General features: G+C 46.4%; 2 protein-coding genes across 2 annotated transcripts; one reads left to right on the forward strand and one right to left on the reverse strand.

The window, feature by feature from the left end:
• Positions 1–17,209: 17,209 nt before the first annotated feature.
• On the reverse strand, positions 17,210–31,387 carry LOC133444096 (zinc finger E-box-binding homeobox 1-like). Its single transcript, XM_061721595.1, has 3 exons — positions 30,832–31,387; positions 21,710–21,910; positions 17,210–19,248 (listed from the first exon to the last, which is right to left on the reverse strand). The coding sequence occupies exons 1-3, from the start codon at positions 30,968–30,970 to the stop codon at positions 18,308–18,310; spliced, it is 1,281 nt and encodes a 426-aa protein (XP_061577579.1). The 5' UTR covers positions 30,971–31,387; the 3' UTR covers positions 17,210–18,307.
• An 11,002-nt stretch (positions 31,388–42,389) lies between these two features.
• Positions 42,390–60,004, forward strand: LOC133444720 (carbohydrate sulfotransferase 1-like). Its single transcript, XM_061722595.1, has 6 exons — positions 42,390–42,645; positions 49,681–50,027; positions 54,380–54,593; positions 54,681–54,907; positions 56,289–56,506; positions 59,421–60,004. Exons 2-6 carry the CDS (start codon positions 49,719–49,721, stop codon positions 59,755–59,757), a joined length of 1,305 nt encoding a protein of 434 aa, XP_061578579.1. The 5' UTR covers positions 42,390–42,645; positions 49,681–49,718; the 3' UTR covers positions 59,758–60,004.
• The last annotated feature ends 944 nt before the right edge of the window (positions 60,005–60,948 follow it).

Raw genomic sequence — 60,948 nt, forward strand, 5'->3', positions numbered from 1 at the left:
AAGTGGTGAAGAGGGAGAGAAAAAAAAAAAAAGCTTTTCCGATTTACCTATAAGTTTTGTAATAATTGTAAGCTGTTAACCTTACTTTTACGCTGCTTAAGTCGGACGTTTTATATTTTATATTTTTGTACAAATATTTCTGGGCTCATATCGGGACTTCCAGGTCAAGATTTGAGAGGGTATTTCTTTTTTTTATTTATATCTACACGTTTTAAGGTGCTAATATGTATACACCCATGATACGGGAGCAAAAGCTATTAGTGTGTAGGATAGGAAGATGCGTTATTGCACTTTGTTTGTTTTGAAGAGCTTGCTGCTTTTTTTTTATTTTTCTATAGCAGCTGTCTTAGTGGGGGTGGGTGGGTCGGGGGGATATGTCACTGCCAGAAACTTTGCATTAACTCTTTTCAACTCATTACTTAATGTGGGTCACATTCAACCTCCTTTCCGTTTTCTTTTTTTCTGCCTAGGTCATTGTGCACACCTAATTTTTCTTCTTAGATATTATGAGTAAATACTTGAAGTTGGTGAGCTGGAATGTTAAGGGTCTGAATCACCCTGTTAAAAGGAAGAGGATCTTCTCACATCTAAAACACCTTAAAACAGAAATAGCCTTTCTACAAGAAACTCATATTCGCAGTTCTGATAATAGCCGCCTGTTCCCGAGGTGGTCAGGGCAGAGATTTCACTCCTCCTTTCAAGCTAAGGCCCGAGGAGTTTCAGTTCTGATCAGTCAGGATGTTTCATTTGAGCAGCACAATGTGATTTCTGACAAGTTTGGTCGCTACGTGATCGTTTCTGGGAAATTATTCAATACATTGGTTGTACTTGTGAACGTTTATGCCCCTAATTCAGATGATGCAGTCTTTTTTGAACGACTGTTTTCACTGCTCCCTGACCTTAATACATATTCTCTCATACTGGGTGGTGATTTTAATTGCTGGCTCGACCCAGTCTTAGACCGATCCTCTACCAACCCCGGCACAGCAAGTAAGTCAGCCCGTCTTATTCAGGCGTTCCTTTCTGACTACGGTGTTTGTGATGTGTGGCGTTCTTTACATCCATGTGACAGAGAATACTCCTTTTTCTCACAAGTGCACCACACATACTCGAGGATTGATTATTTTTTTATTGATAATCAACTGATTCCCCTGGTTCATTCCTGTGCTTATCAGAGCATTGTCATTTCCGACCACGCTCCTGTGGTTCTAACCATGTCCCTTCCTGACCTACCTCAGAGAGACAGACAGTGGCGATTAAATTCAACTCTGCTGTCGGACACAAATTTTGTTAAATCTATGGAAACGGAAATAGCCTTTTTCCTATCCACGAATATAACTCCAGGAATGTCTAGTCTAACTGTCTGGGACTCCCTCAAGGCTTATCTCCGGGGACAGATTATATCCTACACTGCTAGGGTGAGGCAAAAATCTTATAGGGAGCGATCAGACCTTGCCCGCCAAATCAAAGAGGTCGATGAAGAATATTCTCGGACTAAATCCCCAGATCTTTACAAAAAGCGGCTAGAACTTAAAACTAAATTTGACCTGCTTACCACTCACCCAATTGAACAGTCACTTCTGAAAAGTAAAACCAGGTTTTATGTTTATGGAGACAAATCTGACAAATTATTAGCCAACCAATTTAAAGGCTCTAAGGCTAAACAAAATATTTCTAAGATTCGATTACCAAATGGCCATGTAACTACAGACCACTTACTCATAAATGAAGCATTCAGGGACTTTTATACCCAGCTATACACCTCGGAATCTCAGACTGGTCGAGATGAGATTGCGGACTTTTTAAATAGTCTTAGTATTCCCAGTCTTTCACCAGATCTAAGGAAGACATTAGAAGAACCGATATCCCTGATGGAAATTACTCGAGCCATTTCTTCACTGCAGTCGGGTAAATGTCCTGGCCCTGATGGCTTCCCGGTGGAATTTCTAAAGAAATTTTCTACTCTGCTTTCCCCACTGCTATCTACAGTTCTTTCAGAATCCTTCAGCCACGGTTCCCTCCCTCCTTCTTTTTCGGAGGCCTGCATCACCCTCATAGCTAAAAAAGGGAAGGATCCTACTGAATGCGCCTCCTACAGGCCCATCTCCCTCTTAAACACAGATGCTAAAATCCTAGCTAAAGTCCTAGCCCATAGGCTGGAGAATGCCCTCCCCACAATTATATCTGAAGACCAAACTGGCTTCATTAAAGGTAGGCAGTCTTACTTCAACACAAGGCGACTGTTCAATATTATCTACTCTGCCTCTGAGGCTATCCCTGAATGCGTTGTCTCTCTGGATGCGGAGAAAGCATTTGATCGCGTCCAATGGGATTATCTCTTTGCTGTGCTGGACAGGTTTGGTTTTGGTCCGAACTTTGCTCTGTGGATTAAACTTCTCTATTTACACCCAACAGCCTCAATTCGTACTAACTCTCAACGGTCAAAACCATTTAATCTGCATCGTGGAACCCGTCAGGGGTGCCCCCTTAGTCCCATGCTTTTTGACATGGCTATCGAACCGCTTGCCACAGCGCTCCGATCTTGTGAGGATGTGTCCGGTATCTGGAGAGGTGGCAGGGAACATAAGGTCTCGCTTTATGCCGATGACCTCTTGCTTTTCATCTCTCACCCTCTGGCCTCATTACCCCCTGCGCTGTCACTTCTCAGTCAGTTTGGGAAACTCTCAGGCTATAAACTGAATCTCAGCAAAAGTGAGCTTTTCCCTACCAATCTCGAATCGCATGCTTTAGACCTTTCCAATTTTCCCTTTAAAATCGCAAATGACAAATTCTCCTATTTAGGCATATCTGTGACAAGGAAACACAAAGACCTGCTCCAAGAGAATCTTATCTCATTGTTAAATGAGACCAAACAAACCCTTACACAATGGTCACCCCTGTCAATGTCTCTTGTGGGTCGCATCAATTCAGTTAAAATGACCATTTTACCTAAATTTTTGTACCTTTTCCAGACCTTACCACTCTTTATTCCTGGTTCTTTTTTTCAGTCCCTTGACTCAGTTATATCTTCATACCTATGGCGGGGTAAACGGCCACGTTTGAACAAAACTCACCTTCAAAAAATTAAGTCTGCAGGTGGTCTGGCCCTCCCAAACTTTCGTTATTATTATTGGGCTGCTAACCTGCGCTGCCTTGCATTCTGGTCCTTCTACTGCGACGGCGCTGACCGCCCTGACTGGGTGGCGATGGAGTTACATCCAACTGATGACCTGTCAATTCCTGCCCTACTCGGCTCCTCACTTCCACTTCCTTCACTTAAATCAATCAAAAACCCAGTGGTTAAACATTCTCTTAGAATTTGGGCCCAATTTAGGAAGTTTTTTGGTTTTCACAGCTTCTCTCTTCTTAGCCCCATTGCATCAAATCACTCTTTCAAACCATCCCTTGAGGACCCCACCTTCCAGGAATGGCACAGGAGGGGTATGATTCGTTTTAGAGATATGTTCATAGACGGCACCGTGGCATCTTTTGAGCAGTTAAGTAGTAAATTCAGCCTTCCAAAATCACATTTCTTTAGGTATCTTCAGGCTAGACATTTTGTTCTTTCCCAGACACCCAGCCCTGGTGCATCGATAGGCTTGACCACAGTTGACAAAGTTCTTGCCACAGACCCATTCAAAAAGGGGCTCATTTCGTCTTTCTATGGCATGTTGCTGGATCTTAAGAGTGCCCCTACAGATAAACTCAAAGCAGCATGGGAGCTGGACTTGGGGCTTCCCTTATCAGAGGATACCTGGGAGTCCATACTGAAACTGGTTAATACAACCTCCCTGTGCGCACGTCACTGCTTAATTCAGTTTAAAGTGGTACACAGGGCTCATATTTCCAAAGCAAAGTTATCCTCCATGTACCCAGATATTAGTCCATACTGTGTAAGATGTAAAGTAGCAGAAGCTTCTCTCATCCACATGTACTGGTCCTGCCCATGTCTAAACAAGTACTGGATGGAAGTATTTCATACTCTCTCTCTGGTGCTTAAAATCAGATTAGAACCAAACCCACTGACTGCCCTGTTTGGGGTCATGGAGGGAGGAAGGAAGTTAACCACTGCACAGGGGCACACTTTGTCTTTTGCCTCCCTTTTGGCTCGTCGGGCAATTCTGTTCAGGTGGAAGGATCCCTTCCCTCCTACTCGTGCACAATGGCTGGAAGACATCATGTCCTGCTTAAAACTGGAGAAAATTAGATACTCGCTTCAGCAATCAAATAAGTTTCAGAAAGTGTGGGGACCTTTTCTAGAAGCATTCCAGACCCTGTGAACTATACTTCATATTTCTTTTATATTCCTAGTGCAGGCTTTTGATGTTAGAGTGACCTCATATTGTGATTAGTAATCTGGCAGTGACAGGGGAGGGATTAGTTTGGTCTGTAGTTTGTTTTTGTTACTATTTTATATTTTTTCATACTGTTTAATTGTTTTTTATATTCTGTACACTGGTGTATGCTATGATTAACATGCCCATGCCTAATCAAAATGTTTGTAATTGACATGCAGCATTTCACCTTTTTTACTTTGTGAAAATTTTAATAAAAAGATCTTGAATTAATAATTATCATATTCCCCGAAGCACGGGCCGAGGACGTTGAGTAGCGGCGGCGATCTATAACTATAAATCTAAACCTAAATGGCATTATAATACGTTTGAAAGTCTCACGTTTAGTCTAAAGCCGAGGACACACCAACCCGACGTCGCCCGCTGTCGGCCGACTACTGTGTCGCCTCGCATCACCTGTGTCGGGCTGGGTCGGGCTCAAAAAGAAGCACTTTGACACACCGCAAAGACTACACTGAACGGCGAACTAGCACGTACGTTCTGCGCAGTCTGTGTTTCAATTTGCTGCAATGTTTTCGGAGAAGAGCCGCCGGTCCGGGGCGCAGCAGCAGCTCACGTACAGACGCGATCGCCAGGTCAACCTGCCGTCGTCCCGGGGAGAAACCTGCAGCTCTGTGGAGAATCACCGCTGGCTGAAATAAATCATTTAGGAAGATAAATGTTGGTTTAATAGATGAAATCTAACAGTTGTAGCTACGCCTGTTAAGAAATCCGAAAAATTTTGGGATTTCTGCCTGCCGGCCGGCTCGGGAGCTGATTTATGGTTCCGTGTTAAATCGACTCAGATCTGAACAGCCAATCACAGAGTGAGCTGTTTGACCGACGGCCCCTGCTGGTGCTTTTCTAGAGTTTTTGTCTGAGTTCTCAGATTTCTTAACTGGTTTATTGATCATTAAAGACAGTGTCATCATTTTGGGTGACTTTAACATTCGTATTGATGTTGACAGCGATAATCTTAAATTAGCTTTTAATTCTCTTCTAGAATCAATGGGCATCTCACAAAAAGTAAACAAACTGATGCACCATTTTAATCATACCCTCGATCTTGTCCTCGCCTGTGGTGTCGAAGTCTTCTGTTAGTGTCGCCTGTGAACTCCCTCCTATCCGACCACTATTCAATAACGTAAAATAGGAGGTATTATTTTAATATGTTCATCCGATAAAGCTATTGCTAAATTTAGGGAGCCTATTTCTCATCTTACCACAGTGGAACATAGTAAAGCAGTTGAGGGCGGTTCTACCTCTGCAGAAGTTCATGTCCTTGGTAGTAACAGTGCAAATTCTCTGCACTCAGCTTTAGATGCTGCTCCCTTGAGAAAGAGGAGCTCCTAACCCTAGGAGCTTAACTCCCTCATATAATTCAAATATCCGCATGTTGAAACAAAAAGTGCATAAAATGGAAAGGAAGTGGTACTCTCGTAAGTCTGTAGACTCTTATCGTGAATGGAAAGATAGTCTAATAGTATATCAAAAAAGCCATTTGCAAAGCTAGAACAGCTTATAATTTATAGTTGATAGAGGATAACATAAGTAACCCACGTTTCCTGTTGAGGTTTCTAACTCTTGCAATAAAACATCTCTGAGTGTTTATAGATATATATATATATATATATATATATATATATATATATATATACATATATGTTTTATAGCGGGATCTAAGGAATTATTATAATGTGAGACCATAAAAAAACGTACCACTCCTGCGTTCTCAGGATTTCAGAGGGTAAATTTCAGCCTGGTTCTGCTAATCCTCATCATTGATGAGCTGATCGCCAGCGGACCTTTAGAAGAGCAGTTTTCTGGTCTGAAACCTTCAGCATTAACACAATGCCAAAAGGAAAAGACTTCAGCAATGGTCTGCCAGAAGAAACTGTGGCTGCACATAAAATAATGTCCAAACTCTTTAGCATCCAGCATTCTACAGGGAGACGTTCTTCACAAGCACAAAACATTTATTATACTTGTCAATCTTCAAGAAAAATGTTCCCCCAAAGCTTCCACAAGTGGTTGTGATGAACTTCTAATGAAGCTTTTATTTTGGGAGGTCACCTGATCATATGAACCTGGTGGTTCATGCAAAGCTGGAGGGATGGAAGCGGATCACTGAGTCGCTGACACACATCATCTCTGGTTATTGTTCAAACAGTTATTGTCTGGACACGCCCCCCTGACGGTGGCGCCTGGCGGAGAGCGGCATCGGTGTCACGGCAGAGCCGATCGCTGCGCCTGTAATTACGGCTGCTGTCGGGGTCCGCGTCATCTCCCTTGATGACGGGGGGGTCTGAGTCCTGCTTTGACCCCGGCTGACAGAAACACTTGTCAACACTGTGACCTCTGTCCTCAGCTCCTCCTCCTCTACCTTCACCCCCTCCCCACCACTCCACTTCTTTAATCATTCGCTCCTTTTGTCCTCCTCCTTCCACCACCTTCTCTCTATCACCTTTCCCCCCCTCTTTCTTCGGGTGCACCTTCCTCCTCCACCACGTCATCCTCGTTCTCCTCCTATCGCCTCAGAAGCAGCGTTTCTGTCTGACGCTGACAGCTTACAAATAATTATGGGTAATCATCCAGAGAGACAGTAATTACCTGAGGGGGGGGGGGGGGCGCCGTTTATCTTTGCAATATTGTGATGAGTGCTCGGCCTTTGACTGGCGTTGGTAAGTCTTTAACCCATCAGCAGCTCATAGCACCGCCCCTGTCTTGATTATTTGGTTTGATTATTTAATTATTTCCTTCTGATGCCTATTTAACAATCTCAACATTCATTCACTGGAAGTGTTAAACAGCCTTGTCTCTGCAGAAACCACAGTCATGGCTCCTGGTTGGTGATGATGACCATCTCCTCGTTGATGGAGCATCCTTTTGGTGCTGGTTCAGTGCTAGTACCAGACTCAGGGCCAGTTCTGAGACAAGCAGCAACCCGGTACCAAGACAACTGCCGCTGCGCTGGAACCAAACCCTGCTGGGCCGGATGTAAGAACTGCGACGTCACGGCGGCCGTGATGACTGTAACCAACCAGCTCTACGCAGCCAGCTGCCATATTTAAACCACCTCCGTGAGTTAAAACTAACATCCTACTGGGATGCTCTGGACGCATTCTTACTGATTTAATCAAACATACAACAAACATGAGTATAAGAAGATTTACCTTCAACCTGAAACGTAAACGGCGTCAATGTTGAGTTGATTCCACACTCCAGACTAGCTCTTTTGGGTCAGGACCATTGTTTGCTCATACCAGGATCTGGTTACCATTGTTATTATTCTGAGGGATTTAGTGCTGCTTTAACGAGTTTCCTTTTTCCCCTTTGGTGACCGCCAGAACCCTGGCCCCACCCCGCCACCAAGGGTTATAGCTGTGGCCAGGACAAATCACTTGTAGAGGTCTGAAGGATCTCCTTTAGAGGTCTGAAGGATCTCCTGTAATAATAATAATGAATTTAACTTGTAACGCACTTTCCATTCAATGAACCTCAAAGTGCTACACTTAGATCATTATTCATTCATACACATTCTTTCCGGTGGTGGTAAGCTATGTTTTGTAGCCACAGCTCTGGGGCAGACTGACAGAAGCGTGGCTGCCATTCCGCGCCAAACGGCCCCTCCAACCACCACCAAACATTCATACACATTCACACAGGGGCAAGGTGGGTAAGGTGCCTTGCCCAAGGACACTACGACAGCAACTGGGACAGAGCGGGATTCGAACCGCCGACCTTCGGATCATTGGACGACCCGCTCAACCACCTGAGCTACTGCCGCCCCGAGGCCGCTGCTGGAGGATGGGTGGGGCACCTACTGCCGCTCCTGGTTGGCAAGGCCTCGGTGGCCTTCCAGCTGCCCTCCCAGCATCTGGGAGTCTACGCCACGCCCCTGAGGGACGCAGCAGCTAGGTGCTTGTCTCTGGAGTAGACTGAAGAGAAAATGGGAGCAGTTCATGGCAGGGCTTCTGACCAGGATCAGAGTGGGTGCGCGGTCCCTGCCCAGCACCTGCCAAGAGGACTATCTCTGTCAGAAAAACCTTGTGAACTTGTCAAAAACTTGGGTGTTATGTTAGATGCTGATCTTAACTTCCAGAAACACATAGCTAATGTCTCCATGACTGCCTTATATCATCTTAGAAATATATCACCCACTCCATCATCACCTGGTTCCCTGCTACAGCTGCAAGGGACCTCCACAAGCTGCAGCGAGTGACACGCTCTCCGGAGAGAGTGATTGGCTGCCCCTTGCCCTCCCTGAAGTCCCTGTACTTAAAAAAAAAAAAAAACTGGACTACAACTTATTGTATATGCCTGCACTTTATTTTTTGTTTATTCCTTCACTGTGGTGTTATGTGTCTGTGATTTATTTATTTATATGTGAAAACAATATTCCAAATGGGCACACTGTTACCACTGTGACAAATTCCTGTGTTTAACACAAATGGCAAATAAAAGCAATCTGAATCTGAATCTGAATCTAAAGTAAGATGGTAAGAAGTAAGATGCTTTCTGTCACAATCAGACTCTGAAAAGTTGGTTCATGTTTTTATCTCCAGTAGATTAGATTATTGCAATGCACTTTTTGCAGGGCTAACAAAGCAAGTGTTACATAAACTCCAGTTTATTCAAAATGCTGCAGCCAGAATTCTAACAAAAACCAAGAGGTATGAACACATCACTCCTGTTTTATCCTCTCTGCACTGGCTCCCTGTTAAACAAAGAGTAGATTTTAAAGTACTTCTTATTGTCTTTAAATCTATGAATGGCTTAGCTCCCTCCTACATGGTTGACATGCTCCCTTAGATCATCAAATAAGAGTCTTCTCATCATGCCTAGAATTCACACTAGATCTGCTCATGGTGCTTTCAGTCACTACTACACTCTCTGGAATTCCTCTCAGCAGGAACTAAGGTCTGCTCCAACAGCCCTCTTTCAAAAGCAGACTAAAAACTGACCTTTTTGCACAGGCGTTTGAGTAAACTCTACATGGTTGTCTGGGTGATTGCACTTTTGTTAAAATGGAATTATGGTTGTTGTTATTGTTGTTTTTCTCTTGTCATATTTGTGTCTGTTTCTGTTATTGTAAACTTGTAATTTTGTTTGTTTGTTTGTTTATGTATTTGAGCACATTGAGTCCATGCTCATCATGTGAAATGTGCTTTATAAATACATTTGCCTTGCCTTGCCTATCTGGCCTTCCGTTCTGGGGGACAACCAAGTCCCTCTCCCCTGCCGTGCTCCTGCCGCCACCATCGGACAACCTCCAGGTCCTGCAGGGACACCAGCACTGATTCTCAGCCGTCTTCATTTAGAGAAACCTCTTAAATATAAGCTGAAGGTCAAAACTTTGATCCGGTCTTTTTCTTCAGTCTTATTTCAGGTCCGTGGTGGCGGCGTATAAAGGCAAAGGCATAAACACTTCACACAGTCCCCGTCTAAACGGGGAGTAGTGACGCGGCAGAAGATGCCGGAGTGTTTTGTGGTCTTGCAGGCTTTCCAGTGGCTGACCAGCCGACAGAAGCAGTAAATTTCACTAATGACTTTCCGATGGTCATTAATTCTCCATTTAGAGGGAGAGGAAATGTCAGGGCCGATGAAAAGGTTAATGTAGCTTTCACCCGCTAATAAACATGGCTTGATCAAAGAACAATGCAATTAAAAGCTCAATTTTATTCACTGGACACACACATACAGCTACACGAGGATTTTTCAATTAGGTTTTCAATTTTAAACTAACTGGGTGAAGTTAATTAAAAGATCCTTAAGAACTGGAGCAATTTTCAGAGGAGTTGGTCAAAGAAGAATATTGGCTGTAATAGATGTAATAAAAACAACAGATTACAGATCTGCGTGTGAAGTTTGACCAGAAGACGGAGTGATCGCAGCAGAGTGATGATAAACTGATGGTGAACGACTGCAGGATGCAGATGTTTGTGCTGACACTGACACTCAAGTCAAAATCTAACAGGACAAACTGGGCTGGCACAATCTGAAACCGGCTCCTTGAGCCTCCACCAGGACCAGAACCCCAGAACCCCAGAACCCCAGAACCCCCACCCCTTCACCCTGACCCCCTCCACACCCGGTATGCTGTTGTCTGGGTATGTTGCTCTTTTTGCTGAGGTGGGGTATCTTTTCTTTCTCACACCCTGTTCGTATGGGACTCAATCCCCTTCTTGGGGATTAATTAAGTATTTTGAAATGAATTGAAGCTTCAACACAAACCCCTTCAACACCAAGCCCAAGTCCACGTTGTGACAAGTTCAGCAGCATCATTGTTGAAGTTTTTATTTAGCTGGTTAATTTTACACCTTCTTGATTTTGCAAAAAGAGAAACGTGCACCCTGTCTCCCCTTTTTTTTAGCCCCTTTTTCAGATTACCATTTGTTACTATCATCTGAATTTGGGACATAAAAACAAGTGGTAATCTGCAGAACATGATATGTTCTTTGAGCAATATATTTCTAATTCCTCTTTCAATGTGGAACCCTCTTTGATAATCTGATTGTCCACAAAGACGCCGGAAGAGAACATAATGTTGCGCAACACCGCCATCTAGTGTCGATGGAGGGGAGGCTGCTGGTCAAAGTAAGTTCAACAGGTAAACTGACCACAGCTGGCCACATCTGCTCACAGCTGGCCCCAACGGTTGATTTCTTTCACTAATGTAACATGTAACATAAAATCCTCTTCTTCTCTTTCCTTTCCTCAGATCAAACCTCAGTTATTAATTAGAAGTATCTCATCACCAGAATTGTTCTCCATTGTTCTTGTAGTTTGTTGTGCTGATCTGCCCCCTCCTTCTTTACATGTTTGCAGACCAGAGCTTCAGGAGCTGCATGATGACCTGCAGCGCCCCCCCCCCCCCCTCTGATCATCCCACTGCTATATCCACCTGTCTCTATGGATGTCTGGTAGATGCCTGCTGACATCCTGACCTGCAGCCCCCCCTCTTCCCACCTCAGTGTCTGCTGTCTACATCTGCTTATATAGTCATCCCTGTTGTACACCAGTTAGCCGTTGTGTCTGTGTCTCTCCTCTTTCTGTTCTTCATTCTCTGTCTGTTCTCTCTTTTCCTGCTCTGCCCAGCTGGCCTCCAACAGGAGGGTCCCCCAGGTCCTGATCAAGGTTTCTTCTATCGTAAAGAAGAGTTTTTCCTTCCCACTGTTAATGTAATAATTGATTGGTTTTAGTGAGGATTTGGGTCTCCTAGTCTCAGCGAGAACCCGGGTCTCTTGGTGTCAGTGAGGAATCTGGCAGCAGCGTTCTGGACTAACTGCAGCTGGTTGATGGAGGTTCTAGGGAGACCCGTGAGACCAGCGTTACAGTAATCCAGTCTACTGAATATAAAAGCTGGACTAGTTCTTCCAAGTCCTGCAGAGACATCAGTCATTTAGTCCTCCACATGTCCTTTAGGTGATAACAGGCTGACTTCACTACTGTCTTAATGTGGCTGTTAAAGTTCAGGTCTGAGTCCAGAACCACTCCTAGGTTTCTTGACTTTTGGTTTTTGGCTTCACTGCTTGAAGCTGACTGTTGACGTTTAATCTTTCTTCTTTGGATCCAAACACTTTTATTTCTGTTTTGTCTTCATCTAACTGAAGAACATTCTGTAAAATCCAGCAGGGGGCAAGATGGGGAGGAGAACTTTGATGAGGGGGGGTCTTCGGTCCTGTCTTTTGGTGCAAGACGTGACGGAGATGACTCCAGGATGACGTCCGCTCCGGGCGCAGGGGGGAGCTGGGGAAGCAAGGTGCAAAAAACACCTCAGCACAGAAAAGCAACATACACACAGCAAAACAACATAATAAGAAAACTTGCATGGGTATGGGGGCTGGGCAAGTGGGGGGGGGGGGGTCCCGGCACAGTTCATCCAAGTGAGGGCCGCAGCCATTGTCCTTGGTGTTATCAGACGGCCCGGTACAGTTCTGATCCAGGTCCACAGATGTCCTGGGGGAAGGGGAGGGCAGTGGGGGCAGAGCATCTTGTTTTCATTCCTACCAGGGAGATTGTGACTGGAGCGGCCAGCCAAGCCGCTCTGTCAAGGTCAGATTATAGAATCAACAATTGTATTTAGGACAGGCAGACTCCAGTGATTTTCCATCTGCCTTGAGTCTCTGGTTCATCAATGGCGACTCCAAACAGACGAATTTATGGTCAATTCCCGCCAAGCCGAGCTTCCAACTTCTCCACGGTCTTTTCCATCCTACAAACAAGCTCAAAAAACGCAGCTAGTCTGCGATTCTGTTCAAGAATCACATCCAGCTTGCGGTTTTGCTCTCCCAGCGGTAAAGTCTGAGTGTTGGTCACACAGCTTATCCCGTTAGCCACGTCAGGCAGCTCTGAGAGGGCCAGAACAGCTGTCGACGACTTCCGAATTAGTCGATATGCCAGGTAACCGCCAGCTCCAAAAAGCAGAAATCCTGTTATCATAAATCCAATTATGAAGGCATCTTCAACCTTCATCCTCGACCGACAGTATGGACAGACACACGATCCTCCAATGCTTCCAGGGGTACATCGTGTATCCAGCAGCAAACGTCCCGTCGGGGCAGGAGGGCTCCCTGCTGCTCTGTCTTCTCGTCGAGAAAATTTGGTCAATTGCACTGAGAGACCAGTTAAACAATTCCATGATTGTAGAAAGTTTCTGAGGATGTGAAAAGAGAGGCTCTAAGGGCCTGATTTACTAAAGGTTTCCGTGCGTAAAAACGTGTGCAAACTTGACATCACCCGCAAACCAATGTGCAAGCTGATCTACTAACAGCGTGCAAAGAGGACTGCGCCTCTCAAATGAGCAAAATAGCACACGCTGTTCATTTAGTACTTTTGCCCTGATGAATAATCAGCGTACCCGCCAGAAATCGCTAAATACTGGGAGGGGAAGATGCAAATATGTCCATTTACCACCCGCAATGAGATTTACCAAGCCTGAAAGTTTTTGCGGGGATTTTGATTGCGTCTGTATTTAATACGTTCGAAAGGAAGGTGCTAATCTGCCCAGCATTACGCAGGGATGCTTGTTGGTGCCTGATTTGAGGACTGGGGTGGGGATGGCTCAACTTGTGGTGAGGATTCTCCACATGCAAAAGGAGAAATATTTTATTTGAATGTTAAATCGAGTATTATTCAGCAAAAGGTTGCCACAGGAGGCACATTCATTTTTTTATTTGTGATAATAAATAAATCACGTGTTTTCATGGAGAAAAAAGTGTTTCTTATTGTGCGCCTGTTCTGCAGTCATACCCCGGTGTTGTGCCGTATTCAGCACCCCTGCTGTGAAAAGCACCCCCTCGTCTGACAAAAATGATATTCTCATTCAGTGTCACGTTCTGTTTAGCGTCCAGTTTTGTGTTAATGACTCATGTTTAAATGCGCTCATGGATTCCACAATAGTCATACTTTCCCACAATCACAGTCACAGATAACAAAAATCGGGTAAATGGTTATTGATGTCATTAATTAATAGCCTGCTTACTGTGTTGTCTTCCATAATATTTGTAAATATATATAATATAAACTCCTAAGTATGTGTTTGTGTGAGTGTGTATATATAAATATATTGAAGTGTCAGTGTGTTGTTTTTTTTCTTGGTCTACTTATCATTGAATATACGAGGGGGTGCTTTTCACGGCAGGGGTGCTGAATACGGCACAACAATTTGCCTCTTCCACTAATATCTCTAACTCGTCAAATTTCATTTTGCGCTCCCAAACCTTAAGACACGCAACACCTCAGTTAAATACTGAGGTTTGCACCTGTTATCAATCGCGCACGCAATCTTAGTTGATCACCCGCAAAACACACAACAACAGCACGCGCAAACTTTTTCAGTGCACACGCAATTTAATACTCTTTATTTAGGATCTTAGTAAATCGGGCCCTAAGAGTGACGAGACGAAAAGCAGCAGCAGATAGGGAGGGAGCAGGAGCAGAAAAAGCATCCGCCTTCACCGAGAGCCGGATATGTCTCGGTCCTTATCCAATGAGACAGAACGGTAACTCAGAACACAGAAAAGATCAGCCACAAATTTGCCTCACTCCAGATCTGCTGAGCCAGAGACCATTTGACTTAAAAAGGAATGTCGGTGGTCCCAGAAAAAAACGGAACTTGTCAATAAAGTTGAAGGAGTACGTGGTCGACACACCGAACAACTGTTAGTTCAGGGTAAACTACCTGCTGACCTCTGGTCTCCTCGCCTCGGTGGTAAAGGGCCACTGATAAACACTTCAGCATCCAGACTATTAATCAAACAGTTTCTTGAAGTCTCGTTTTAGCACCTCAGACTGCTGTTTCACATCATTTAAGGCTTTTCACAGTTGGATGTGCAGCCAGAATCTGCAATATTCACTGCTTCCTTGAGGAAACACAGTACTTCCAGAGGGCCGTTGTGCAAATCTGTCCTGTAGTGTTATATTTGAGGAGGAGACAGGTTTATGGGTTTTCCTTTGACAGCTGTCCAGGTCTGCGTCCTGCTAACAACAGGGGTTGAGGAGGAATCTGGCCTCGTTGGTAGCACAGGCCAGCCGGTCGCATCCCAGAACCACCAGACAGGACCGGCTTCATCTTCTCCCTACAGGATGATTTATTCTTTGGCTTTGCACCAACAATATTCAGGGGAATACTTACAAGAATGTCTTCTGTTTCCTATCAGCCTTGTTAGTGATGACTAGCTGTAGGTTAGCGGGGTCTCGTCCACTGTGTTTAGTCAGAGGTAAAGAAGGAGACGGTGGTAATCATCTTCAGAAAAGGGGGGCATCTTACTGATGGTCAGTGTTGTGCAAGTTCATACTTCTCATGAACTAGTTCAAAGTTCAGTTCACATAGTTTAAAAATGAACAGTTCACGTTCATAGTTCACTATTTTCATTTTTAACTAGTTCAAATTCAGTTCATTTCAATATTTTTAGGTGAGAAGTACAAATGAAACGCCACCCTATCCTAAAACCATTCACCGTATACCAGTGTCCTCAGGACTCCCTGTCCTGCATGTTTTAGACGTTTCTCTGCTTCAGCACCCTGATACAAATGACTGTCATTAACAGACATGTGCAGACCTGGATGACAAGCTGATGAGGACCATTAATTAGAATCAGGTGTGATGATGCAAGGAAACATCTAAAACATGCAGGACAGGGGTCCCGAGGAGCAGGGTGGAAGACCCCTGCTGTAAACAATCATGTATTGTTCTAGTGGCTTTTCAACTTTCCCCAGAGGCTGTAAATCTCCAACAACGTAGTCCATTATCAGTTTGTCTCCCAGTTGCTGGTTAATCAACCCCCTGAAGGTGCAGCAGTCGGACTGGGGTCGTTTGGGGCTGTTGGGTCTTCTTGGTCTTTCCTGATGACTTTTTTTGACTGTCAAGGACTTGCAGATATTTTCTCCCACTGGACGGATGCTTTAACTCCACACGTTTCAAATTTGAAGTTGACGAGGCAGACGCTCTGACTTGTTTTCTCAGCGCAGGTGGACATAATTTGCAAAGAAAGGTTAGATTTCTACCGTCGGACTCTTTGGGAGACGATGTGTAAAATTCCTGCAGAATTCCTGTGTGAATACTCAATTCTGATTGGCTTGCAGGTGTAGGTTATAAGTGATAACCTACACCTAGAAAACAAGGTCAAATTGCCTGAGAACTTTAATATCATTGCGCTGGATCAACTGCCAGGTGGTAACCACGGCAACGGAGATTCAGAGAAGAAGAGCCGGCTACTCCGGGACGACGACATGCGTGATTTTTGTAATTTATTTGGTGAATTTAACAATTTTGATAACTGGGATGCAGAAGAGGAGAGAAAAGAAAATAGCCGAGTGGAGCTGAGCGGACTAGGATATCTCCCGTTACCAAGGAAACTGAGTTATGGCTTGTTAAAAAAACTTTGTAACTTACCAGGTTACAATGGCTGCAGACGAGAGATTAAATAGTCCGCTCAGCCGCGGCGTGTTATAAAACTAATGATTTCAACTGAAAACACATTAAAGCATGAATAACTTATTTAATATTTATGTTTTTTGGTAAGTGACTGTGGTATAAGCGGGATAATGCCCTTCGAGGCGAACATTATCAGAAATATATGGACGACGACATCCTCCTCTTCACGTTGGACGGTTCACGCCCCCGGGTCGTCCATATACTTATGATAATGTTATCCCTTACATATGTTGCGTTCATTACAAACTTATTAACGTGTTCACTTGAACACGTTCATGTACAACACTGCTGATGGTGTTAGCTTTATCTTGTCAGTCATAGTTCAGGTCTCTGTTTGTAGGCCACGGTAACGCAGCTCCGATAAGTTCAGAAAGAAAGTTGGAAAACAATGATATCTGCAGTAAAATAACCTCCAAGTGTCCAGAGGGCTGTTTCACAAAAGTAGGATTCAGAAATCCAGGATCAGAGATAAGTCCAGGCTTGACATGGAGCCATCAGCTCATCTTGGCTTCACCCATTTCACATAGAGCAGAACAGGCTCCGGAGGTTCATCACACCAGGCAACAGTAATCCAGGTAAATGCACGTGTGCATTTGCAACATGTTCTGACGGAGGCTGATGAATAAATGAAGGAGATACTAGAAAGAAACATCGCCATGACAAGTTATGTAATAGCGCTTTTGTGAAACCGAATCTAGGCTTAATTCAGCCGGGATACCCACTATCCTGGTTTTGTGAAACAGCCCTCTGGTGGGACTGTCCTTACGTTTCTTACCAGCAAAAGAAGAAAGAAATGCAAGCGGAAGGAAGAGCCGACGGGGTCCCTTTGCGTCCAGCACGCCTTCAGAGGATTCTCACTAAAGGAGGTCTTCTGAAAACCTGTTTCTGGTGTGTGAGGCCGAGACAGACACAAGAACAAACAAACCTCATCTCTGTAGTGTTAAAACTTTTTATTAGAAGAGCTGTAATCCCTGAAACGTTCCATGGGGATGACGCCAAGAACCCAAAAATCACAAACCTGCAACTGGGATTGCCCTGAGTCAGAGAACGGACACAGTTGAGAGACCTGAACCCCGGCTGATCAAAGCCACTCGTCCTCTGGATAATAAAAAGTTCCTCCATTTACAACACTACTCCATGTATGACTCTCTGCAAGTTCATCACTAAGTTCTAGACAAACATGTATAAAAAACAAAAAAACTATAAAAATGCAGAAGCTGAGTCCAAACTTCCTGTGTCTGCAGCATTTAGGGTTGAAGGTTCTGCAGGTGTTTTGTAGGATATACTGAGTTGGTGTTTGAAACCACATGAATGGAAGCAGGTTGGAGTCTGTGCTGGTGGAGGAAACACCAGGTCACAATAACCGTCCCTCTGACGACCAGACACGTCCTTTCACTTCAGAGGTCCCGCGGACAAACCCGGGTCGTCTGAACCTGCTGGTGCAGGAGGAGGGGACACCCTGACGCCCTGTCCTCTGCTCTCCGCCTTCACAGGTCCTCCTCTCCTGACCGCCGGGGTCTGGATCCAGACCTGCCGTTTTGTGCTAATCTTAATGACCACTAATGACCACTTTCCAGGACGTCGGAGTCGGAAAGAGGCCCGTGCCCTGGCTCCATGTTTCCTTGTTAGTGTGCCATCATCACCAGCGCGGATGCCTCATCACCTTCCAGTTCCTCTTCCTCAGAGTTTGGTGGGTACCTCAGAGTTTAAGACCTCAGAGTTTAAGACCTCAGCTCAACGTCAGAACTCATGAAATCCCATAAGACCTCACTTTAAGCATAGAAGTCTGTAGAACCGTAACTTCCTGAACAGATTGAGTTTTTGAAGCAGTCCAAGACTAAAAACAACAAAAAAAAAGAATTAAATGCCATCTTAAACATCAACATCATGTTTCATCAAAGTCTGGAGCTACTGAAGGATGGATTAACACGTCCTTCTGACAAGACGACAGTTGTCAGCTTGGTTCTGGTGGATCAGGTCGGTGGGAACAAAGCAGCCACTGATCTCCTCTGGCACAGCAGCTCCACCTATGACTTTACTTATCTCCACCTGATCCGCCCGATGCTGTGCTGCTACCAGGAGCGTTCAGCTTCAATGTTCCTGCGTGCATCCTCAGATGCAGTTCCAGGAACACACTGCTTTGGAAGCTTTTACTGCACAAGGAACACTGGAAAATCACACCCTGGGATTCGGACGGGTCCATCATCTTATCAGCTCCTCTTTTCCGTGATGAACCGCTCTTTTTGCAGCAGTTCTCCAGGTGCCTCGCCAGGCTGGATTTGTACATGAGGGTTTTCTTACAGCGTGGACAGGTTATTGGTCCGTAATCAGCTTTGAGTGTGCGCATCTTACTTTTCTTTTTCTCGGGCTCATGTTCTGAAGAACATTCAGGACTCTGTTTGGATTTCTTGTTCATTGAACCTGAACGTTTGACCGGCAGGAACTCTTCGTCGCTGTCCTCGGTTACTTGGTCAGACGAGTCATCGGTCTTGTCTTCAGTCGTCAGAACAGCAGGTGGTTCTGGTTCAGCAGTCGAACCGGGACCAGCTGGCTCCTGATTGGAAGCTCCTCTGTTCTTCTTCTTTGCCGTCTTTGATTTGTGCCAATCGTCATCGTCACTGTCTTCGGTCTTACAGTCAGAGGAGTTGGAGGTCGGTAAAGAGACGTCTCCGTCATCTCCTTCCTCCTCATCTGAGTTTTGTTTGTGATGTGCGGACTGCCACCATGCTGGTTGTTCACCCATCTTAGAGCTTGTGGAGTCATCTTGCAGAGCGCTGTTGAACTGCGGCTCCAGAGGCTCCGACTTCACAGAAAGCTCCCATCCCTGCTGCTCCTGCTTCAAAGCAGGCCAACTGTCCTGCTGGCTGACCTGCTCAGGTCCCTGCTGCTCCATTTGTTCGCCCTCCGGGAGCTCCGGGGGACCTGCGGGTGTCCCCCATCTCTGCGGTTCCCCCCCGTTTACCAGCACCAGGTGATCTGCAGGTACAAGCAAACAGTTAGGTTGTCCAAGTACAAACCATTAAGACATATGATTCCGTCTCATCTAGGGCTGAACGATTTTTGAAAATAATCTAATTGCGATTTTTTTCCTCAATATTGCGATTGCGATTTAATATGCAATTATTTTTTCAAGGTACTGTTCTCATGTATTTTTCAACTACACAAGCAATAAATCAAAAGTCTGTTTTATAATAAACAATGTCAGATTTATTTAAAGCACAGATTACAATAACAAATAAAAACAAATCTGTGGCTTTACCTCTTTAACACGTCTGTACATACGAGTGTTATGGGTCGTTCTCTCTGAATCCAATTGCACGACACCAAACTGGGTTAAACTTTAGCCAAAACGAGGCGTAGTTTAATAGAAAAACACAGAAAAACTCCCACAGGGAACAAAAAAACCTTCTGTGGCAGGGTGGAGAAGCAGACACTCAGCAGATTGGGCACAGGTGTGCCCAATCAACCTCTCCACCCTGCCTGCCTTCATAAGGAGCAGATGCACTCCAGAGGGCGGCTGCCGCTGGGAGAAGGAAGCTGCTGAGGGTGACTGCACGTGTGTCCGGTGAAATAAAGAGTTCCTGCACTAAACCCTGTGTCCTCTGTCCTGTCGGTCGGCCCCTGTAGCACTAGCCCTGCTACACTGGCGCCCAACGTGGGGCGAGCGGCGCGGGACCGTCTGGGCCAGCCCTCGGCGGTCCTGGACGCAGCGGTTCCGGAGGTGGAGGTCGCAGAGGTGGAGGTGGAGGCGGAGACGTCGGTCGCCGAGGTGGTCATGGACGCGGCGGCTCCGGCCTGGAGGGCCCGGAGCCAGATGGCGGTTCCTGGCTTCCTCTCCCGCTCCGGGGTTGGCTAGGCCGGATGGTCCCCGGCCTGAGTTGGGCCCCAGTGTAGCAGGGCTAGTGCTACGGGGGCCGACCGACAGGACAGAGGACACAGGGTTTAGTGCAGGAACTCTTTATTTCATCAGACACACGTGCAGTCACCCTCAGCAGCTTCCTTCTCCCAGCGGCAGCCGCTCTCTGGAGTGCAGCTGCTCCTTATGAAGGCAGGCAGGGTGGCGAGGTTGATTGGGCACAGGTGTGCCCACTCTGCTGACAGGCTGCTCCTCCACCCTGCCACACCTTCCTCACAAGAAACTCAGAAATTCTTCACAAATAACTCAAAAATCACAGAGAAAAAAAAACACCAGCAAACTAAGAACCATAAACCAGAACCATAAATCAGCCTTGACGCGCTCACACGTGAGCCTGGCGCTAGGACCCCGCGGACGCATGGTGTGTCACCAGGCTGTTTTTTCCTTCATGCTTCCCTGCAGCATCACATGCAAACACAAACACACGTACATGGCAGAAAGATTTCTTTATATCATGTCTGTCGTCCGTGGTATTTTTTCTTTTTTTTGACGGCGCCATAGTTGGCTAGCTACAAACTCTTTACATCCCATAATGTATAATAATATGTCCGTGCTCTCAGCAGCGGTACTCGCATCGTTACTAGGCAACGAAGCAGGTTGACTCACGTTGCAGAACAGCGCTGCAGAGGCGCTCCTAAACGTAAATGTTTTTTTTAGGCCTGGCGGGGGGTCTCGTTGGTCTGGCGGCCCCGCCAGGCCTATACAATGGTAGGAGAAACACTGGAGTCCTAAACAAGTTACAGCCAGGAAGCACCATAAATCTTGATCACCGCCAGACACAGCGGCGCAAACTGCAGTACGAGCAGTGCGCAAAACTCTGCGCTGCAGAAGCTGCAAGACATCTACAAACTGAAGAAGCTCCAGCTTAAACAAAGCTCACTGCATGCTTCATCCCAGAAGTATCTCATAACCATCATTGTTCTCCATTGTGCCTGTAGTTTGTTGTGCAGGTCTGCCCCCTCCTTTTCTCTTCTGTGCATGTTTGCAGGCCAGAGCTCCAGGAGCTGCATGCTGCCCTGCAGTCCCCCCCCTGACCACCTCAGTGTCTGCTGTCTACATCTGTTTATATAGTCATCCCTGTAGTGCACCCGCTAACCATTGTGTCCTTGTCTCTCCTTTCTTCATTCTCTCTGTCTTTTTTCTGTTTTCCTGCTTTTCCCAGCTGGCCTCCGGCAGGAGGGTCCCCCCTTATCATCCAGGTCCTGATCAAGGTTTCTTCCCTCCTAAAGGGAGTTTTTCCTTGCCACTGTTTGGTTTAAGGTTTTTCTCTGCCATTGTTTATGTAATAATTACTCGGGGTCATGTTCATGTTCTGGTCTCTGGAAAGCACCTAGAAACAACTTGTGTTGTAACTGATGCTGTATAAATACATTTGAATTCTACAAATAATGCTGTTTGATTGTTCCCCCGTTTAACCTGATTAAAAGCAGCTGCCAGAGTTTCAGCCTTCTCATCTGGTTGTTGTTCTGTTCCGTCTAACAGTGGGCCTGTGAGTTTGTGAGCATGCTCAGTGGCAATTACCTTGAACATCGCATGGTTGGTCTTCCTTCTCGACCTTTACCTGGACGTTGGAGAAGTTGATATTGATATTCGTATGCATGTTCTGACTGGGGCACACCTCCAAGTTTTTTTCCGGCTGTGGGAGATCCTGGCTCTCGTGGTCTGAAGTGATCGTCCACTGTATCGGAGGGACTGGCGTTTCCTTTGACACCAGCTGGAGGTCTGAAAGGAAGACAAACATGCAGATGCATGTAAACTATAAACCTTAGTTTTCCTGTGGAAAGAGGAATTCAATCTTAAAATAAAAATTAATTATGAATAATTAAGCTTTGTGAAAGCTTTAGTGGTAGCATCAGCCACGCGTGAGGAAACTCTTGTGAGTGAAGCAAAACTCTTCACACTAGAGCTCCACATGTCACTCGTGAAGCGACCGACACGACGGTCGTCCTGCATGAGGCTTTGGACTGTATATAGTCTGGTAAAACTCCGACGGGATTTCATCAGTGAAATATTTACGACGCAGCAGCGCGCACCGCGGCAGCGCGGATCCAAGCTGCAAACGTGTTTACACCCGATCTCTTCTACAACTGAAAGCGGTTGATGAGCAAAGCATATGAATTCATTACCTTACAATGTAGTTCTTTATTTTTCTTCCTGTCGTTTATAAGTCTCTGTTACACGTGTTGCAGCTGAGCGCGTTATTGCGCGCTCCTTTTTTTCTCTCCCTTTTTTCTGCTGCAGCCAACTTTGAAAACTCAATATACTCCAAACTTTCAAATGTCTTATCAGCTTCGTTGTGTTGAAATTCTTTTGTAACATTCCTCCTCATGGTATCTCCTTTGGACACACTTTGCAAACTGCAAATTTGTTGTCCTTTTCAGACATTGTAAAACTCCCGCACCGGCGAGGCCGAAGCCTCCTCAGGACCGCTCGGTCTGAGATGCGGGAACGCCCGCGCGGGGGGGGGGGGGGGTTTGTTGTTGTAAACGTCATCAGATCGGCCGCTCTGAACTATTATTTTCCGATCTCCGATCAAAGCCGATAGGGCCATTATCGGCCCGATCCCGATCGGGGGCCGATCGATCGGTGCATCTCTACATGCCAGTATCTCTTTCCAATTTCACAATTAATGGAAATGTAGCATTTCATTTTAAGTAGTTTCTACTTTGGGATAGCCGACTGTCTTGTTTCGTTTATTTATTTGAATGATTGATAATATTTGTAGCTTAAAGGGGACCTATTATGGCATCTAATCCCTATTTTAAAACAGGCCTTGAATGTCTTAAAAACAAGCTTTTGATTGTTTTTGCTATAAATAAATTAGATATTCAGCCTCTAAACCATGTCTTTATCCTCTCATTCTCTAACCTCATTATCTATGCGGGATTCTGAGTGGGCGGGGCTATGATAATGAGGCTCTGTGCTGATTGGCTGCCTGAATGACGCGATACACCGCTACGAAAAAATGGCGGAAGCTCCGGCCGGCGGAGTTACACCATGTCATAACTGCATGCGATGCGAGTGAGCGTCAGCGACAAAATCAATGCCATTGCTTTATTTTCCATTGGACTGTCCTAACTGGCTGCAGCGATGCAGCGCCGTTTTGAGCTGAACATTTGTCGGATTTCCTGCTTCTATTTTCTTCCTGTCGCTCGCGTTGAAAGCCGGTTGAAAGCGCTGTAGGAAACAGTCATGGATGAGGACCGGCTGATCCAGTTAGTTGAAATGAGAAGTTATCTCTATTGCCCCTTTTGCATTAGTCCTTACTTGGCCCGACTCGGCTTGTCTCGCCTCTACCCGTCCTGTCCCCGTTTGTTTTTCCACAGCCAGGGGAGAAGTGGGCAGGTTGGGGTGAAGCTGCTGTGACGTACTCGATTGCGCAACCGCTTTGTTCATGTCGACGCTGATCAGAAATCAGCTGGAGCCGCGAGCGGCTGAGAGTAAAACAGCCCGTCTACATCCCTTTTTTAATTCTCTCCTCAGCCACCAGGTTTATGAACATCTGCACCTCAGAGTTGGATCACCAAACAGACGTTTTGCGCTTTATAATAAAATCGCCACGAGTCGCGCTGACTCCCGCTTCCTGATTGAAACATCTGACGGCCCCGCCCCCCGACCAATCAGAGGCGAGGAGGGTGGTGACGTCAGAAATAGTCCCGGCTCAGCCCGGATAGAACCTTGCTAGAAACTTTACAGAAATAGTATCGGCTTGGAGCGGCTCTACCCGCAGCTGGCTCTAGTGCAAAAGCGCAAAACGGGGCCGTGGCGGGTAGAACCGAGGTGAAGCGGGACTAGTGCAAAAGTGCCATAAAATACCTCCTCATTTCACTACAAAAACCTCAATAAAGTGGCAGCTGGCTGGAGGGAGATGGACAGAGAGCGTCCGATGTCACGCAGTGCTACGCGATAGTCGGACGCTCGCATGCAGTTACACGGTTTTATAGTTGTGGACGTGGTTTGGATTTTGGTTACGTAACAAAGGGAGCAGAATCTGAACGGCTCGTAGAAGTCACATCACACTGGACAGTGGACACACTGGACGCTCATCCGGGCGGCTGTACAGACACTGCAGAATTTGGTTGCTTTCCTCCTTCTCTGAGTTGTCAGGCTGAGGGGAGACCACTTAACAGTGTTTCCCCTACCATTATATAGGCCTGGCGGGGCCGCCAGGCCAACGAGACCCCCCGCCAGGCCTAAAAAAAAAAAAAAAAAAAAAAAAAAAGAAAATCAATGATCATTTACGTTTAGAAGCCTCTGCAGCTGTTCTGCAACGGGAGTCAACCTGCTTCGTTGCCTAGTAACGCTGCTGAAAGCACGGGCATATTATTATATATTATGGGATGTATAGAGTTTGTAGCTAGTCAAAAAAAAAAAAAGAAAAAATATCGCGGGCGACAGACAACATGATATAAAGAAATGTTTCTGCAGGTCCGTGTGTTTGTGTTTGCATGAGACGCTGCAGGGAAGCATGAAGGAAAAAACAGCCCGACGACGCACCATGCGTCCGCGGGGTCCTATCGCCAGCCATGTATGAGCCAATGGTACATTTCCAATTTGTTGTTTAGCTTACATTTTTGTTCTGATTGAGCTTCTTTTTTTGGTAAGCAATAATGATGAAAATAACAAAGACAATAGATTGTCTTTCCACTAGAACCACTAAAGGTTCATTTTTCCCCCAGTCAAATGCATGTAACTCTGCTATAACAAAACGGGTAAAACAAATCTACAATATTTAAATTATTTATAACTGATATAATCTCAATTGTGAATAGGGATGTTTTGTGGCATATGCCGTCAGCACAAGCAGCCGTTAAAAGAGGACCATCCCAGAGGGTTTTCATAGAGATCCCTCTGAAATATATAGAAAAGATGCTCAATGCTCATATGGGTCAGACCTTTCAGGCCCATGACACTTTGGTTAAAGGTTAGATTAAATCTAATTATTTCATTGAAGTGATATCATTCAGCAATATAGGCCTACAATGATTTTTAATGTAAAACTTTTTTATATTGCTACATGTCCAATATGCCGTCCAACGCGCCTCGTCTGTTTAGGATTTTTTCGGTGGGTACCACCGGGCCTGAAAAAATTTCTAGGGGAAACACTGCTTAATATACACGAATCCAGCAAAACCCGGAAGTCGAGCGGCCGCCATTACTGCGGTGGCGGCTCCGCTCCTCCGCTCCAGCCCATAGACATATACGTATAGATCCATGCTCCGCTCCCATGGATCTATTACTCCGCTCCCTGCCAGGCTCTCTTAATGTATTTGTATCATCGGAAAACTCCTGTCCCGGTCACGTGCATTTGTTTTGATAGTGAATGAAGATGGGACGGACTTTCAAAACTACTTTTCTGTTTCACCAAGTGAACAGACGGAACGCAAAAAAAAGATGTTAAACTGCTGGAAAGGAACTGGAATTTACCGGGATACCTTAAACAAGGAAGCCAGGGAGCGGTATATGGAGAAAATAATGATTATTAACGGTCTGGATCCATATGAAATCACTACTAAAGAATGGAGCTCCGATGAGGATTTAGTTCTGCACAACCCACGTCTTACTACCTTGTTTAGTGTTTGGCAGCTGCTTTGGTAAATGTTTGACTCGCCATGTGTTTCAATAAATTTGTATAATAGTACAACATACAGTACATCTTTTTTATTACTCTTACTTCTCTTTTCTTTTTTTTTGACTGCTATATTATGGTGAAGAGGCTCCGAGGCGTGAGCAATATTTTTCTTTTCCTCGTGAGAATATTTTTTTCTTCTGCAGCTACAAATAGAGTTGATATTTTTTCCTCAACAAACTAGTTTTATCTGAAGATTGGGGTTATGTATGTAGCCTATGTATTCTGTATCATCCGGAGCTGAGATAGTTCTGCCCTTCAATTAGAGACCTGTAATTGCGTTTTTTTTGGTCATCGGACGCCAGGCGATCAATCAAATATTCTTGGATACCTAAAATAAAACAAAACATAAACAGGTGTTGTTGTTGTTTTTTTTAATGACGTAGCCTTTCCATAATGATTACATTTCGCGCTGCTAACGTCACACGTACCGTATGCTATATTACAGTGTTTAATCATACACTCCCTTATCTCCCTATTCCTCTATTCTTTCCTGCTTATCGCTCAAACAAATCATTATTTATAAATTAACATCAGCATTAATTTAAGATACCTTCATTATTTATGGAAGGCCACTGTCTAACATCATCAATCCAGCTATAATGATGCTGTAGAGTCAGGTTACAATAACAGCGCTGCGGTGGCAGATTGACACCTGCCACTGCAGCAATGGTGCCGCCGCAAGATGGCGGCACACACAAACCGGTCGCCGGATTCGTGTATATGGAAAAGCAAGAAAAAATGTGTTTTTCATAATAGGTCCCCTTTAATGAAACGTTTATTTATTTGAATGATTGATAATATTTGTAACTTAATAAAACGATTTAGGAAACTATCTGTGGGCTTTGATTCTTTGAAACAAATATATTTACTGTTTGTTACTGATCTTCCGTTGCTAAGTCGTATCTCAGGTCCGTCCTAGTTACTGAAGAAGTCAACACTGTGTCCATTGCATAAGGAGCTTATGAGACGGTAGTGATTGTTCCAGGTATAAGTCAAAACTCAGGTGTTACCAAGGAAAACGAGTTATGGCTTGTTTAAAAATACCAGGTTCCAACGGCTGCGGACGAGAGATAAAATAGTGTGCTCAGCCGCTCCGCTGAAAACACATTAAAGCATGAATAACTGATTTAATATTTATGTTTTTTGGTAAGTGACCGCAGTTTAAGCGGGATAATGCCCTCCGACTTCACGTCCTCCGCTTCGCGTTGGACGGTTCACGCCCCCGCGTCGTCCATATTATGATAATGTACACCCTGTTGAGCATTATCCGTTACTTAATTAGAATCAAGTGTGATATTGCAAGGAAATATTTAAAACATGCAGGACAGGGTTGGAGACCCCTGTTTTAGAGCAGAGACCATCGGTGCGTCTGAAATGCCATACTCAACAGTATATACACTCAAAAAGTATACTTAACTCTGCTGTCACAGCAGCAGTAGTATAATATTAATATTATATAATAATATTATTATACTAAATATTATACCTATGACATATACGTATCTGCGCAGCACTTAGCAATCAAACACCGCTGCAATCTTTGAAAGAAAGTATGAATCCTAAAGCCAGCAAAACTAGAAGACTGTGTGAAGAATACAATTTAATATAAATCCTGTATCTCGAGCTTCTTTATTTTTAGTTCTTTTACGTTATTGTTTTTCATGGATATGTAAATTTGAAATGTGAAATATTCTATATTTGTGTATCTACTTTTTGTACTACAGTGATGTAACATTTTCCTGTGCATATATTTCAATAAAAAAAAAAAAAAAAAAAAAAAAAAAAACCACCGCTGCATTGCATTGTGGGAAGTTTCTGCTTAGCTAGTGTCCATCAATCCACACTAACACATTTCTCCGGAATGAGTATGGATTGCACATACTATTGAGTACGTACTAATGTTGCGGACGCACTAAAAACATCTCACATACTTTTTTTGCTACTCATTAGGGTGGAAGTATGGGATTTACGCAGCCCAAGATGATAATGTGCCTGATGGTTCTGAAGAACTTTCATTCAGGTGAGCCACGACCCACAGTAGGGGGTGATTGTGTCATTATGTCATTATGATTAGTCATTAGGCTGTCATTTACAGCTTTTGAGATATTGAAGCCAAATTGTCCCATACTACCCTATGGGGCTTGTTACCATGGCAACAAATACCTATGCATTTGTATGGGGGAGCATGTGAATATCTGTATATATGCTACCCGGACCGCAACGTGCACCCATGCATGGCATATATCGTTGGATGCGTCTCCATCGTGCCTTGATGGGCATTACTTTTCTCAGTCAAAAGTGTTACCGTGGAAATGCTAGACGCCAAAAAGCAAAAAAAAAAAAAAAGGCCAAAATTCGGACACTTATTGCTCAGCCGAACTTTATCGTACAGACATCATTACAACATTGACAAAACCCGGGACGCGTTGTACTACAACATATTTTAGTCTCATCATGCTAGCTATTACGCTTTTTGAGATATTTAACTAACTCTAATTTTCAAGCTAACGGAAATTTGGACGCTTGTAGCTTGGCGACACAATATCGAAGAGACATGCGGTGCGTCCGAAATGCCATATTAAACAAAAAAGTATACTTAAGTTCGGCACACTTTTGAGTAAATATCAGTAGTGTGCATTAATTTGGACGTACTATTAAGAGCGCACACGTCACTTCCTGCCGTGGGGAGGAAGTGACGTGTTACAGCAGCGGTAGCAGCACCGCTCCGCTATTTCCTGTTTATTCTAATATTATATTATATATATATTATATAATATTATATAATTATATAATATTATTATTATATACGAATATTATAATACTAATATTATATAATAATATTATTATACTTATGACATATCCGTATCTAGGCAGCACCCTAGCAACCAAACACTGCTGCATTGCATTGTGGGAAGTTTCTGCTTAGCTAGTGTCCATCAATCCACACTAACGGTGCGTCCGAAATGCCATACTAAAAAGTATACTTAAATTCAGCACTCTTTTGAGTAAATATCAGTAGTGTGCATTAATTCGGACGTACTAATATGAGCGCACACGGCACTTCCTGCCGTAGGGAGGAGGGGGGGGGGGGAGGGGGGTTGTTACCATGGTAACCTGTCACAGCAGCGGTAGCAGCGCTCCGCTCTTTCCCGTTTATTCTGGCCAAAACAATATGACGACATATAATATTATTAAAATAATATTATTAAATACGAATATTATAATATTAATATTATATAATAATATTATTATACTTAATATTATACTTATGACATACATATCACTTAGCAACCAAACGCTGCTGCATTGCATTGTGGGAAGTTTCTGCTCAGCTAGTGTCCATCAATCCACACTAAATAAATTTCTCCGGAATGAGTATGGATAGAGCATACTATTGAGTACGTAGCCTACAAATGTTTCAGACGCACTAAAAAATTTTGCATACTCATTAGGGTGGAAGTATGCGATTTTGGACGCAGCCATCGATCCAACGTTAAAAGACTCGGGACGATGTGGACTACAGCATACCGAGGTCTCAACTTTTGAGATATTGAAGCCAAATGGTCCCATTCTATCCTACGGGGTGTCCTACCAGGGGGTGACCCTGAGCCCGGGGCTCCTCACTGCTGCGGGGTTATCACTGCGGTTACCATGGCAACGCCGCCATGAGGACGTACCTGTGGGGGGGGGGCGGTTACCATGGCAACGCCGCCATGAGGACGTACCTGTGGGGGGCATACCTGCCAACACTCCCGATTTATGCGGGAGTCTCCCGATTTTCAACCATTTCTCCCGCCCTGCTCCCGATTTGTAATTTCTCCCGCTTATCTCCCGATTTTAAAGTGAAATCAGCCCCCCCAAAATTAAGAGCACATTTTTCCCTTTCCAACGATACCAATATTGTGTTTGTACAATTTAAAACTGCGTTAATTTGGGGCTGATGCAGCTGCGTCTCTCTGCTTGCAGTCACTGCATGTGTCCAGCATGTCCCGCCCACAGCTCCGTCTGATTGGTTACACACAGAGACAGGCACGGGGAACAGCCAATCAGCGGTGAAGGCTGTGCATGCTCTGTGAGAACAAACAGAGAAGCGGAGAATTAAGTTTTGCCGGTTAGAGAAGCTCCGCAGAGCATATGTATGTTTCCAAGGTAAGTTAAGGCAGCAGACTCTCCCGAAATTGTAATAAACATCCCAGTCCTCTACAACTCACAACTACTAGTAACGTTACTGTGAGCGTGTCTGTTAATCACCTCAAACGAGGTTGCTGATAATATTGACATGAAAATAGTCCGTGATAGTGTGTGTGTGTGTGTGTGTGTGTGTGTTGTTTTAATTTAAGAATACGTTGTGACTTTGTTATACTGTACATTTTGTACAATGAATATGGCTTGCATTGTGTTCAGTGAAGCAAAGCATACATAAGTCTTTGTGGCAACAACAAATAAGATTTTCTAAAGTTGATATCTTTCTAGTCATAATTGAGTACAGTATAATGATATAGGCTTTTATACACTGCTATGTGTTTAATTGTTATAGCTAATGATGCCATATGATGAGATGAGATGGTAAAATAGAAGTAGGCGTGTTGCCAGGATGATTCTCTCACACGTACATCGTCGTCTACCTCACACTAAAAAACTGCAGAAACTTCACTCATCCCAGTGATCAGCCCCAAACATTCTGATCAGATTACCCCTATTAAATTGTTATTCTAGCTTTTCAAAGTGCACCAGATTGATGCATTTAAATGCATTATGCTCAAAAAATTTCAAGAAATTTGGCTCCAAGAAGGCTTTAGAGTTATTTTGGGAGGTACATTTTAGCACATTTCATTGTAGCTATGCATTTAAAGTTCATTTAAAGTCGTCTTTTTTTTATATCAGGGCGGGATGTTGTGAGTGGAGCATTCCAACCGCTACCCCAGAAAATCTCCCTCTTTTTCACAGCCCAATGTTGGCAGGTATGGTGGGGGGGGGCGGTTACCATGGTAACGCCGCCATGAGGACGTACCTGTGGGGGGGGCAGCCTCGCTCTCCCTCCGCGCCTGCTCCGCCTCCTCCAGGGTTCGGATGAACAGGTCGCAGATCTCATCGGCGGCCTGGGTCAGCCGCTGCTGCACCAGCCGCCGCAGCAGCTCCGCCCTGGACATGCTGGTCCCGGTCCTGGTACCCGGTACACGACCCGGAGAAGCCCGCTCAGCCCGCTCAGCCCGCCACGCGGTCCCAGTGAGGCCGGTACACGGCCTGGTTGTCCCGGTAACGGAACCAGGGGTCCCAGTAGCGGTACCAATGCTCCAGTAAGGGAACCAGTGTTCCCAGTAGCAGAACCAGGTGTCCCCGGTGCGGTACCAGTGGTCCCGGACAGCTAACAGGCTAGGCTAACGGCCCCGTGCACCAGGAACGAGGGAGATAATGACGTCACACACGGACCAGGTCCTCCACGCCCGAGCCAGAAGAACCAGAAGCACAAACTCCCATGAAAACACCACAAACTGCCTTTTCTGTCTCTTCTGTTGTTTGAGTCGTTCCGTCCCCCCGGAGTTTTCTTCTTTCTCTGCTTTCTCCTCTTCTTCTTCTTCTGTTTTTTTGGCGGGTCGCAACTAACTTTAAGGTGCATACCGCCCCCTACTGGGCCGGAGGAGTGTGTAACGTCAGGATTGGCAGTACATCAGGTTACAGTCTAACATAAGGGGGAAAAAAAGGAAATACCTAAGTAAAGTAAGATAACCATATCCTATTGTCTATCCCTGCATCTTTAAGAAAGACAAGGATTGCCCTATAACAATCCCTCATCACCTCAGTCCTCCCTAATAACCCTACTAAACTCCATTCCCGTCCCAGCTCGTACATCCTGTCTCTTAAAGCGTTCCTTTCTACCTCATACTTGCCACATTTAAGAATCACATGCTCTACACTCTCTGTGACATCACATGACACATGACTCATCACATTTATCAGACACGGACTTTTACATTAAAATACAGAGTTGATTTTAAACTAGTATGACCTTTTTTGTTATATATATAGCCTATATATATATACGCATACATACATACGCATACATACGCATACACATACATACGCATGCACATACATACATATACACCGACACGGAGCCAACCAAAACACGAGCAGCAATCGACCCAAACCTCGAGACCCGAACACGGTCTGAGCTAAGCTACCGCTAACTAACCCCAAAAACTACAGAGCAAGCATGCAGGTAAACAAGCCAGTGTATATATCTATGTGTGTGTGTGCGTGTATGTATATGACTATGTGTGTGTGTGTGTGTGTGTGTGTGTGTGTGTGTGTGTGTGTGTGTATGCGTGGGTGTGTATGTACATGTCTGTGTGGCTATGTGTGTGTGTATTTGTGTGTGTGTGTATGTATGTTTGTGTGGCTGTGTATGTGTGTGTGTGGCTATGTGTGTGTGAAGAGGGCGGGAGGCAACCCACCGCCAGCGAGCCCCCCATGACACAGGAAGAAGCAGCCAGGGTTCCCGTGGCGGCGGACCGCGGCCCAGGCAATCCCCAGCCACCCGGTCCGGGCCGGACACGTGGCCAGGAGGCCCTCAACCTCCAGGCCAACGACCCCCATCCGGCGAGGGGCCAGCCTGCCCGGAGAGACAGAGCTGCCCCGGCCACCGATGTGGGCAGGTGCACCCGCCCCCACGAAAGTGGCCCTCCAGGACCAGAGGGGCACCCCGCCGCGGAGGCAGCGGGGGGGACCGGAGACGGGCCCGGAGAGAGGGAACCCCCCAACAGCGCGACACCCACGTGGGCCCGACAACGGAGGGCCCCAAACCCAGGCATCCCGTTCATTCATCCATTCATCTATCCGATATCTATAATAATAATAATATTATATACTAAACACAATAATGATAATAAAAAATTATGATAAAAATATGATAATAATATTAATAACCATCTTTGTATAGTATAATATTAATAAATTATTAAATTTTGTTGTCCTGCCAATGGAGGCCCAAATCCTCCATGGCAGGACCCTTTCATATCGCATTCTCACCGACAAAGACGCACATTCACGCACCATTTCCCCCTCCCCGTGGAGGGTCCAGCACCGCCAGAAGGCACCCAGGCTGCGCGGTGAGCCCCGCCAGGCCTGGGCATCGCGACCCACCTATCCCAGGCCGGCGAGGGAACGCGGGGGATGTGGGCCCCCCTCCCGACCCTGGGGTTGAGTGCATGTGATTAATGCCATAAAAACAGGAAGGGGGAAGAAAGGGTATCAAGTTGACAATGATCCCCCCCCTCCAGAACTAGGTGTCCTTGTTAAATGTATTTATTAAATGTTGAATGTGCAGTGTCTACAGTGTTGTTAAAACCGTGAGGCGGGGAGTTCCGGGCCACGCGGGACAATGCCCCCCACGCCCCGGACCCCCCGCCCCTTCGCCTACGTGCATATGAGTCGTGTAAGGGGGGGAAGGAGGGGGAGCAGAGGCCGAAGCCAGGAGGCAGGACCAGCAGAGCTGGCCCCGGAAGGACGCCCACGCTCCCCCACCGGCCATCCAGTTGACGGGGGCCGGCCCTCCGAGCCGGGCCAGGGCCCCACCGTACCTCCACGGGCGCCGGCGCCGCCGGAGCCCTCCGACGGAGGGGGAAACGGTCGAGCATCCGCCCATTCATGCTGACAACATAAGACATAGACACCTGAGAATGCCTTGTTACCATGGCAACAAAAACCTATGCATTTGTATTGGGGAGCATGTCAATATCTGTTAATGCTACCCGGGCCGCAACGTGCACCCATGCATGGCATATATCGTTGGATGCGTCTCCATCGTGCCTTGATGGGCATTACTTTTCTCAGTGTTACCGTGGAAACGCTAGACGCAAAAAATCAAAAAAAGAAAAAAAAAGGCGAAAATTCGGACACTTATTGCTCAGCCGAACTTTATCGTACAGACATCATTACATCGGGATCGGGAGGTCCGATCCGCACCCCCCCCCCCCCCCCCCCGGGGACCCTGAGGTCTGTGTCACATACTCGTTTCCGGACCAGAGGAGACCGAGCCTTCCAGGCCGTTGTTCCCAGGCTTTGGAATGATCTTCCGCTCTCTCTGCGTTCGATGGAGTCTGTTGACTCCTTCAAAAGGCAACTTAAGACCTATTTATTTGTGCAGGCTTTTGCCTAATTGTCCTGGGGTTGTTATGATTGTCAATGTGTTGTCTTGGCCTTTTAAACTTAAATTTGTATGTATCTTTTAACTGTGTTTAGTTTTTGTTGTAACTGTGAAGCACTCTGTGACCATGGTCTGTGAAGGGCACTGTACAAATAAAGCTTACTTACTTACTTACTTACTTACCTAATCTTAATCTTGAAATGATTACTTCCTCTCTCCTACACTTTCCTTTGAAAACCTTCCTGTTAATTGACTTCTGTATGCTATAAAAATGTCTCCCTTTTACACCATTGTCCCACATGAATCTCTCACTGCCTTTCTGTTTTTGCTTTTGCTTCATTCTTTCTCCTCCTCCTCTTCTTCTTCTTCTTCTTCTTCTTCTTCTTCTCTGTTTTATTGGCGGATCGCAACCAACTTTAAGGGGCATACCGCCACCTACTGTACAAGACTGTGTAACATAATTTCATTTAGCCTGTTTTTTAAATTGTATTTATCAGCCTAGTGTCTTTTAAGAGATTAATCAGTGCCTTTCTGGTGATTTCAACCCCCTCTCCCTCTGTTCCGAGTATCCCCCTCAAATTCCACTACCGTCCTGCCTCTCTGACTTTTTCCTGTAGCCGTTCTCTTTCTATTTCATACCTGTTACAATACATTAGAATATGTTCACTGTTTTCTTTTACTCCAAGGATGGAGTTTAAAATCTTACTGCTGGTCTACAAAGCACTGAATGGTCTTGGACCAAAATACATGCTTGATCTGTTAGTTCCCTATGAAGCTCCCAGACCCCTGAGGTTCATCTGGATCTGGTTTGTTGTGTGTCCCAAGAACCAGAACCAAGCAAGGTGAGGCAGAGTTCAGTTATTCTGCTCCTCACCGGTGGAACACACTTCCTGTAGACCTGAGGTCTGCTCCAACTGTCAGCTCCTTTAAATCAGGATAAAAACATTACTGTTTACTCAAGTGTACTCTTAAATTAAATACTTACCTGCTGTACTCTACTGCCCTTACTTTTTAACAACTTGTGCTTTTTATTATTTTACCTCTTTTCTTATCATTTTATTTGTTATTTACTGTTTAATTGTGTCTTAATGCTTTTAATGTTAATGTATAGCCCTTTGAATTACTTTGTGTTGAATTGTGCTATACAAATAAACTTGCCTTGCCTTGTCTATGAACCAGACTGCTAACACACAGTTGTGTAGGTATCTTTGCCCAGCCACCCACCAGGACCCAAGTTCTGGTGCTGCCCCTGAGGGTCCCTGAGGGCCAGCTGTGGGGTCGCCCAGCAGAGGACCATCAGCGAGGGCTAGGAGCATGTGTGTCGCTGTGCCTCCAACAGCTATGAGCATCATAACATTGCCGTTATCACAAGAAAAGAAAAAACAAACTATTGCAAACAAACAAACCAAGAATTTTGTCTTGCTGGTGTCGGGCGAGAACAGCTGGATCAAGGTAAGCAGAGGGAGGTGGTCTCACCATACCTGGGGTCGTATCTGTTCATCTTCTCCACCTTCTGAAGTTGGTGATGCTCTGACTGGAGCGGGAGACGACGAGTGATGAAGAACATTACTTGATTTTCTGATCTCCCACTTTGTCTCCTTTCCAAACAAGCGCGCGATTACGCGGAGGAGCAGAGAGTGTTGACTAACGCTGCATCTTCTTCTTCAAAGTCCCTCCATCTCCCACAGCCTCCACGCTGGAGCATTGACCGTTGCCATGGAAACGTATTGTTTTAAGGCTGGATTATGGTTCTGCGTTAAATCTTCGCAGAGCGTGCGCCGCAGGTTGCGCCGCAATGAGCACCCCACGGCGCACGCCAAGCCGTGCCTGACGCGTACCTCCCAAAAATTGTAACTGTGCATCAAGAGGTCGCAGACCCAACGCAGAGCGAGACCGGCTGTGATTGGTTCGCTTGGTAGCAACGCATTTCCGGTTCTGGTTTGTGAAGCAGTCGTGAACTTTCAGCGCTCTCTGGTTTTTTGCACAATAGTTGTCCTTATCTCTTTGATTCACTGTGACCCGAAAAGTCGGATAAACCATTCAGGAAAAGAAGGCACCACCCCTAGCGCTCGCGGGGGATATTGCATTGCGGCGAAATGGAGTGACAGAGAAGTCCGAAGGGTTCACGACGGCGTCACGGCAGCGGCGTGTGCTCTAAGTTGGTGTAGCGCAGAACCATAATCCAGGCTTTAGCCTGCAAGTCAAAGGCAAGATCAAAGTTGTGATCAAAGATAATTTCTTAATTCCCCCCAGAACAAACAACCACATTGGCAATCTTTTCTCCATTTTGCCAACAAGGTGGGTGGGTTCTGTTGATACCAAGCCCAGGATGTTGGAGGCTTTGAAAAGAGGACGAGAAGAGGACCCAGACAAATACAGCCACCTGTGTGTCGTGCTGGATGCCATGGCAACCAAAACATGTGCAGTATGTACAGTACAGTCCTCCCAGCAGGTGGTGGTGGTGGTGGAGGGGGGATCTACCGCACCACAAAGCCTCAGGTGTGAATGCGTCAAGGGGACTAAAGTAGTCTGTGACATGATGGACGGGCAGGCTTCTAACACCGCCAGCTAAAACAAAATCCTGCTCTAAACCCTCTCAAACATCCCGTGACAGCTGAGAAGGTGTTTGTTATGATGGAAGCTTGCCACATGTTAGAGCAAATCCACAAAACTCTGCTGCAGACAAACTTAGAGACAAGGATCAACTCTGAAGGTCTGCACACCAGAGACCAAACCTGCAAGTGGGAGACGTGGTCCTGCAGGACGGTCAAGAGAAAAGGAATGACCTTTTCCCAGCGAGGACGGCAGAGTCAGAAGGTTATAGGTCAAAAGATGATTGGGAGGGTGAGACTCTACTTACGCCCTGTAAGTGAAGTCATACTGGTTATATGGTAAAATACTGCCGTTTAGTATTCAAATTAGGTTTTGTTGAAGTCAAGTTACTTCCAGTTTAGTTCATGTGCAGGTGGAGGAGGACAGTGGAGGAAATGCTCGCCGTGTTGCCTGCTGTCTGCACTCGATACGGGACAATCTTTTCACAAGAAGAAGGATGGTTCCCGTCTCCTGAGCCTTTTTGTTCAGCCCGCCGTCGAGGGTGTGCAGTGCTACATAGCCCAGGGTTCGCGTCTGAGGCGACGTCGGCACCAGAATGGTTCCTGGTGCAGTTTCTTATCCGTTCTGGGCGTCAGCAGACGCTGCTGCGTAATTAAATAACTGACACATTTCCAAAGGCGTACTTCACATTTCCCGCACGGTCGCTTGGAATCTACTAGTGTTTCTGTCCGAGTGATTTCAGCGCAATGGCAGCTAAAGTCTCTCACTGTAATTAGCATAATATAATATTATACTACTTCTGTACATACCGTATTTTCGCGACCATAAGGCGCACATACATTTTTTATTTTTTTTTTAAATGTGCCGGGCGCCTTATGAAACGGTGCGCCGTGTCTATTACCTGAATTACGGTAATGTAAGGCCGGCCACCATGAGAACGGTAAAAAGAGAAGGGGGCGGGTGAAGCCCCCGTGAGTTGCGGACGTGAATGAGACCATCCACTGAGCTGTTTAATGCGGAAACAGAAGATGAAGACTTTTAAGGATTTGCTTGATGTGTAAAGTGAAATAAAATACAATCAAACTAAGTTTTGCTCCCGCTATATTTTTAAATAAGCACACTTGTTCTGCAGCGCGTGTGTTTTGCATGTCGGGAACCGAGGAAGCACCTGCCGTGGGTTTGCGGGTCCGATCGCCGCATCCCCGGGGCAGATCCGGCTGAAATGCCGGTGCTCTTTCCCCGGGAGTCCCTGCTACCAGTCCATGTGGGCTCCTCCGGTCCCGGCCGGTCGGAACCGGTCACTTTCCCCGGTTAAAGCCGCGGTGATGTGCGCTGCTCCTCCCGACTTCCTGGTTCCCAAAGCGGGGTCCGATCGACATGGTTCCCGGCCGCTTTGGGAGCAGAGATTTCTGGGGTATGTCTCAGGTCGGATCAGCTTCCCCCTCCGACATTTTCACCGAAATCTGTCGGTTACAAACCCGGTACCGGATCTCCGACATACGCGTGTGTGTGTTTTTCGCGGCGCGAAACACACATTCTCATTTATGTGGTGCTTGCCTGCCTCGCTGAAAGAAACGCCTATGGTGATTTTTAAAAGAAAAACTTTGCATAAGACGTTTCCAGCCGGAGTCATTATAAGGACGAATGAAAAGGGGTGGCTGGATGAAGGGATGATGATCAAGAAGCTGAGACAGGTCTGGAAATTCGGACTGGCGCAGCTGATTTAGCGGAGCGGAGCTCCTGTCGGATACAACCCGGTACCGACATGCGCGTGTGTGTGAGCGGGACCAGCGCGGGGGAGAGGACCGGGACCCAGGACCCGGTCCAGCGCCGGGGAGAGGACGGGGAGCGGAGGGGGGCGGGCGCAGCGGGACGCGGGACCAGCGCGGTCGGGATCCGCAGCACTACGGGGTATGAAAAGTTTATTTACTCTTGTGCTTGGCTGCCACGCTGATGGACAGAATCTGCCGGCTATGGTGATTTTTAAAAGAAAAGCGTTGCCTAAACAGACTTTCCCAGCCAGAGTGAAATGAAAAGAGCTGGATGGATGAGGAGATGATCGAGTGGCTGAGACAGGTTTATGTGCGGCGACCCGGTGTTTTTTTTTAATTCTTTAATGCGGAAACAGAATATGAACCTTTGAAGGGTTTAATTGATGTGAAAAGTGAAATAAAATATCAAACTAAGTTTTGCTTCCGCTCTATTTTTAGCGCGTGTGTGTTTTGCAGCGCGCGTGTGTGCAGCTCCGTGTCTGTAGACTGCGCCTTTTGGGTCGGTGCGCCGTATGTGTGTTTTAAAACCAAAAATGACACACAAAACTGAGGGTGCGCCTTTCCACACGGTGCGCCGTATGGTCGTGAATATACGGTAATTAGTTGAATTTAAAAGGGATTAATCACAATGACACAAGTAAATAAAATCACACCCCTGGAGTTTACTGATATTTGTGTCAGACGTGGGTAATTGCCCAGTCCGACATGGCGGCCTGCTTTACGTGGGCTGAGCCCGCCGCAGACGGCAGGATTGCGATGATGAACCCGTGCGGGCTCCATTGTAGTTTAGTGGGCGAAGTCATCTGCTGCCAGCATTGCATTGTGGATGACCTGAACAACACAGGCTCAACAGTTTACAAACCAACCCATGACGTCACAGAGTGTGTATCCAGTTCTTTTTATACACCACACTTCATCTTAAACTGAATGAGTTCAGTTCAACTGATCTTCCCACTCATAGCCATTGATGAACCAGAGACTTAAGGCAGATGGAAAATTACTGGAGTCTGCCTGTCCTAAATACAATTGTTGATTCTATAATCTGACCTTGGCAGAGCGGCTTGGCCGGCCGCTCCAGTCACAATCTCCCTGGTAGGAATGAAAACTAGATGCTCTGCTCCCACTAGCCCCTCCCCTTCCCAGGACATCTGTGGACCTGTACCGGGCCGTCTGATAACATCAAGGAAAATGGCTGAGGAGTAGCTCTGGGGCAAAGTTCACAGACTTACCGCTCACACACACACACTTGCTGATAACCACACCTCCCTCATTTCAATGCCTTCCCTGGCTCCCCTCTTATCAGCCCCCCTAACACGGTCCCCAGGTTCAAGCGCCACGAAGGCCGCGGCGATCACTTGGATGACATGACATTTCTTCTTAAATTGTTTTATGTTTGTACATTCTTTTAACTCCAAATTCAAATCATTCCACAGTTTAATTCCACAAACTGATACACAAAAACTTATTTTTGTTGTACGCACAAATAAAGATTTGAAGTTTAGGTTACCCCTTAAATTATAACTCCCTTCCCTCCCAATGAATAATTTCTGAATGTTATCCGGTAGCGAATTATTTTTTGCTTTAAACATTACTTGTGCAGATTGAAATGCCACTAAATCCATACGTTTTAGTACTTTAGACTATAAGAATAGTGAGTTAGTGTGATCTCGATATCCAGCCTTGTGAATGTATCGTATTGCTCTCTTTTGAAGTATGAGTAATGAGTGTAACCTGGTTTTATAGTTATTGCCCCAAATTTCTGCACAGTAAGTGAAATATGGAAGAACTAGTGAACAGTAAACAATATGAAGGGCCCCATAATCCAAAACCTGTTTTGCGCTGTTAAATACTGCAATGCTCTTTGAAACTTGGTTATGTACATACTTAATATGAGATTTCCAGCTAATTTGATCATCCATTATTACTCCAAGAAATCTGATTTTGTTTACTGTTTCAATATCGCCGCCATACAATTCAACTTTTATTTGCATATCACTTATCCAATTACCAAAATACATTATTTTTGTCTTATTCATGTTTAATGATAATTTTGTTATCAGTGAACCATATTTTTAACTTACTCAATTCTGTCGTGACATCAAGCATTAGTTTTTGTAAATCAGTACCAGAGCAGAACAGATTTGTGTCGTCAGGAAATAGAACAGGTTTTAATACTTTTGATACTTGGCATAAGTCATTGATGTAAAGAATAAACAATTTGGGTCCCAGCACTGACCCCTGGGGGACACCACAAGTAATGCTCCAACACTTGGAACAGTAATCACCCAGCCTTACAAATTGCTTCCTGTCACTCAGATAGCTCCTCACCCACCGTAAAACTGTACCCCTGATGCCATACTGTTCCAGTTTAGTAAGTAAAATATCATGGGTTATTGTATCAAATGCTTTTTTTAAATCCACAAATATTCCAAGTGCGTGCTGTTTCGGATCTATAGAACCTGTTATTTCTTCCACTGAATCTATTAATGCCAATGATGTAGATCTATTTGTCCTGAACCCATATTGACAGAGAGTAGTTTGTGTTTATTCATGAAATTTCACAGCCGATTATTGAAAAGCTTTTCAAGTATTTTGGAGAATTGTGGAAGCAGAGAGACAGGTCTGTAATTTGTGAAGTGGTGTCTGTTCCCAGATTTGTACAGAGGTATTACTGTACTTTTGCATTTTTCATTTTATTTGGGAATGTCGTGAATGATAAATTACAAATGTATGCAAGCAGTTTTGAAATACCCTCAATTACCCTTTTAATTACAGACATATCAATGTCGTCACAGTCCGTGGATTTTTTGCTTTTACATTTCGTAACAGTATGTATGACTTCTTCTTCTTCCACTGCTGTAATAAACATTGAACTTAGATTCCTTTCAATAAAATAATCCTTCTCTCCCTCAGGTGTTACAGTATTAGGTATTTTGCTTGCTAAATCAGGGCCAACATTCACAAAGAATTCATTTAATCTGTTAACAACATCATTCATATTATAATTTTCTTTGTTGTCCACATAAAAAAAGGTTTGGGCAACTGCCTTGTTTTACTCCATTCTTAATCACACAATTTAGTATTCTCCATATTTCTTTAATGTTGTTTTTGTTATCATCCAATACTCTACTATAGTATTCTCTCCTACTGGTCCTCATAATATTAGTTAACTTATTTTTTATATTTTTTATATTTAATTTTTGTCTCCTTAGTTCTTTGTCTTATGAATTCTCTGTAAAGTGTGTTCTTCTTTTTGCAAGCATTCTGTAGTCCCTTTGTGATCCATGGATGATCTTTATACATTGTTTTCATGTTGATTTTTCGTACAGGACAATTCTTATTATATAAATCTGTAAATATTCTCAAGAATATATTATATGCACTATTGACGTTGTTAATATTGTTTATAATGTCCCAGTTTTGCATCAATAAGTCACTTTTAAGTGCACTTAGCGACTCTTCTGATTTTACTACACAGTATTTTTTGTTTCGTCTGGTTGAGTTTTGTAGTTTCCATCATATCCTGTAAACACAGGCAGATGGTCACTAATGTCACTGAGTAATATTCCGCTTACTGTCTTATTTAAGATGTAATTTGTGATTATGTTATCGATAAGAGTGGTGGGACGTTATTCTGGTCTGGTGATACCTGGGTACAAGTTCATACTGTATATTGTATTGATAAAATCGTTTGTGGTCGTATTTATACACAGTGTGAAGATGCCTTTTTTCCCTCCTCTATCCCAGTGTCATCCTTGGAAAAATAGGCGCATTATAACATCTATGTCGCCGACGGTGTTATCCGAAGTCAAATTCCCTGTTTGATTAGATAAGATAAGATAAGAGATAAGATAATCCTTTATTTCTCCCTCAATGGGGAAATTCACTTGTTAGCAGCAGTACACTTAACACACACATGCAGGGAAGGGGGTAAAAAAGTAAAAAGTAAAAAATGATCTGATTCTGATTCATAGCGTGATCACGTGATGTTATTTTCTTGTGTTTCACATGTTGTGCAGCAGATCTGTTATTCACATCCACATCACGACCACACGTGTGTGGTGATGACACGCACATGACCGGTGGGCGTGGTGGGAGGACGCTGCGGGGGGGGGCTGTGACGTCACCCCGCCAGGCTGGTCCCGCAGAGCGTCAGGACCGACACCGACACCGGAGCATCATCTATCTGGACGGACCTGGAGCTGGATCAGGGTCAGCATCACGACCTGGATCTGGGTCTGGATCTGGACCCCGACCCTGACCGTGGAGGATTCCAGCCCAGATCCTGAGTCCGCAGCCCCGCAGATGAAGATGGAGATGCAGAAGATGGAGGCGGAACACCCACAGATCAGAGGTAATGGATTCACCGGGCTTCTGCGGGCTTCTGCGGGGTTCTGAGGGGTTCTGCCGGGTTCGGTCCGTGTCCTGCGCTCCCCATCCCGCGGTAAGCCCGTGCACCGCGGTGCGCATCCATGCAGAGGGATGTCGCCGAAGACAGAAGTCCTGTCAATCAAACCCAGCCGAAACGACGAATGTGCGGCTGCGCAAAACGGTTCGTTCACCTGTTCAGGGTGAGGAGCGCGTGCACGCGGGGTGTGATATAACCTCCACTGCCCGACAATCTCCATGGTTACCAGGGCCGTCTCTAGCTCTGTTTCTGGGGCCCTGCATGTTCGTGATGGAGGCGACTGGATGTTCATCATTCATCTGCTCTTTAAAGGGGGGACCTATTATGGCATCTAATGTCTATTTTAAACAGGCCTTGAATGTCTTAAAAACAAGCTTTTGATTGTTTTTGCTAAATCAATTAGAAATTCAGCCTCTGAGCCATGTCTTTAGCATCCCATTCTCTAACCTCATTATCTATGCGGGATTCTGAGTGGGCGGGGCTATGATAATGAGGCTCTGTGCTGATTGGCTGCCTGAATGATGTGATACACCGCTACGAAAAAATGGTGGAAGCTCCGGCTGGCGGAGTTAGTTGTGGGCGTGGTTTCACACATCGGAGGCCAACCTATCGCATTTTGGTTACGTAACGACGGGAGCAGAATCTGAACGGCTCGTAGATCCACATCACACTGGACGGCTCATCCGGGCGGCTGTACAGACACTGCAGAATTTGGTTGCTTTCCTCCTTCTCTGAGTTGGCAGGCTGAGGGGAGACCACTTTATATATGTTAAAGCAAGAGAAAACGTGTTTTTCATAATAGGTCCCCTTTAAGAAGAAAAAAGGCTAGACACCCGCACCTGTAGATTAAATCACGTTAGCCAAGTTTCACGAGGATGACGTCGTCACGCCCTGCTGGTGCTTTGATCAGGGACAAACCCAGACCAGGCCCCTCAAATCTGATGTCACTGAGAAGGCCAGCTTCATGGGGCTCTGGTGACGTTGGCAGGAGCTGACTCCACCCAGCCCCGGCTGGTCCACAGAAACCACCAGATTATTTTAGCTATCACTAAATCTGCCTATTACCACCTGAAAAACATTGCTAGAATTAAGGGGTTTCTGTCTAAACAAGACATGGAAAAACTTATTCATGCATTCATTTTCAGTAGGTTTGATTATTGCAATGGCATCTTTACAGGCCTTAACAAGAAATCAATCAGGCAGCTGCAGCTGATCCAGAACGCTGCCGCCAGAATCCTTACAAACACCAGGAAACTGGACCATATTACACCGGTCATGAAATAGCTACAATGACTGCGTTTACATGCAGTCAATAACCCTTTTAAAACCGGAATATTAGCAATAACCCAGTTTTCCACGGCCATGTAAACACCAATAACCCCTTTGAATAACCGGAATTTGCTCATATCCCGGTTTTTAAAAACCTGAATATGACCCCTGGGTTGCTCCTTTTCTAACCCGAATATTTGGTCATGTAAACGCCTAACGGAATATCACCATCAAAAGGAACAGGAATTTGTTTTCTGCGCATGTTCTTTTCTCAAGGAATCTTGGTCTTTTAGTCCAGGAAGTTCTTATACACATGGCGAAACGCAAGACCAGGAGGAGACTAGTCACTTCATAAATGTAATGAAAGATATGAACATTTTGGCATTTGTAGATGGTAGAAAGTACAGGGATAGCGATATTTACAAAAAGGTGAGCGAAAAGTTGCACGAAGCAGGATTTGTACGAACGCCAGACCAGATCAAGCACCGCTGGAAGACGCTGAAAAAGACGTACTACAGGGCCAAGAAACAAAACAGTACCAGCGGGTCCGATTATCCGCCGTGCTGCTGTTATTGTTGTTGTTTTGAATTTGGATACAGGAAGAAGAAGCGGAAATGAGGGGAATTGCGTCATGAGGTTCTCCGTGCGTTGTTGGTTTGATCCAGATATCCCAAATGATTAATTACCATGTATACAGGGATAACCCTGTTTGCTCACGCATGTAAACAGCTTATTCCGAATGTTTCAGTAACCGGAATATTGACCTTAACCTGAATTTTGACTGCATGTAAACGTAGTCACTGGCTTCCAGTGAGTCAAATGATAGTTTAAAATCTTACTGCTGGTCTACAAAGCACTGAATGGTCTTGGACCAAAATACATGCTGGATCTGTTAGTTCCTATGAAGCTCCCAGACCCCTGAGGTTCATCTGGATCTGGTTTGTTGTGTGTCCCAAGAACCAGAACCAAGCAAGGTGAGGTAGTGTTCAGTTATTCTGCTCCTCACCTGTGGAACAAACTTCCTGTAGACCTGAGGTCTGCTCCAACTGTCAGCTCCTTTAAATCAGGCCTAAAAACATTACTGTTTACTGAAGCGTACTCTTAAATTAAATACTTACCTGCTGCACTCTACTGCTCTTACTTTTTAACAACTTGTGCTTTTTATTATTTTACCTCTTTTCTTATCATTTTATTTTATTTTATTTGTTATTTACTGTTTATTTGTGTCTTGCCGCTTTTAATGTTCATGTAAAGCACTTTGAATTACCTTGTGTTGAATTGTGCTATACAAATAAACTTGACTTGCCTATGCTAACCTAGAATGCTATCTACGATGCTACTTTACATTCATTCTGATCACCTCTCCAAACATCCTCTTTTCTGGGGTCACGACTAAAAACAAACAAAAACAACACGTGATAGAAGTGCTGCTAAGGCTTAAAGGAGGAGCTCCAAACAAGCTCCACCAGGACCTGCAGTTGGCGGGTCAGCCAGACGTCCCGGCTCAGTGCAGGTCTGACGTTCGGCCCTTCAGAGTGGTTGTGGGCAGGAAATCAAACAATTGAGACCAAAATGTTTTTTTTGAACCAGGCTGTAAACACGTTTATTTCTGACTCGCTTTTGGAGCCAGCAGTTCACACAAGCCAAAGCTTTGAGACATTTACAAACAGAAAAGGTTGAACTGCACCCTGGAACAGGCAGGTGAAAACCACCTGAGAGGCCGGGATGTCTCCGAGAATAAAGAGTCTTCAAGGACATGTAGGCCTGCCAGTCGTCTGACATCAGGTCAGCTAAGATCAGTTTTTGAAGCTGCTGCTGCTCTCTGGTAATCTGAACAACATCTCCCAGGAAACCTGCCAATGGTCTTACAGCTTATGTACGAGAGGGAGAGTTGTCGTTCAGCCGTGGTTCTGGCACCGGTGTAGAGCATTTAACTCTGAAGGAGCACTGCGTCCACAACCTCAGTACAAGTACAAGCAGATGAACCCTCGTCAGCTGATATCACTAAAAAACATTCACACTGAGCGCAGACTCATCAGAAGTAAAACAAGATGCTTTCAAGGAGCGAAGCGTGCGCACATGGCGCTCTGCGACGTGGTCTCGCGACAGAACACGGCAACCTTCCGGGGAATAAAGCAGTCACACACTGACACCTGTGATTCCTGTGGTAGAAACGGTGACATGAAACAGGAACAACGTCGGTGGCGTGAAGTGCAGCGTGGTAACAATGGTGCAAGAAAACGTAATGTAGTCAGAATACCGAAATATCTTTAATGAGAAAAGACCTAAATAAATGTGGTCGTTGCATTAACTTAAAAATGTATCTGTCACAACCATCATACAGTGGGGCAAAAAAGTATTTGGTTAAACACCAATTGTGCAAATTCTCCCACTTAAAAAGATGAGTGAGGCCTGTAATTTTCATCATAGGTACTTCAACTATGAGAGACAGAATGGGGAGAAAGAATCCAGGAAATCACATTGTAGGATTTTTACTGAGTTAATTGGTAAATTCCTCAGTAAAATAAGTATTTGGTCACCTACAAACAAGCAAGATGTCTGGCTTTCATAGACCTGTAACTTCTTCTTTAAGAGGCTCCTCTGTCCTCCACTCGTTACCTGTATTAACGCACCTGTTTTAACTGGTTATCAGTATAAAACACACCTGTCCACAACCTCAAACAGTCACACTCCAAACTCCACTATGGCCAAGACCAAAGAGCGGTCAAAGGACCGGAGAAACAGAATTGTAGACCTGCACCAGGCTGGGAAGACTGAATCTGCAATAGGTAAGCAGCTTGGTGTGAAGAAATCAACTGGGTGAGCAATTATTAGAAAATGGAAGACATACAAGACACTGATAATCTCCCTCCATCTGGGGCTCCACCAAGATCTCACCCCGTGGGGTAAAAATGATCAAGAACGGTGAGTAAAGATCCCAGAACCACACGGGGGACGTAGTGAATGACCTGCAGAGAGCTGGGACCAAAGTAACAAAGGAACCATCAGTAACTCACTATGATCAGGGACTCAGATCCTGCAGGGCCAGACGTTCCCCTGCTTAAGCCAGGACATGTCCAGGCCCGTCGGAAGTTTGCTAGAGAGCATTTGGATGATGCAGAAGAGGATTGGAAGAATGTTATATGGTCAGATGAAACCAAACATGTTTGGAGGATAAAGAAAGCCTGGTTGCAACCAAAGAACACAAAACCTACTGTGAAGCATGGGGGTGGAAACATCTTGCTTTGGGGATGTTTTTCTGCAAAGGGACCAGGACGACTGATCCGTGTAAGGGAAAGAATGAATGGGGCCCGGGCAACGAAGGAGTGGCTTCGTAAGAAACATTTCAAGGTCCTGGAGTGGCCTAGCCAGTCTCCAGATCTCAACCCCATAGAAAATCTTTAGAGGGAGTTGAAAGTCCGTGTTGCCCAGCGACAGCCCCAAAACATCACTGCTCTAGAGGAGATCTGCATGGAGGAACGGACCAAAATACCAGCAACAGTGTGAAAACCTTGTGAAGACTTACAGTAAACGTTTGACCTCTGTCATTGCCAACAAAGGATATATAACAAAGTATTGAGATTAACTTTTGTTATTGACCAAATACTTACTTTCCACTATAATTTGCAAATACATTATTTAAAAATCAGACGATGTGACTTTTTGGATTTTTTTTTTTTTCATTTTGTCTCTCATAGTTGAGATATACCTGTGATGAAAATTACAGGCCTCTCTTATCTTTTTAAGTGGGAAAACTTGCACACTGGTGTCTGACTAAATACTTTTTTGCCCCACTGTAATTACACAACACATTATTATTCAACACTGATATAGCTGCTTCAGTCAGATCAAAGACTTCTGGAAAATGTGCCCTATGAAAAGTTTGTTAGTTTAATTTCGTGTAACATTAGTGTAACAAATCATTGTACGTGTTAGTTCAACGCTAACGTCTATTGTAGAAACATACCTGACATGATTTCTAGTGCTGGAACAGGATCCTACGCTTCATCCTCAAATCCTTCAGGCCAACAATGCAGATGTCTCTCTAAAGACGACTTATGGCGCTTTTCCACTCGGCTCTACTCAGCTCAACCTGGTCTAGTTTCTTTTCCATTACAATCCAGTACAGAAGAAGTAGGCCGGTTGGAGCAAAGCTGCTGTGAAGTACTTGATAGTGTGACACAAACGAAGAAGACAACAACACCTAAGATGTAGAACCTGGAGGAGATGATATATGTGCTGCTTGGTCTGTGGCTCATGTTCAATATTAAATGGGACCTATTACGAAAAACATGTTTTCTCTTGCTTTAACGTATATAAAGTGGTCTCCCCTCAGCCTGCCAACTCAGAGAAGGAGGAAAGCAACCAAATTCTGCAGTGTATGTACAGCCGCCCGGATGAGCCGTCCAGTGTGATGTGGATCTACGAGCCGTTCAGATTCTGCTCCCTTTCGTTACGTAACCAAAATGCAATTTGCATCGGTTGGCCTCCGATGCATGAAACCACGCCCACAACTAACTCCACCATTTTTTTCGTAGCGCTCTATCGCGTCATTCAGGCAGCCAATCAGCACAGTGCCTCATTATCATAGCCCCGCCCACTCAGAATCCCTCATAGATAATGAGGTTAGAGAATGGGATGATAAAGACATGGCTCAGAGGCTTAATTTCTAATTGATTTAGCAAAAACAATCAAAAGCTTGTTTTTAAGACAGTCAAAGCCTGTTTAAAATAGGTATTAGATGCCATAATAGGTCCCCTTTAAGTTAAAAATCAGAGTGAGAGAAGGCTTCAAGCGACGAGGTTTTTACATTTTTTAGCTTGTCTCGGCGCTGCTGAAAGTCCTTTGGTAGCCGTGAGGAGCTATGGACTGGCAAAGCTTCTGGTAGATCTTTTCGTTCCTTATTGCCCGTCTAGCTCCCCTTGGATTTTCTCCTCAGCCACCAGGTTGATGAACGTCTGCACCTCAGAGTTGGACCAGAACAGAGTTTTGCGCTGCCGTTGGTGGAGAAGAAGAAGCCGATTGAAGTCAGAGTCGCTTTTCAACCGATGTCCACATCCTGACTCAGAAGTCTGACTGGCCAACCCCCTGACGAATCGGTGGCACGTGGTGTGATGATGTCAGATACGGCCCGACTCAGCCCGAAGAACTACAGGTCTGGATCCGGACCCTGGTGGTTGGTAGAGGAACTTCAGGTCTAGGTCTGGAACCTGGTGGTCGGTAGAGGAACTGCAGGTCTGGATCTGGAACCTGGTGGTCGGTAGAGGAACTGCAGGTCTGGATCCAGACCCTGGTGGTCGGTAGAGGAACTGCAGGACTGCCCGGCAGATTTACCGCTCAGAGAAAAGAGCTACAGGTAAGAGCCTCCAGGCCTCACAGCATCTGCTACACGTCTTTATTTGTCCTTGCAGTTGTTGCCGCAGCAGATCATCAGACTTGCATATCGGTTCAGCATTAGTTTCCTGACACAACCCTTCACATCTCGGACCAGGACTGTGAGTGGCTTGGGTAACAAAGACGGTTTGGGGTTCAGTATCCTGGTCAAAGATATTCAGGCTTACGGTGGTGAAGCCCGGTGGTGGAGGGGTGCTGGTCTGGTTATGACAGTATGAATCATGGGAGTTTTTAGTGCTTCATCTTTGGTAAACGGATCTCACCTGAACTGCACAGCCCTGGTCAACCTATGCTCTCACCTGCCCTTCTGTGTTACAGCCGTTCCCATGACGACCTGATGCATCTGGACACACACCATGCAGTGTTCCTGGAAGTCGGTGGTTGTGTTGGCATTGGCGTCTGTGGCGGTCCAATACACGGCGGTCCGAACCGTCCGGACTTTCTCCAGCAGCCTGCTCTGCTCCGTGGGCCTGGCCCCCACCAGCTGCACCACCAACTGGAGCCTCCATCCCTCCAACCGGGCAGTCAGGCGGACACGTCAAGGCTCACACCCTGGCTGCCGCCACGCCTCAGGCCATGCTGATAGTGGAACCAACATCCTGATCCTGGCCACCACACGGAGCGGATCCTCATTTGTTGGTCAGCTATTCAACCAGCATCCGGAGGTAAGAGCAGAACCACAGAACTGGGTTCACCTGGGTTCAGATGGGTCATGATAAAGGCTCATTAGTCTGACTGAACCTGTGGCTACCTGGGTCAAGTGGCCGTCACTCAAGCCAGGTTTAATCACTTGAAAATGGGTTTATGGATGGATGGATGGATGGATGGATGGATGGATGGATGGATGGATGGATGAATGGATGGATGGATGGATGGATGGATGGATGGATGGAAGGATGGATGGAGTTCACACAGTAGAAGTGGTAGCAGAAAAGGAAACGATCATATAGTGAAGCCTTAGTTTGGATCACTTGCAAAAAGACAGAGTTGGTTTCACATTTATCATCTTACATCAGCACAACGGAAAGATGGAGAGACAGGAGGGGGGATTGAGGATGGCAGAATGGGGATCTAGACGTGCAGCAGGCATTCTGGATGGTAAAGCGGGGGCTATGGACTGCAGAGGGTTCTTCAGAGGACAGAAACCACGCCAGAGGGGACTTCAAGAGGGGCCTTCATGGGCTTGTTGTCTCGACTGAATGTCCACTTTCTCTGCGGTCTGCAGCCTTGTCCTCCAGCCACGTGTCACAAGATTTTCATCAGTGGGGGGTCTGGGGTGGTCTTACAGGGTCTGCTGGCATGTGACTCCCTCACCAGGAACATCCCGCAACAAAAGGGTTCAGAATTTTCTATGGGGCATAGACAAGTCCCTGCCTGGGATCCTGTACTTGGGTCTGCTGGGTGTACCTGGGACCTGGTGCTGGTTGGGACTGCTGTAGACCAGACAACCAGCAGAAGGACATGCAGCAGCCACATCAGCGTGTTTATGGTAATCCTGTCGTTCTACTTTAACTCTGATGCCTTATGTTTCACAAAGCCTACCATGGATAAAGTTAAATCAAGGACCGTAACGTCGCCCGGATCGGCGTCACCGGGGCCCCGCCCTGGAGCCAGGCCTGGGGTTGGGGCTCGTAGGCGAGCGCCTGGTGGCCGGGTCTTTGCCCGTGGAACCCGGCTGGGCTCAGCCCGAAACAGCGACGCGGGTCCGCCTTCCCGTAGGCCCACCACCCGCAGGAAGGACCATGGCAGGCCGGTGCATTGTGGACTGGGTAGCAGTCGTGGCGGGGTGCCTCGACGACCCAATCCCTGGACCAAAACCCTCACAGTGGGGACATGGAATGTCACCTCGCTGGGGGGGAAGGAGCCGGAGCTTGTGCGTGAGGTTGAGAGATACCGGCTAGAGATAGTCGGGCTCACCTCCACACATAGCTTGGGCTCTGGAACCCAGCTCCTTGAAGGGGGCTGGACCCTCCACTACTCTGGAGTTGCCCAGGGTGAGAGGCGGCGGGCTGGTGTGGGCTTGTTAATAGCCCCCCAGCTCAGCCGCCATGTGTTGGAGTTCACCCCGGTGAACGAGAGGGTCGCTTCCCTGCGCCTTCGGGTCGGGAAAAGGTCTCTCACTGTTGTTTGTGCCTACGGGCCGAACAGCAGTGCGGAGTACCCGGCCTTCTTGGGGTCCCTGGGAGGAGTACTTGATGGTGCTCCAACTGGGGACTCCATTGTTCTACTGGGGGACTTCAACGCTCACGTGGGTAATGACAGTGATACCTGGAGAGGCGTGATTGGGAGGAACGGCCTCCCCGATCTGAACCCGAGCAGTGTTTTGTTGTTGGACTTCTGTGCGAGTCACAGTTTGTCCATCACGAACACCATGTTCAGGCATAAGGGTGTCCATCAGTGCACGTGGCACCAGGACACCCTAGGCCGGAGGTCAATGATCGACTTTGTTGTCGTTTCATCTGACCTTCGGCCGCATGTCTTGGACACTCGGGTGAAGAGAGGGGCTGAGCTGTCAACTGATCACCACCTGGTGGTGAGTTGGATGCGCTGGCGGAGGTAGAGGTTGGAAAGACCGGGCAGACCCAAACGGATTGTGAGGGTCTGTTGGGAACGTCTGGCTGAGCCCTCTGTCAGGGACATCTTCAACTCTCACCTCCGGGAGAGCTTCTCTCGGATCCCGGGGGAGGCGGGGGGCATCGAGTCCGAGTGGACCATGTTCTCTGCCTCCATTGTCAACGCGGCGGCTCGAAGCTGTGGACGCAAGGTCTCCGGTGCCTGTCGTGGCGGCAATCCTAGAACCCGGTGGTGGACACCGGAAGTACAGGATGCCGTCAGACTGAAGAAGGAGTCCTACCGGGCTATGTTGGCCGGTGGGACTCCTGACGCAGTAGATAGGTACCGGCAGGCCAAGCGGGCCGCGGCTCGGGCAGTCTTGGAGGCAAAAACTTGGGTCTGGGAGGAGTTCGGGGAGGCCATGGAGGAGGACTTTCGGTCGGCCTCGAGGAAATTCTGGAGGACCGTTCGGCGCCTCAGAAGGGGGAAGCAGTACTCTGCCGGCACCGTTTACGGTGTGGGTGGGGAGCTGTTGACCTCGACTGGGGACATTGTCGGACGGTGGAAGGAATACTTTGAGGATCTCCTTAACCCGACTGACATGCCTTCCACTGAGGAAGCAGAGGGTTGGGGCTCGGAGGCGTGCTCATCCATCACCCAAGCCGAGGTCACTGAGGTGGTTCGTAAGCTCCTCAGTGGCCGGGCACCGGGGGTGGATGAGATTCGCCCTGAGTACCTCAAGTCTCTGGATGTCGTAGGGCTGTCTTGGTTGACACGCCTCTGCGACATTGCATGGAGGAAGGGGACAGTACCGCTGGGGTGGCAAACCGGGGTGGTGGTCCCTCTGTTTAAAAAGGGGGACCGGAGAGTGTGTTCCAACTACAGGGGGATCACACTTCTCAGCCTCCCGGGGAAAGTCTACGCCAGGGTACTGGAGAGGAGATTACGGCTGATAGTCGAACCTCGGATTCAGGAGGAACAATGCGGTTTTCGTCCCGGTCGTGGAACACTGGACCAGCTCTATACCCTCCGCAGGGTGCTCGAGGGTTCATGGGAATTTGCCCAACCAGTCTACATGTGTTTTGTGGATCTGGAGAAGGCATTTGACCGTGTCCCTCGTGCCATTCTGTGGGGGGTGCTGAGTGAGTATGGAGTCCGGGGCCCTCTACTAAGGGCTGTCCGGTCTCTGTATGATCGAAGCAGGAGTCTGGTTCGCATTGCCGGCAGTAAGTCAGACTTGTTCCCAGTGCATGTTGGACTCCGGCAGGGCTGCCCTTTGTCACCGGTCCTGTTCATAATTTTTATGGACAGGATTTCTAGGCGCAGCCAGGGGCCGGAGGGGATCCAGTTTGGGAACTTCAGGATTTCATCTCTGCTTTTTGCAGATGATGTTGTCCTGTTGGCTTCATCAGACCGGGACCTCCAGCATGTGCTGGGGCGGTTTGCGGCCGAGTGCGATGCGGCAGGGATGAGAATCAGCACCTCCAAGACCGAGGCCATGGTTCTCGACCGGAAAAGGGTGGCGTGCCTTCTCCGGGTGGGTGGAGAAGTCCTGCCTCAGGTGGAGGAGTTCAAGTATCTCGGGATCTTGTTCACGAGTGAGGGAACAATGGAGCGTGAGATTGACAGGCGGATCGGTGCAGCGTCCGCAGTAATGCGGTCGATGTACTGGACCGTCGTGGTGAAGAGGGAGCTGAGTCGAAAGGCGAAGCTCTCGATTTACCGGTCAATCTACGCCCCTACCCTCACCTATGGTCATGAACTTTGGGTAGTGACCGAAAGGACAAGATCGCGGATACAAGCGGCCGAGATGAGTTTTCTCCGCAGGGTGGCTGGACGCTCCCTTAGAGATAGGGTGAGGAGTTCGGTCACCCGGGAGGAGCTCGGAGTCGAGCCGCTACTCCTCCACATTGAGAGGAGTCAGCTGAGCTGGCTTGGGCATCTGTACCGGATGCCTCCTGGACGCCTCCCTAGGGAGGTGTTCCAGGCATATCCCACCGGGAGGAGACCCCGGGGAAGACCCAGGACACGCTGGAGAGACTATGTCTCTCGGCTGGCCTGGGAACGCCTCGGACTCCCCCCGGAAAAGCTGGAGGAAGTGTCTGGGGTGAGGGAAGTCTGGGCATCACTGCTGATGCTGCTGCCCCCGCGACCCGGTAACGGATGAAGCGGGAGAAGATGAGTGAGTGAGTGAGCCTTATGTTGCAGAGAAGTGATGATGTTGATGTGGAAAGTCAGTGGATCCGTCCATGTCTGACACTTCAATGCATTTAGCTCAGGTCCTGGAAGCTCACCTGCTGTCCCCAGGAGGGTTGATGGGTTTGCAGGTCCCTCGTCTGCAGGGGGTCTTTTTCAGTCCAGAGCTGCCTGGCTGTTGGTGGTATTAAACTGTCTGTAGAAATGCATTTGACTGTCCTACATATTGCTCAGGTGTTCTGCCTGTTCCTGTACTGTCTTTGCTCAGGTGTTCTACCTGTTCGAGCCCTTGTACCACGTCCAGATGTCCCTACTTCCCCGGCCGGCTCAGACGGGAAACGTGGCTGAGAGAAGGGTGATGCTGCGAGCCTCCAGGGAGCTGCTTCGGTCTCTTTTCCGATGTGGTCTCCACAGCCTGGAGGGCTACATTCACCCCCGACCCTCTGGACACCTGACGGAGAAGTTGTTCAGAAGAGGCGCCAGTGAGATGCCTCCCAGTTCTGTCTCAGACTGCTGTCTCAGGTCCCCACCACCAGTTTGATGGTCCTCTCTGTGTGTCTGGTGTTTAGGCCGCTCTCTTTGTTCCTCGCCTGTATGCGGGGCTGCTCTCGACCCAAAAGAGCAGAACCTGGTTCTGGCTGATGAAGGGGAGTGCGTGAGGAGGTGTGGCCCACTCAATTTGACGCTGGCAGTTGACGCCTGCAGAGCCAAACGCCACACTGCTATTAAGACGGTCCGAATCCCCCAAATCAGCGACCTCAGGCCGCTGATAGAAGACCCGGGACTCAACTTGAAGGTACAGAAACAATCTGGTTCTGGTGCTGTGGTTTCATCTGGTGAATGTCTGTGTTGCAGGTGGTTCCCTCCAAACCCTCCATGATGCCGCTGATGACATACGGCTCATGGGGTCCTTGAGAACTAAACAACTCCATACTCATGTGGACCAGAGCAGATCCTCAGGTCCATATTCTGACCACTAGTTTGACTGATATGAAACAAGGTCCCTCTAAGTGTGGTCCTCAAGGATCACTGATGTCCAGGATGTCCAGGGAGTCCAGGATGTCCCGGATGTCCAGGGTGTCCCGGATGTGCAGACCTTCATGCTGCTGGTGCGTTTCACCTGAACCGGCTGTGTTGAAGGAGGGAAACATGCTGTGAAACTTGCGTCTCATGTCTCCGGGGTTCTGGGCGTTACTGCTGTAAAAGAACATTTATTTCACATACAGTATCAGCTCTTAGACATGAAACAATGGCAGACTGAAGAACCAATGCTCGACTCAGCTGGACTTCCATCAGGGCGTGATTGCCGGCTGGAGCAGAAACCGGCTGACGAACTCTGACTGATTATTGTATTGACAGGTGAGCCGATGATGCCCGTGACAGATCCAACGCTGGGATGGATGATGTTAGCTTTCTGGTTGGAACTTTTTTAATTGGTTATTGATTGTTGACTTCAACTGAAGCCGACGTCTAACAAGGAACGCGACCGGCATGTGGAAGACTCCCTCACTGCGCTGACGTGGATGTTGTGAACAGAGGATTCGTGTGCGCGGGCTGTGTCTGAGCTTCACACAGCTGTGCACACCCGCACCGCTGCAGTACAGCTGTGCTGCCACTCGAGGGCGGTCTGAGACGTGTGTGGGGCCGTCTGAAAATGTTCTTGTAGGGGCCGCAGTCGAGTTCTGTTGTGGAGAAGGAAGACGTCACAGAAGATGTGCAGTCCTGCCTACCTTTGATGATAAAATACCCATGACCCTTCACTCTGAAAGGGGGCAGAGTCGTCCTTCTCAACATTCAGGAAGGTGTTAGAAACTGTCCTTTTCCAAGAACACCACAAACTTCAACTTCCAGAGCACTTGAATGTCATCTATGTGGCACTTTGCTGCATTTGCTGCATTTATGTAGATGCCTTCTTATCTGCTTGATTGTAGCATCTGCTAAATGTTGTCATGTGAGCTAATGTGAGGGTTTCTGAGAGGACCAGCTTGTCATGTTGCAGGTAAGACTTTCTTTTTCTTTGTGATGTCGTCATTCATTTGATAAAAATAAGTAATAAGTCCTAGTTTTCTGTTGTTCATCTGGCTGAATTTGTCGAATTTAAAAGGTACTGCGATGCAGATGATTTAATTGTTTACACTCTAGAAGGTGGGACTCACTCTGGATTCTTCATCTTTCAGGTGATCCAGCTGGTTCGAGATCCGCGCGGCATCCTGGCCTCTCGTATCGAGACGTTTCGAGACACATACCGTCTGTGGCGTCTATGGAGGGCGACCGGACGTCGACCCCCCAATCTGGACCTGAGACAGATCAGTACGGTCTGTGAGGACTTCCTCCGCTCGGTGTCCACAGGACTGTCCAGACCGGCCTGGCTTAAAGGAAGGTACACGCTGCTCAGGTGAGGACAGGCAGGTATCTATGGACAGCAGCGAACTGACCTGGATAAACTAGTCCCACCATAGAACCTGGATGTAAGCCTTAAACATTTATTTTTATTAAACCTTTATTTCATCAGGCAAGCAATTAAGAACCGGTTCTTATTTACAAATGCGGCCTGAGACCAAGGAGCAAAGGCTCTTTGAGGCGTCCTACAACACAAGACAGGTGATTTGAAGTTACAATAACAAACAGTTTAAAGTAAATACAATACAATAAGACATTAAATGATGAGACGCAGCAAGTAGGCATGTTCAAGAGGTCGATTATAATGTGTAATAAATTATGTTTGAAATCAGAGAAAGAGGTGAAGACAGTGAGCTTCAGGGTGTTTTGGAGAGACGGAAGGCGCTACGTCCGAAGCCGGGGACAGACGTTGGGGACAGCAAGTATTAGAAGTTTGCTGGACTATAGGTTGAAAAGAAGAAAAGAAAGATAACAGACAAGTATGGATTAGTAGATGAGTTGAAGCCAGTGATGGAGTCGTCTGGTGTGGAGGGATGTCCAGTCCACTAGTTTATACTGGTCGCAGCGGCGGGTTGTGAAAGGAGCACCTGTAGCGAAACGGATGGCTGAATGGTGGAGAGTCCAGTTTCTTGACGGTGGATTGTGGTGCCGTCCTGTAGATGGTGTTGCCATCGTCAAGTATGGGCAGGATGGTCACAAGTGCGTGTTTGGCAGTACGGGTGAGAGAAGCCTTGTTCCGATACAGGAAGCTCAGACGAGCTTTGACTTTTGACCGTTGGCGCTTCATAGTGACGGAGAGGGATTAGTCCAACCAGAGGCCCAGGTAGTTGTAGTTCAGAACCATCAGCAGAGGATTTTTGGAGCTTTGCTGGGGTCATGTTTCCGGTCAAAAATAACGAGTTTAGTTTTGTTGATATTCAGAAGGAGATGAAGGCTATGAAAATACTACTGGACCCCCATCGGGGGGGCTTTCAGTCCTTTAAACAGACCACTGTGAGAGATTATAGCTGTAAGGATCCATGAAGAGGAGGTCATGTGACTGCCACGGGGGTCGTCTGTCTAGCTCCAGTCACCTCGTTGTTTGCTTTTTTAAATTCACATTAATCAGCTATACTTTATGTCTATTTCTATTTCATAATGCGAACTAGGGCTGCAGCTTATTGAATATTTTAGTAATCGAGTATTCTACTGAAAATTCCATTGATTAATCGAGTAATCGGATAAAACATATTTTTGTTTAGTTAAAGAGCAATTATAAATATACATAAGATGTTAGATGTTAATTGACATTACTAAGACTAAATAATATAATACAGTAGGTTCATGGCTGTGCATTTAAAAACCCTGAATTTACACCAGTTGACCAAATTCACTGCCTTCACTCAAAAAACTAAGGATCTTACCAAAAAATGTTCTTATTTCTAACCTAAAAATGCCATCACACCTGATAACACACATAACTTAAAAGGTTAGGTGTTTTTTCCACGTGTTTCAATTGAACTTTCATTTGTGTCAATCAAATTTTAAGTTCTAGTTAAGTTTTAAGTTAGAGTATTGGCAGTGTTCAAAATAAAATTCTGAGACCTGCTGTATTGGAGCACATTAGGCACCAGTGCTACTTGATGTTTTATCCATCAATGACTACAGAGCTAAAATTGAAAACTACCCAGTTAGCTTTATTACGTTTTTATTTTTCACCCTCATCACTCTACAGCTCTGTGTTTTTACAGATTAAATGCGTTAGCCGCATCGACAGTCGTCATAATTAATAGAAACCCAGCCCTCACAGGGCTAACGTTATGTTAGCAAGGTACCGTAACGTTAATCTCATTAATTTGTGCTACATTAACTGAATTTTTACCGTGTCTCGGGTGACGGTCCTCTGCTCTCGGAGTAAACATGGTGTTGGGTGGAGAAACTGCAGCATTGAGGACGTACTGTTGTGGTATCAGCGCTGTCTCACAGTGAAGTCATGCAACAGTGTTCACCTTGGTGTCCAGCTGGAAATGCTCCCACACTTTTGACATTTTCTGCCTTTTCTTTTAGTTAAAACCAAACATATCCGCCGCCTCTTTCTTCTTCCTTTACGTGCGTGGCGTCAGCGCGTTGTGCCGCATTAAACGTAGTCCGGGTGAAATACCCTGCTTTGAGCTGGCAAAATTAAACGATTCTTCGAGGCAGAGAAAATTCCTCGATCATTTTTTGTAATCGAATTACTCAAATTATTCGAGGAATCGTTTCAGCCCTAATGCGAAACCCCCCCCCCCCAAAAAGAATAACAACCCAGTTTGAGAAGCATAAACTGTCACATTTGTTTGACAGCGAAACTCAGTCCCTGAGGACCTACGAGACATAAACAGGACATGGACAGTATAAAACATGATAACATGTATCAAACTGTAAAACAGTGTGTAAAGTGTCGTTGGCCCACACCTGCTTTGGCCGACAGCACTGACTCAAGGTGAGCGTGGCTGCTAAACTGGGTCACATATCCACCAGATATGGTCCATGGGCCTCTGAGCCACACCTGCAAGTCCCAAGATTAGGAAATGTGTTGCATGGGGTTTATTGTCCTGTTCCACATCCCCCTGAAACGAATCTACAACCTGACATCAAGTCTTACAGGAGTAAGCAGAACCCTAAAAGCAGGGTGACTGGGCCAGGCAGAACTAACTGGACTTTTCACAATGACCTGTCTGGTCTTGTTGAGGAGGTGGGGTTCCAACATACATCAGCTACACATTAGTCTGTCTCAGTAATCTGTACCGACAGAAATAGATCCCTTAAAACCTGATGAAAGACTCACATTGTTGTCTGTAGAAACAGTTTTCTTGTGTTTTCTGCTCCTCAAAGTCTTGATGTATTTCTGCACTTCATTTTTACTCAGCTGTACTGTCCCCATTTGTCAGGTATGAAGACTTGGCCAGGTCCCCCCTCCAGAAAACCCGGGAGCTGTTCAGCTTCCTTGGCCTGGCTCTGGACCGCAGCGTGGTGGACTGGATTCTGAACAACACCCGAGGTGGCAGGGACCCGTCTTCTCGGCAGAAGTTCACCACGGCCCGTGACTCTGCGGCCAATGCTGAGAACTGGAGGCTGAAGCTGTCCCTGGACATGGTTCTGTATACGCAGACTGCCTGTCAGCCGCTGCTGGGCCTCCTCGGATACAAGACGGTGGTCCACCCCCGGGAACTGAGGAACCTGAGCCGGTCTCTGGTGGAGAACAGGACGTTCCTGCCTTTTTCTTGACCTGGGGCCCGGGCGTTCCCTCAGGGGTTCTGGATGTCCTCAGCCCGATAGTAGAGGAGGACATGGACTTGACTCCGTCTCAGAATCTTTAACCAATCATCTCCTCTGTTGTCGATGAGAGTTCCTTCACTTTCATTAAACCTCACATGTACGATCACTTCCTGTTTGGTTCTGAGTTGTTTGTTCAAATCTGATGTTTCCAGGCTGTGAATTCTTCCATCCTGCTGCTCAGTTGAAGCTGTGAAGTTTACAGATGTCAGTAAAACCTCCCAAAAGCTTTCAAAGCCTCCAGTGTTGTTGTTTTTTCCGACTATTTTCCAGTTTCTTTCAGACTCAAACAGAAAAGCCAGGATCTTGGATCTTTTAAGCGTAACATGGTCCCCAGGACCAGGGACTTGACGCCCTGCCCTGCTCTGCTCAGTATCTGCGCCGTCTGATTGATTGACGGGTTGAACAGACAGCCAAGCTTGTGCAGCAGTCCTGGGCATCAGATATCAGTGACCATGAGCAGCGTGCGTATCCTGGCTCTGTTTCCTTTCTACCAACTGACAGGTTTATCATCATGCACATGTCCACGCAGACCGGACAGTAGAAGATTGAAGCGGGACCAAATCATAGTCTACATACATGTCACACGTGGCTCCCTGTGAGGCACCAGAGCGGCCTCCCCACGTACAAGGGGATCAGGCAAACTGGACCTGGGTGATGAGGTGTAAAGGAGAGACCCCGCAGAGCATGGAATGCCAAAAAATAAGGCTTTTTATTGTATGCCAAAAAAACACAAAGACATACAGTTGAAGGCAAAATCAGTATGTTAAAAAATGGCACGTTGAGCATAGCCTCTCAGCAAGCTACCTCCACTCAGCAGCCCCCTTTCTGGTATGCAGCCACTGGTTATGAAGCCAGGCAGGGTGGGGAGGTTGATTGGGCACAGGTGGACCCAATCAGCAGAACCAGGCACACCTGTGTGCTGCTCCCCCCGCAGACCACGCCCAATCCTCCACTCTGCCACACACATTAAAAAAGTCCGGTGACGGTGAGAAGGGGAGGGGTTGCTCACTTTCTCACACTCCCTGTAATTACCTTCTAGATCATGTGTTCCTTCAGTAATAATAGAATACTGGAGAATAAAGCTAGCTGATGCTACGAGATTCAAAATGGGAGTATGAAAAGTGGGGGCTCCCGTGGATT

This window comes from Cololabis saira, chromosome 5, assembly GCF_033807715.1.
Source record: "Cololabis saira isolate AMF1-May2022 chromosome 5, fColSai1.1, whole genome shotgun sequence".
Classification (NCBI taxonomy): Eukaryota; Metazoa; Chordata; class Actinopteri; order Beloniformes; family Belonidae; genus Cololabis; species Cololabis saira.

Excerpts from the sequence above, each read along its gene's own strand:
- LOC133444096 (XM_061721595.1), bottom strand. The coding sequence starts at position 30,970 with ATGTCCAGGGCGGAGCTGCTGCGGCGGCTGGTGCAGCAGCGGCTGACC. Across the intron at positions 21,911-30,831 it reads CGAGGCTGCCCCCCCCACAG|ACCTCCAGCTGGTGTCAAAG; the intron begins GTACGTCCTCAT and ends TCTTCCTTTCAG. Across the intron at positions 19,249-21,709 it reads CCAACCATGCGATGTTCAAG|ATCACCTGGTGCTGGTAAAC; the intron begins GTAATTGCCACT and ends TTGTACCTGCAG.
- LOC133444720 (XM_061722595.1), top strand. The coding sequence starts at position 49,719 with ATGCAGTGTTCCTGGAAGTCGGTGGTTGTGTTGGCATTGGCGTCTGTG. Across the intron at positions 50,028-54,379 it reads TATTCAACCAGCATCCGGAG|GTGTTCTACCTGTTCGAGCC; the intron begins GTAAGAGCAGAA and ends GTCTTTGCTCAG. Across the intron at positions 56,507-59,420 it reads GGAAGGTACACGCTGCTCAG|GTATGAAGACTTGGCCAGGT; the intron begins GTGAGGACAGGC and ends CCCATTTGTCAG.